Below are 60400 nucleotides of genomic sequence, written 5' to 3'. Positions count from 1 at the left end.
CGCCTCGACGCGCATTTCTTAAGTTTCTCGTGATTCTTGCACAACACATGCGCACGCCCACCTATCAGCACTGTGGTGATAGTTGCACTGCGGGCAGGGAGAGAGGGGGAGATGATTGCCTTTGTCTGATATGAACATCAGCCATGTCTGAGCGCAGCCTCGACGCCTTGTTTTGAAGGTATCGACTCAGCCCCACGTGGGACACCTCTGCGGCTTTAAGGCCCGCCGACCAATAGCGGCGCGGCGCACTTACTCCGCGGCTCCCCATTGGTCCGACGGCGCCGAGCCTGTCATTCACGCGGCAGCGTTGTCAATCAATACCACGCGGGGTCAAGCGCTGACAAATGCCTGTGCTCCTCGGTCCTCTGCCTGTGAATAGAGCCCGGAATGGCTGCTTAATTAGCTTCGAATGGCTTTTCTCTCCAGTTCAAACAATCTGTTACCACCACGTGGTAATGAGAGCCTACATTAAACAAAGGAAGAAAGGAAGCATGCAAACAGTTGTAACATTACAACCTGTAGTTTTCCTTTACATATGGGCCTATGTGGCGAGCAGACAAAAGGGGTCCTGTTTAGCTTCGCCACAAAAGGCCAATCGAGCCGCTCTAACGTTAAACATGACATGAGATAATGTTATGCTGCGCGGATGGATGTGGATGTGGCACTTCTATAATCAAAAAGAGCAGGAATAAGACACCTGTCTACTTGGGTTTTTTTTATGGCGCATACAAAAGCAGCTACTTAAATCAGTTGCATGCTATTGCTTGGCTTGATAACGAGCCTGTGAAATGAAGAAAACAACACCAGATGCATGAAAATGGCAGACTAATTATAACATCTCCTGTTTTTAAATGTACAACACATTGATGATGCTGGATTCTCAAGCGGGGACATGTGGAAACTTTACACATGTCTCATTTAATCTCATGCAATGCTGAACCTAATTATGCCATTGCTGAAAAAGCAAAGTAAAATAATAAATCTATATTATGTAAACAAACAACCTGTTTACAGATTGTGCATATTAAAATAATGTGTCACATCTTTCATTATAATACAACAACAAATCTAATATAAGCCTATTAAAAACAAAACAGTAGGGTCTAATATTAAGCTGTAAACTGTACATACGTGGTCTCAAGCACCAAACCTATTTCACTGCAGTATAACACATGATGAGTGGCACAATCAAAACTCAGTTTATCTAATTATTCCTTCCCAGTTCGTACCACAGCCTCCAGCAATAACAGGAACTGACTGTTCCAGGCATCTAATATTTTGTCTTTTTTGGGCTTACTGTCTTTTTGTTTTTTTAGCAAGCCTGGCTAAAAAAAGGCATTTGAATTGAGTATTTTATCCTGTTTCATGATTCATTTTAAATTATAACAGGTTTATGTGACTCATGTTTTATGATGTCTCTCAAATGGGCATGTTTGTCTTTATTTCATCAAGGGTGCTAAGTGTGGGTTGTGACCAAACCCAACAACAAAGGCACTGAAACAAGCAGCCATATTTCACTCTGAGCACCGCTCTATGGGCGCACTAAGCAGATTTCTCCACGTTAGCGTCTGACATTGCCCAGCAGTCGTCTTACTTGTCATTCCTGTCAGCCACCTTGAGGATGTGGGATAGCTGTGTAATTTCGCAAAAGTATGGAGGCAGCCTGTGAGAAACTCAGGCGCACACAAGAGCTGGTGGGCTAATCTCAGCCAGGCACCCCCTCACGCCTTTCAATAGAGAGTGCTTGGATTAAAGGCAACAAAAGGCCTGGCCAAACCCCAGGGAGAGGGGGCCTTCCGCCCACTGAGACCCCCACACTGTTTATTTACACGGAAAACCCAGCCTCGGTGAAACTCCCACCCTCAGGCATTACACACTGGCCTATTTGCAGAGGTGGCTCTAATTCTTGACAGAGCAGGGATTGTCCTCTCTCCTGACACTTTAAACTGAGGATCAACTCACTTTCCACATAGCTCAAATATAGCTAGTGAGCAAATACTGTACGGTGCTTCTCTCAAAGAACAATTTCTGTGGGGGTCATATTGTCCAATAGCAGCAATAACTGTCAGAGTCTTTATGTATTTCTGTGGAAAAAAATGGTATTACTGCACTATTTAAAGTGATGGTTTTGCAGCTTGTGAATGAGGCAAAGATCAATGTTATGGTAGAGCTATTTATCAGGGGTGAGCTAAAAATCACAGTATTGCCTCATTAATGTGACTTGCTGGGCATTTTTCTCGCTCATGCATTTCCACTTCTCTGCCCATGAAGCAGAAAATGAGGGCCCTGTTACTGCGAGGGCTCGCGTTTGTGTAGCAGTGACTTACAGACACGCTGTTTATGTGGAGATGCACGCAGGCCCTCTGCAGCTCCGCAAACAAACACGCGTGCCATGTGTCGCGGGCACGTCATTCGCGGGCGGGAGGCAGGAACTCGGCAGCGCACACGTACGCACATTCCGAGCAACAAAGGGCCTCCAGTGTGCGGTGGGAAGATGAATCGCCCGCACTGTATTATCACGATGAGTCATCGAACGGCAATCAATGGAAACAGGGTGAAAGTCCTTATCAAGAGGGAGAAAACGCAGACATGAAAAGTGTCTCAAAACAAAAAGATGAGATCTCTGGCAGGAATCTGGAGCTGCACTTAGCCATCGGCTAAGCTAACTGCTATTCTAAAGTTAATGGGCTCTTCTAAGTAAGTTTAGACACAAATAACGTAACAAAACACTGCATAGTAGCTGCATGTCGTGCGCAATTTACAATTGACTGAAGGGATTTATATTCAACATATTTCATCTCTTATAATTCACAAGTTCAGCCCAGTAGATTTGCATAAATCAAAATAAGACACTGTGTGAGAGCATCTATGTGTCACTATTGTCACATTTACATTCATTTACTTTATCATCCTCTACTTGGTCCACAGTAAGGTCTGCTAACAAATACATTTGCTAAGAAATAAAAAAGAGAAATCAGAAGCAGCACTTAGTATTCATGTGATGTGAGTAAGTAAAGCACAATGACAGCAGATGCATGTAAGACTCTTCGGGCAATACGGAGCTGCTAGTTTCAGGCTAAAGGCTCAAAGCTGCTCTGTGTATTGAATTATTCCCCACAATCTGTTTCTCAAGATGCAGCATAATTCAGGACACAAATACTGTGAATAGTCTCAATGTTGAACTGATCAGAGGATCAAGCGGCACCGGTTGATTCAGAAGATCTTGAGCTGCTCAACAAAGATTCTGTTAATCTAATCCAGTTTGCTAAAGAGCTAAAGCGATTAAAAAGATTCTTTGGGCCCTAAATTCAGTTATAGTTCATGATTACATTCACGTGGCATGGGAATGACTTCACATGACTGTCTTTAAAGAAAGTATGTTGTCAAGGCAACAGCGCCTGCAAAGAAAAATGCAATTGCTTCTGAGGTCAGAGTCTGAGAATTGTTTGGCTAAGTGTCTCCGGAGGTTGAGCGTTATATTCACTTGTATCAAATGGAGACGTTGCGTGTAGCAGTCCAAACCTCGGTGGTGGGAAATGTGATGAAACCATTTTGCATAAGTCAATGCTGAGCTGGATTTATCACAAGTTTAATGAACAATAAGCGGAGCCCTTCATCTCCGAAATGACAACGTGAGCCGCGCAGCATCCCATAAATCTCCCCGTGAGATCACGCACTTCGGAGCCCACACTGCATTTCACCACTTCTGCCTGGCTGAGGAGCATTTCATATTCCCTGGCACACAGTGATATAGCTTTTCTCCTCCATTCCAAATTGACTCCACGAACGCTTCTATACCTGCTGATTGACACATGCTCGCTGAAAATGATCCCTTCGCCGGCAGCCGCCATTGCTGCTCGCTGTGGAGCGGTGCTCGATTCCATTATTGAGTTGGAAAAGAGAGACAGAGCGAGGGGACGGCGAGAAGAAGAAAGCCCCGACTGGGTGGAGGAGAATAATAGAGAGCTGAGGAAGTTATCAGGGCAGGGGAGAGCGAGCCCGGTGTCTGACAGTAGATCAGAGAGCTCCTCCAGCTGGAACCTCTGCTCATGAGCCCAATCCTCCAGGAGGATGAGCTCCGCTGTACAGGACAGGCGAGCAGCTAATCCGCGCCCGCCTCATCAGCATTACAGGAAGAATTAAACATCTCATTTGGACGCGTCACGCCGAAGTACAAGTTGGAGGCTGCCTTTGGTTTAAGCAGTAACACATGAACATGTGGGCATTGTGCGTTTCAGATGTCTACGATTTGTTAGCAGCCCAATTTAGAGTCTGAGGAAAGGAGGTGAAGAATGTTATAAGACAGACAAAGAGCTGGTCCAAGGTCCAGAAGTGAACACAGATTTGTTTAGAAAAACTTGGCTTTCTCTTCCTCAGTCTCCTACTGATTATCCCACTATCCCATCATCCCTCAGATTCATTTCAGGTGCTGGCCCCCAAATCAGGAACAGCTGAGCTCTTTTTAAGGTGGATCCCCTTAAAGCAGCTTCACAGACGCCGCAGTGTTTATAATTAGCTTGCAATTTCCTGCTGACAGATCAGTTTAGGAATCTGCATGTACATTACCTTTTCCTGTTAATACAGAAGAGATGCGGATACTTTCAACTGCTTCATGCACAAATGCTTGGGAATATGGGAATCAAAACAGAGGTGCATGGAAACCGCGTTGGCATATTTCTGTCCCTTACTATGAGCGGCTAAAGAATTATGGCGCTATAGGCCCGGAGAGAGAAAGCGAGACCAAATCAACAAATTAATGCTTGTCCTATGAGAGGCTAAGCCTCTTATTTTTATTTCAAATGAGGATGGAAATTGACTTCCTTATTAAATCTAATTATTAGCTAGTGCCCTCCAAAAGTCTTCTGAAACAGCCTGAAGCAACCAGGCTATTAGCATAAACACCACCACTGGCAAGCTTAAAACAAATGGTATATTTAGTCAGTGTTAATGGGATTAAAGTGTGCTGGATCCAGGAGCAGTTCTAACAGCGAGCATCACATCTTCATTACGGATGCCCTGACTTCTTCATTTCCACTCTCTTTGTTTGCATTTCATTCCACTCCGCCGCCTCTCGCTCCTCTCAGCTATTCAACAGATTGTGCTCAATCTTGATCCAAAAATCCTAGACAATCATAAATAATAAAGGATTACACCAATCTCTGAAAAGCTGGTGGCTCGCCAGCGGCGCGGCGCACGGGAGGAATAATTGTTGGCCATCTGTGCACCAGATTGGTGAGAGGAAGGGTAAACAGAGAGCCCGGTGTACCTGCTCCTCTTCCTCGCGCTCTCTTTAGCCACGGAACATGAGAGGCTTTGATGGCGCTCACCCCTGCAGGATCCGCTGGCTCGCTCCAAGACAGTTTTTGATTAGGGAAGTCTCAGAACCGCGGACTGACAAGCCGGGCCTGTCAGGAATCTAACAAGGCCTGGGATTACCTCTCCATCAGCAGCCAAACAGCGCTGAAACAGCGCGCGGGACGGAGGATAATTGAGCAGGCGAATGCTCACGTTTACATGTCGTATACACAGCTCTCCAGAAAGAGAGCGAAGTCATGAAAGCTTAGCCCCCGCTGTCTTATAATCACTGCTCTGTGGGCCCAGACTGGATTCACTGGCGCTGTGCTGCATCCACACTGCCAGAGCACCTTCAGGGATGCGTGAACCTGCACACGGCGTCCCAGAGCCTTAGAGGAAGCGCACTCGGAGCATGTTGATGCAAACCGTGGCGTTGAAATTTATGGATCTGAGAATGAATCAACATCAGACAGATTTCACTTCAGCGGCCACGTTGACTCCAGTTTGCTGTCTCCCAATTAAGATTCATTTGATACGAGCCATGACAACCACCCGTTGACTAATAACAGCCAAATGTGGGATTTTCCACATGAAACCAGCACCACATCACAGCTGTTTCCACCTTTTATTGGAAAACAAAAGCAAACGCGTCTCTTTGGTTTTTGCCTTTTCGCTGCTTCCCAGTCTCCGCAGGAGGTGAAAAACGACCTCACCGCTTCCCATCCATCTCGAGCGGAGGACCCTCATTATTGGGTGAGATTTATATATGTATATGCACAGAGAGATAGATAGAGATAAATGGAGTTGGCTTCTGGAGCAGGGAGGTGGAAAGAGAGAGGGCCGGGGCATAATGAGCTGTGTTTATGTGCAGCCTGTCCTGGCCTGTTGACAGCGGTTAATGAAGTTACAGTTCGTGGGGGGATCTGCTGGCACTAATTAAACTTATTGTCATTAGCAGTGTTGCAAACAGGAGGCGCTGCAGCAGGAAAGGGAGGAGCAGACATCAGCACACACACACACATCGGAACTACTTGTGACAATGATTAGCTATAACTTCACTGTAAACGCCTGACGGTGCATTAAAGTTTTATACGATACAATACGAAATGCTCCCACCCAAAACAAAGGCTGTTCTCCTAAAGGCAAAACAGGAACATATCTGCTTATAGAGGAGTGAATAGCACTCTATCAAGTGTACAAAGAAATAAAGTCAGCACGGTTTATATTAAACAGCAGATGCAGGGGATATTTTACACCTAAGTGAGCCGACAGCACGGACCGGCTCCTGTAGAAGCCACAGCTCTGACATCTGGAAATGTTGCAGTCACCGCCGAGCTGTTAGAAAGTGGGAGAGAGCTCGGCTGACTGTCACCGAGACTGAGTGGAGCTCAGTGTGTGCCATTGTGACCACAGCTCCATCGTAGCCTGTAATCCAGCTCACCACCAAAGCCACCGCTGCTGGCTGCCTGCGCAGACCGAGCCTCGCTGTTTGTTTATGCAGCGCACGGACCTGGCCATTAAAAGTGGGAAGTCAGTCAAAAATAAAAAGAGAGTTTTCATGTTTGAGGGCTGCAATTGTGGCTCTTGTGTCATGTTTCTCCTCCGCGCTGACCCCTCGTTTTAGGTTGCGATGCCGCTTAACCCCAGGCTGCGAGGCCGCGTGATTGGCTGTATTTTTGACTGTGGTGGCGGCGCGCCTCCGGCAGAGGTACTGCGGTTGCGTGCATTGACTATGACTTTGTAACCAAGGCGGCCTACGCATCATTATAATGGCTCCTCGGGCCGACAAGCCAAAGATCCTTCATAAATGTGCACATCATTTCCTTCATTATGTCCCACAGTCGTTATCTTTCGTCATGCTCCTCAAACCCCACTACAAGGCACGTTAGCCACGCGGCCGTCTGAGGAGAGGCCGCGGTATCATGGTGTCACGGCCCAAATCTGCACAAACAATCAGCAATCTGTGCAAATGCCTGCCGACGACGTGCAGCCCCGCGACATACAGGAGCTGCCTACGAATGACACGAGCTGTTTAAAATAACTATCCGCAACTCACAGCCATTCAAATAGCGAAGCCGTTCGGGGAGAATGTGGAAATTTGCTATGTAGTTAACTTGCGACAGCCACCAATTAGGTTTACGATTGGGGCGCCTTTGGGCCACTGTCGCCAAGCCTCAGTCTCCCTCTGATGTCACTACACAAATCTGCTGCAGCCTGACAGTGCATCAGGGCTGTAGGACACGGGGGGGGGGGGGGGGGGGGGGGGGGGGGGGGGGGGGGGGGGGGGGGGGGGAGGGTGGCTCGGCTCCTCTCCTCTGATAGCAGCAGATAAGCCGGCCTTGGGGCCTCTTATCTCATCTGTGGATCCTGTGTAAATGTAAGTTTTAGTCTGGCAGATTACATCACAAGAGGCTGCTGGGGACAGAAGCCGGCCGCCAGGGGACCGCGGCGACTCCCTTCGTGCGACGAACGCGTCCCCTCCACCCTCCGCCGGCCGCGGTGGACCGTGGGAGACGGCTCCTCTCAGCCAGTTACAGTGAGTCCCCAGAGGAGCTGGAATTAAAACTGTCAACTCCCATTTAGTCCAAAACACACACCCCATAGCATTTCCTTCCCTGTCAGTGATCGTGATATTAGTGGACAGCGCGGCTCACGTTGGATAAACGTCTGCGCTACAGCTGTGTGGAGGTGTGTGTGGCGACGGGAGGAGGACGGAGCGGCTGACGCAGGACCGGCCCTGTGCGGTCCAGAGGCCACAAAGGTGCCATGTGACTAAGAGAGGTTCATTTTAGGATATATAAACAGAGCCTCCCAGTCGCTCTGAGCGGCTCTCTATCCGTCCACTGAACGCGCAGCGCATTCCAGCCAGGCAGGACGTGCGGGTCACATCTGGGGAGCAACCGTTGGAAAGCGGTGCCCCTTCCCTCCTGCCTCCCGCTCCCTCCGTCTGTCATCCCACCCAGAGAGGGGAAGTGGTGAGGTTGGAGTGGTTGGCCAGACGGGGCCAGCTGTGCGACCACAGACCTCTGAGTGTGTGTATGTGGGAGGGAGGGAGGGATCCGCAGGCCTTATTACAGACCCGGCTACACACTGGGCCTCACAAACAGCTACTTCACAGCCAGCGGCGACACTGCAGGATTTGTACAGTGACAGCATGAAGACGAATACTTGTCTGGAACTATCAATCACAGAAACCTCCAGCATCCAGCGTCTGCGCGCGTACTTTGCTCTATGGCTGGTTAGTGTCTGCGCGGAAAAGAGGAAAATAAACGTTGGTGTTTCGTAGATCACTTAAACAGACAGAGACTGTGACGTGACGCGCTGACTCTCTTCTCCCCAGCAGATCGGGCGGAGCGTGTCTCACCGCGACTTTGCTGCTAACTCCTATCAGCTGACAGCGCCTATTGCTGGACTGCATCGTCAGCCAGATCACAGGACAGAGGGCCTCAGAGTGATGATGTCACTGTTTTCCCTGGTCCCGGGGGCAGTGATTTATGAGCTAATCTGAGTCTGTCTCCCCAGATTCCAGTTCTTTCTCTCCCCGGGGAGCTGCTAATAGGAGAGTGGGATGGAGCCACCATGCAGCAGTCCTCTCAGCTCACAGGCCCTGACATCCATCTCCATGATCACACACCGAGGGGGAAAAAAAAGGAAATAGCACAGCGTTGACTTCATTTTACTGTGCACACAGATGCACACATACACTTCCAGGCATGCACACACATACTCACACACACACACACACGTGCCTGCACAGAAGCAAATACAGAATAAATTAAGCATTGCATATATAACCTTGGCTATTTGCAATTTGTCATGCAGACCAAGAAAGATAATTGAGGTAACCTCCCAGTATGCAAATAGAATGATAATCAGCCTGCTCCACTCTACCAAACACATATGGGCAAAAAAAACAGTTACATTGTTAGCAATTTCTAATGGAGGACACCTATTGACCCATTTTCTCTTGGAAAGCAATTTGTCCCTCCAAAATAAAACTAATAGGTGGCAAGATGAATGGATTAGAGTGGGCTAGACTGGGTGCACCGTGCCATGAGGCACTAAATCACCAGATTATTAGTTTTATGAGCCAAGCCCATGAGAGAATAATTGCTAATGTTCCCAGAGTAACCAAGGGAAATAAAGGTAATGGAGCAATTTATAAATTCTGATTGGTATACACAGAGAACTTCCAGCCCATCTCCTTTGTTATTTTACTGCTCTCGATAAAATATGCCCCAAGCCACACAAACACTAGGGCCAGCTATCAAAATCAATACAATCACAGAACTGCGAGTGCTGCTTCTGCTGCTTTGTTATTTTTAGTGCCACGCAGCCTGGCTAACCGCTATAAATCAAAATAATGTGGAAAGGGGGAGAAAAAAAAATGGCCGACTATCAACTTGCATTTCTTAACTTCATTTAGCCTGTCGGGCCCAGAGACGTACAGATGGTAATTCAGCCGCGGCGCGCTCTCCGCGGGCGTGCGCTCGAGCAAACATGGCGCTTCTGCTTCCAGGGCTGATGAGACCGCCGGGCGGCGGGCAGGTGTTCTGGTGAACCCGGCCGGCCCAGATGAAAAACCTCCCTTCGCTCACCCTGCTTCTTCAACCGCACAACTTTCCATCATTCAGGCCCAAGTGCCTAATTTCCGACTCCTCACGGCTCTCTGATGTTTAAATTGAACGCTGCACCAAGTCCAAACCCAGTTGGAAATGTTCTGCAGATGTACACGCCTCTCATGTGGCTCATCAAAGCGGACATTTATCTGGTTAGAGAGGCCTCGCTGCTTTGTGGCCGCAGTCTGCCTGCCTCATATCCCACTCGAGGTGGGTGGTCCCAGCGGCTCCTCTCAGGAGGATAAACAGCGCATATCCTGCAACAATCAACCCCTGTTGTTTGAGCTTCCACCAAACAACCCAATTATAACTTAATTAAAGGCGAAACGAGCACGTCTACGTTCTGAGCAGGCGGCGGCCGTCCGGCGTGGCTGGATCCGCTCCCGTGTCGACTCACCCGCGGACGTGAAGGTGAGAGAAAGTAGAGCGCGTCGGAGGCGGCGCGCAGAGCGCCGCGTCGTTTCCCAGCCCCGAGCTGCTTGTCTGCCGCAGCATCTGTCACAGATTTGCTCCGCTGGAGTGTTTGCAGCCAAGCAGAGCCGGTGTTGTACCATATGCACACACACTATACACATACAGTACATGCACACGCACCCCACCTGACCTTTAAACAGCAGCGATGACAGCTTGCAAACACCTCCTGTAACTGAAAATCCACTCCTATACTTTCCACCCACTCGTTTCGTGTGTGTGTGTGTGTGTGTGTGTGTGTGTGTGTGTGTGTGTGTGTGTGTGTGTGTGTGTGTGTGTGTGTGTGTGTGTGTGGTGACACTGTGTTGCTCACTTGTTTTCACTTCCTTGTCTTTCAGGTATGAAGCAACAGTGTGAGCTGCAGCAGCACTCTCTGTTCAGACTTGTTGACTTAAGGTAAGTATCCCTTTCTGTGTATTTAACATTCATTCCTAAGAGGGTGATTCAGCGGAGACAAATAACAGCTGTCCTCAGGCCAATGTGTATAAAATTGTCAAAGCCAGACTCCCACATATCTGCACTTTGTCCTCCCATCTGCGCTCCTGTAGGCCCGCACAGAGGGTGTTTGTGGGTCAGAGCGTTGGTTCATCAACGCCTCAGATTTCCTGTTATGAAATAGCGTGACACCAGACAGTGTGTAAAGCAGATCTTAACAAACGATGAGAGCGGAAACGACGTCGGATGGTAGTTTATCTCACTGTGTGAAGATTCCTCTCCACTGTGTGTGTGTGTGTGTGTGTGTGTGTGTGTGTGTGTGTGTGTGTGTGTGTTTCCATTATGCTGATGATAAAACCCTTTTTTTTACTGGCTTTACAGTAGCATTTAAATTAAAACCGGTTTTAAAGCAATTCACCATCAGCCGCGAATGTCAATTTAATTCCACGCGGCCCTTTGAGAAGCACTGACACCAAGATGCCAGCTCCAACATGGAAATTGATTTTCCGAGGGATTGAGTTCTCCCGGATCACGCGCCGATCTACAGAGAGCGAGGCGGCAACGGCGCGTTCTCTCATCCCACACTTTCTATACGATGCGGTTAGGTTTTACCCAAATGCGACATGGCCTGTAATAAATCTGCTCCTCCATCCATCAGCCTGCCAGCAGCTGGGAGCCGTCGGGGGAAGCCACCCCAAGCAAAATGTTATTCCAGCTTGTTAGTGTTTGAAGTCCCTGCAAGCTGGGCTGCAGAAGCTGTTGCCTGTGGTTTATGGCTTGTGGGGCTGCTCAAGATATGGAGTCTCACTTTCCAAGTCAGGATGTCTCACAGCCATTGAAGCCACAACTGTAGCTGTGAGATAACGCAGGCACGTTGAGAAGAAAAGACTCCGGAGCAGACATGTGGTCTTAACTCAGTGAGTGACAACACTACAGTGTGTGTGTGTGTGTGTGTGTGTGTGTGAGACGTCCATTGTTATGAGGCTCGGCCCAGCGAGGGCACTGTGTTTATTGGTTGGTGTTGGCGGGAGGGTTGTCAGCGAGGGTCGGGTGAGGCAGCCGGTGGGTGAGGCTAAAGCGGTGGGAGGGAACGCACGATGACACCGAGAGGCCTCACAACTGCAAACAGTCTGACACAAGTGTGCGTCTGTGTTTCAGTTCATCTTGTTTTTCCACATCCGCCCACGGATGCAGCGCTGCAGCCACATGCTAAAAAAACATGTGGTTTTGTTTTCCGTTTTTATGGGTTTACACATTAGTCAGCTTCTCGCACAGCAAAACATGTTTTATTCTCCCCGCTCTTGTTTACCTACGCGGGCAAATATTTTGTAGTCGCACAAACGCAGTGAATGAGAAACGCCGATGAAGTCAGACGGTTCTGAAATGAAATAAGCTCGACTCAGATCAGGTTTCCGTGATTGGGACGATCCTGTTTTACTACAACAGACCGAAGGCATGAGACGCGCCACGCCATGTGACGCTGGTCTGTAATCCATCATCGTGGGACTAATCTTTTAGATTTCCTCACAGCGAGAAGAAGGGCCCCTGACGCTTATCTCTGAAATCAAAGAACTGAAGAAGTACTATACTGGGAAACAAAACTCGTCACACATAAGCGTCCTCATAGACACGTGTTACGATTAATTCAGTGTATGCGTTGATATACGAGCACCCATTCAGTCTCTGTTTCAGAGAATCTCACTTCTGTTATAAATTGTCAGGTGTGAAACCAGTAACACAAAATCTGCTGGTGCACCTTCTATTACTGTAGAAACAAGTCTTCAATGGTGAGAACATGAATACTTTTAAAATTCACTTTAAACTAAGGCTGACAGTGAATATTAACATCGCAAGCCGTTCCCTTGACCCCAAACTTGTCTTTCTTATAATTCCTCTTGTTTTATGTGACCGCCACTCAAAAACCTCAAATTATTCATCATCTACCGCTGAAGACCAAAGAAAGGCGCAAAACCCAAACTGAACAATCAATGATCAAATTAGAGGCAAATGTAATTCAATAACTGGAGACTGGATTAAACGCTTCTTGCTCTACGGGTAACATTTTGAGACTCAGAGGAAGAGGAGAAATTCTCTATGTGAGGATGACGGCGGAGGATGTGAGAACACAGCCTGTGCACTAGTATGAATAAGGCTCTCGAGTGTACGGGGAGGACATGCGGGTACTAATTGGATGTGCTTGGTTGATTCTATTACACTGCGAGGATAAGGTTAGGCACAAAGGTCAAGAGGGCAATGTGATGCTCCATCTGATTCAGTGATAGTTACCTCCCCCATCACACACACACACACACACACACACACACACACACACACACACACACACACACACACACACACACACACACACACACACACACACACACACACACACACACACACACACACACACACACACTCGGGGTCAACTGTCTTGGCTGCTGCTCCTGCCCGTCCCTTAGGGGCCGCAGGCAGACAGGCTATTGATCAGCCGGACTATTATCAGAGCTGAAGATGTTTATCATGCTGTCTGCTCTCAGCACGGAGTCTCCGTCTCTAATGGAGCGTGGTATGGTCCTCCCCTGCACCTGTCCTTGTCACCCCCACACCTTAAGCACCATCGATCCCCGCGTCACCCGTCCTTGTCCTGCTGCTGCCGCACTTGGGGGAGGGATGTTCCTCCTGCGCTGTCAGCACTGAAATATGTTTCTCATCAGCGCTGCCCTGCTCATGAGTCTCTTCTCCGTCCTCTGTCACTCTGTTAGCTCTCACACTCGGACCAATGCTATATTCTTACTATAAAATCATGAAGGTCAAACGTCTTCCTTAGACTCATCCCAACAAGTGTCTGGTGTGATTCCTGTCTGATCGTGGGTTTGGCTTCTGTCTCTGCTTCCATTCGTTCACTCCCACTGGCCCATGCGTTTCTACATTGTAGGCCCTGTTATTCACCATCCAGCCACTAGATGCCTCTGGACTTTCCCATGAAGTCCCAGGCACCTGATTTTCCCTGAGCACCCGCCTACTCCTACAGTAGTAAATTCATTATTGGACAGTAAATAATAAATAAATAATAATAACTCATCTTTTTGATTGAACATTGGGTATCTTCGCATTTTGACCCCTTGAGGGGAGCAGAGGGTGAAACATCTTTTGTTACAAAATTATCTCCAAATCTAAAATATTACTTCTGATGTGTGAAGTTTCTATAAACATGTAATCTACTGTCAACATTTGATGACAGACAAAGACAAAGCCTGTGTTTGCTGACAAAGCTTTGGGTGAATTCTCCATCGACACTAGATGACCTACTCTATCATACGTGCTCACTTGATTGGACAGAACCATGCCCAGTCACGCGCTTTGAGTTACCGGTCAATATCACTTCTGTGTACAGCAGCGCTGTTACACCGGCCTATTAAAACAGAGCCAGTAAATGTCAGGCACCAGAGGCCGCGGCCATAAACAAGCCGGTGGACAGTGGTTGCTCAGAGGTCACGCAGAGTGCTCGGTCGTCTGTGGCCGCTGGCCGGGGGAAAACAAAGTGATGAGGATTTAATGATATCCAGCTTTGTGGCTATTGATAGCAGAGTCAATGGGCTGCACCGTGGGTGTCTCTCTGATACACAGCAGATTAGCAGCTCTGTGCCAGATGAAAACGTCAGAGATCAATAGGACACAGGGGAGAATCAATAACGGTCCCACTAGTCCGTGGCTTTCATTTGGTGGATTGCTGTGGTCCTTTAAGGCTCGCCGTGCTGTCAGCGTGCCATTAACTGCATTCATGAAACATGCATCACGGATCCGACGCGGGCATCATACGTTAATGCCTCCTGCTAACGAATACGAATGCTCTGTTCATAAGCCAAGTCTCTCTCTCATTACATTCTTCACACCTGACTGAGCCTGGAGAGCTCGTCTTGGATCGAATGCAAATCACCGCCTTATTGGGGTAAAATTACTGTCGTACTCAAACGCGGCGCAGGTGAAAACAAAATAAAGTCCCTGTGCTGAGGAGCGAGAGCTAATAGTGAACGTGTGAGGAGTGAGTGGGCTAATTGCAGCATCATCACTGAGCCTGGGATGAGGAAACAATAGACCGTATTCAGCCATGTCCTAAATACTATAATCAGCATTACCTGGCTTGTCGCGCTTCATTATAGTCCAGAGATCTCAGATTAATTAGCATTATTGTGCACAGTGAGTGAGAGAATTGGACAGTAATTACATTAACCTTTGAGATCACACCTTGTCTTTTTACAAGACGTGTCTGAGCAATAAAAGATTGCTACTGCATAGATGATTACTCTTATCCTTGACAGTGTCTGCCTTCCAAATTGATCCAATTAGCCATTCAGGGCTAATTTAATTACTTGGGGCTGCTATAGCCTCTCTATCTTTCTGTCCTTGCCACCAGGATAATCATAACTCTGAGCACTGGAACAGATTATCTTTAGCACATGCATGAAGACAGCAAATTTAATCTGATATGGAAAAACACGAATTAACAGTCCACTAAATGCAAGCAGAAATGCATGTCTTTGTCCTGTTTCTTATGTATTAATGTTCCCTAAAGCAAATTTATTCTTCAGCGCTGACAGACCTTAGCGGGAGAAGATAGCAAGTCTAGCTTTGTCACAGTTATCAGTCTCAGAAGTCTCTCACATGGGAAGCATCTCTGGAATATCAATCACGTAAAAAAAGCACGATTCATTTTAAACACTAATGAAGGTGGGAGCTAGTTTATATGAAGGCACATATCCATGCGATTAGTATGCATGGGACAGGCTCATGGCTGATATTAGGTGAAAGCGTCTTCGTGCACACGGAGTAATCTCATCCGCTTCATTTTGAGCACAGCAGTGGGACACTGAGCACGTACCAATCTCTGCTGCTTCGGGGACAATATATGGGCTTGAGAAATGAGAGGTGGAAGCCGCTGCGCTGCCAGCCACATCCATAATTGGCAAACCGAACAAGATGAGAGTGAACTCTGGGCTTGGCGCGTCTTTGTTGTAATTAAGATGAAATTCACCAATCATTTAAACTCACAAATGGAGGTTTGACAGGGGGCCAAGAGCCCATTGAAATACCATTGGTTTTGCAGTTTAGCTATTTATCTGTGTGCAGAGTGGAGGAGCCAGTATTTAAGTTTCTTCAATCAGCATGGAGGATTGGACTTCCAGTAAACCTGTGAGTAAAGGTCAAATGGAAATATATTAGAGGAAGCGGAAAGCATGCACATCTAAATTAGATTCGGGGAAAGATATGTAGCTGCACAAATGGAAGATAAGAGCTTGTCTTGCTGCACTCTATGTAAAAGAGAAGCTCATACACAGACTGTATCTTGTGTCATCTGTTGATCAGCCTGAACGCTGTGTGATAACGACAACATAAAGATCCACGGGGGGAAAAAAAATAAAAACTGCCTTGAATATCCTGGAAAACGTTTCTATTGTCATTCCTGCGCTTCGCAGGCGTGACGCGTTCGATTCGGGCCAAGTTCGGGAGCTAATGAGTTGAAGCCGATTCCGAGGCTCGGCGTTCACGATGAGCAGTGGGAGGGCCGCATTAAAGAGCGCGGGCTCGTCCTGCGGGAGCGCTCTTCCACGCCTGCGTGCGTGCGCCCGGTCATGAGCGCAGCCAATAAACACCGCTTTAATCACTGAATTGTTTGGGGAGAGTTCTTTTAATCTGTGATTAGAACACCAGATCAATGAGGACTCGGAGCCATGTCAGTGATAAAAAGGAGGATTTACATCAAATATTCATAGCTCCACTTTCCCAGAGGATTCGCCAACACAGACACAGGCAACCGCTGACTTTTATTCTATACTGAGCAGATGGAAAATAAAACCGCCGAGCGGGATCTCTGTGAGACAGAGGCGCTGCAAATTGGGTCTTATGAAAGGAAAGTTGCAAACTGCAGTAATTATCCACAAAGTGCTGCTTTGCAGCGTGTTCAGAACGGAGAGGCGCTCTCCCGCTGCAGCCAGGGTTTGGAGGACGCGCCAACAACATGTTAAACATGATTACACAACAGCATTACGCAGTCGGCGAGAGCCGTCTCCTGGGACGCACTCAGCCCTGTTATCAGAAAGTGTTTAGTCGTCTCGTCATGTTTCCCTCTAAAGAACTGAGGCGCGACTGAAGAATGGATACTGTCTTTTAAACGCAGCTGCATTATGCATAAAACATGACTGTGAAACAACAAAAAACTTTTAAAGACGACGACGGCAGACGCCTCCTGCTGATTCCATACGCGCTCGCGGCCGCTTGAAGGGGCTCGAGCCGTCTTGCGTGCGAAATTGTGCAATAATTAAAAGAGCACCTGTTTCACACGCGCTTATTTGCCCATTATATGTTATTGATTTCAAGTATTTAGCTGCAGCTGCTTGCTGTTTCCCCCACGCAGCCGTTTAGACACATGGCGCTACTGGAGAGACGCGACTCGGTGCTAATAAATACGAGCCTCGCCGTAACGCGCCCATTTATAACAAAAGGCGAACTCGGAGAACCGGCGCGAGCGCAGAGCTGTGCAGGCCCGTTTAATTTGTTTTAATGCTTGATGGTATTTGCTTGAAAGTGAAAGCAACAAGTACATAATTATCTGTCTAATTAAGCTGCCAAAACACAAGCGCAGAGCTGGAGCACCTCTGAACAGTGAGTGCATCATTCATTAGCATGTGCTATAAGCTTATTAATCATCTAACAGCCAATTAGCAGACTGTTACCATTTGCAGTGGGTGTGTAAATAAATTCCTGGGTTAATTTCTTCCTCTGATAATAAAGGGAACATTATGAAAATTAGCTCTGTGACTATGTAAATGATCTATGTCGTTAATTGCATAGCAGCGATAGATGTTTGCCACGAACCAGGCTGGTGATGCAACAAATATTTCCCGGGCTGTTAGAGAAATTAAACGGGTAGCTGCTGATTCCCCGGAGGAATCCGCAAGCTACAATAATGACATTTACGCAGCCCTCTGGCTCACTGATAATGACAATGTCGCTGCTTGGCAGCGGGCCAGTGGGAGGTGAGGACGATGGTGTGGGGCTGGCAATCATCTCTGAAAAAGGCACACACACACACACGCTGGCCACAAAGAAAAAAAAACGCTTTAAGGACTAAATCAGCTCTTGTATAACCCACTGGTAATTAATAATAATTGCTTTCTAATAAGGACCATGCCATTAGCAAATTAGCTCTCCACTGAAATGCAACCGCAGCAGAACACGCTCTTATTGGAAATGGGATCCGATGGGATTCCCGTGACCAAAATAAAAACAGACAGACACACGCACGCACGCACACACACACACACACACACACACACACACACACACACACACACACACACACACACACACACACACTGAATTCATTGAAAACAACTGATGACCACTCACTGCTAATGGAATTAGATGCATAATGCATGATGGCTGTCAAAGTAATGTCATCACTCCGGCGGACGTGGAGCTGATGCTGAGTCATCGTGCAGCTCTGACAGCAGGAAGACGAAGTGAACATCGATTTCGCTGTTTCACTGACAAGCAGGAGAAGCGGGGCATGTTAGAGGCACAAAAACAAGGTGGGCTCCGCTTCCGCTCGCGCTTCGCCGGCCCCATCGCCTGCCCCCATGTTCTGGCCTTGATAAATGCTTCAAGCTGGTCCTAATCATGCGTGTGACAGAGGAGGAAATGGAGGCCGGCGCAGACAGACAGGATGAATGGAGCATTTACTTCGGGTGGCTTCCATAAAACAGCTCTCCATGCAATCCTACCCCCGTGCTGCTGACGATGTCTGGCTACTGACTGAGCAGCACAGACACTTCAGCAACAACACTCAGCATGTTCCACTGGGAAAAGCAACACCGGGAAAATTCTGGAAGTGGGTGGCTCCACCCTAAGAGCAGGACTGCGTCACTCCTCCATTCCTGGAAGGGTTCATGGCTGATTGGTCGGTGTAATCACAAAGTCTAGCTGTTTGGATGCTAGCCACTTCATGATATTAGATTTATTTACTTTGCTCATCTTTGAAGAGTCTGATCAGTTTCACCCGCTTTCTGCAGCCAATCAATTAACACAGGCTCAGGTAATACCGAGCCAATAAAAGGCAGCCGGACCCTCCCCAGCCCTGTCATCTGCTGTTGGAACAATTGCTTAATATAACACCAGACTCAAAGGAGCACTTACGGCGGCCCAATCTTCTGGAATCAATAACAACAGACAGGCTAGATTGTTTCAAACAAGCAAACACTGGGGGGGTCAATACCAGTGCTTGGCTTTAAAAGACGCTGGCTCAGCCATAAAAAAAAACAACAACACATTGTGCCCTGAAGCGCTGCTGTTGTCTAACGTGGATATATAAGCAGCACATTCTGTGTTGCTAAGGCCTGAGAAAGGACGTGGCCTATAACCAGGACTCTGCATGCTTATGGGAAAAGTCAGGAGGTTAAACCTCTGAGCAGCAGCACAACAGCTAAAGGGCAGCAGCCTGGGGGGGGGGGCGCTGTGCGACCGTCACCGGCTCAGCAGGACGCCGGCAGGGAGCGGCCGCAGCCGTGGCATTTATGGCCACGGCAGAATCGATTCTCCTAATGATAATTCCTTAAGAGCTGTCCATCAAAGTTGATGAAAATTCAAATTGGGCCGCAAACATGGTTAGAAAGGCATTTGCCAGCCATATAACACAAATGTCACAGCCCCCGGTGGCGGAACAGCGACGGGGCGAAGCCGCCCAGCCGGGCTAATGGAGAGCATTTTTCTAGTAAGTGAAGCTGTCGCCTCTCTGGGGCCTGTCAATGTCAGAGCGGCATGGATCGCATCATTTCCTGTGCCAGCAGGGTGAGCTGGCCGGGGACACCACAAGCCATCGATCTGTCTGCAATCACACGGGCAGCTTGGGCTTCAGGAAAACTTCATCCTGAAGAGCTCAGCTTTGAGAACAGGATCCAATTTCTTTGCACAGTGCAGTGGATGACTGGAGGAGAGGGGGGTGGGGTTGGGGGGGGGGGGGGGGGGGGGGGGGGGGGGGGGGGGGGTCCAGTGATCCTTACCGCAGGCCTGAAACAGAGAATAAGACAAATATCGACAGCAAGCTGTCCATCATCAGCACCGGAGGCCGGGCTCTGCCCCCGTGCGACCCGCCCGTGTACGACCTCCGCTCAGATGAATCCTTGAGCACACAGAGCAGAGCAGAGCAGGCGTTACTGTTTCCTGCTAGCACATGGTTGGCTTTGTTCAGCCGCAGCACCGAAATACGCGTTCTCAACATGAACGGCTGTGGAGAAACAACCGAGAAGGAGAGATTCGAAAGACAGAACGCCTTCTAAATGCGTGTTCATGAATTTCGATTGGAAGCGATCCGTGTAGCTGGTTGACTTTGAGAAAACGAGAATATTCTGTGAGAAGTGAAGACAAAATGACAGGTTTTCTGATTATGGAAATTTGAATAATTCTCTATTTCGGGAGCTGGAGAGGTGGTTTTCACTAACACCAAACGGGTGAATGATCACACCTGCATCTTTGGAGAGACATACCAAACCTGAGCGGACAGAAAGAGGATTGAGTGAGAGAGAGAGAGAGCGAGCGGGCGAGCGAGTGAGCAATGAAACAGGTGAAGAGGATGTGTGAACTATAGCATCCCCCCAGGAGGAGTGTGATCATTTTGCCTCTCATCTCATTTCTATTTGATGTATTTACATCAAAGTAGCACTGAGTCAGAATCTAAATGGAGGGTAAACTGCCTCTATTTGAAGATAAAACCTAAAAGTATTGTTTTAAATTAAGGGATATGTTGCGTATCTGGCATATAACACAGAGACGTGTGCAAAAATAAATTAAATTCTTTCAAAATTACATAAAATAGAAAGACAATGAATTCCTACTTTCTACTTTATTGACTTACTCAACAGCATAAATCTGAAACTCTGAATGTGTTTTATTCAAGAGAGGATGGATCTGGGTGAATATTCACTGCGCTGCCTCCACATAGTGGAGTAAAAACAGATGTGCCGAAGCCTATCTGCCTGCAGACAGACACACAGAGACAGCCGTCTGCGCGGCTGCTATCAAACAGCACACCATGACTTCTGCCAGCTTCCAGCACGCTACCGGCGTACGTCCCCCCCAGTTGCCATGGTAATGGAGACTGGCGTAAGTCGTGACGGGCCAACCACAGACATCAGAGCGGCTCTTAAGCAGGAACATCAGACGACTGCTGGCGGAGGTGATTTATTAAGAGCGTGTTCAAAGTCCATCTGAACCACAACAAGCCCATAAGCATGCAACAGATGGAATATATTACACCGGTTGGGAAAGCACTCCCTCTCTTCATTATGGGACTCATATTACCTTCCATCATGCATAAAAGGCTGAATGAAGGGACAAACAATGAGGAACTGGAGCGTGCCGAAAACCCGGCTCGCCGTCATATTTGGGGAATATTATGTTTATGCAAAGAGTGAGCCGTGATTTCCTCCTAAATAATTGATGTCTCAAGTGTTAAGACGTCAGGAGACCATCTTGGTTTATTCGGTGAATGGCCTTTGTAGCGTGCGCAGCATATTAGCCTTTTGCAAATGTCTTGTCAGATATGCCACCAGGATGTACGTATGGAGACTCTCCTCTTCATATGCCTCCATGAATAATAACCTTCAACTAACCTTTAAACCGCGCTGAATAATTCCAATCCTATTTTCATATCAATGGCTGAGTCAAGCCAGGCAATTATCTTTTATCCGTATACTTTGCAGCCAGTGGAGAGAATAATAAAGTTTTCCCCTGTGAGGAACTTGTGAGAACGAAGAAAGGAGACGGAGCCAAAAAAAAAGGGAAGCAAGATTCTGGAGATGCTATCTAAAGACATTAATGCAGCGATGAATTATTCAGTAATGACTACAAGAAGTGTCATAAAAAAAGCTCTGCTAACATCTGCACCGTGTTCTGAGGGGGCTGAGCGAAGCAGGGCATCGACGCCAGAACGCCTCCGAAGATAAACATGACAAATTGGCAGATCATCTGTTCAATTAGGATAGCGGAGCAGGTGTGCCGGTGAGGCGCCTCTGCCACGGGATGACACAGTTACCAGGCCAAACCAGAGGCATGATGGGAAATACCTTGTTTGTGTGACAGTGATTTAGAGAGATGCACCAGAAGGATACCCCCAGAAAAAAACAGGATATTCCCCTTGGTACTCATTAAAATTCGCCTGCAGACGGCACCCTGCCCCTCTCCCTCTCCGTTTCATCACTTCATCCTTCTGTTTTTGGCTCCTCAACCGGACCTTGCAGGATCATTCCTCATTAATCCATAAAACATACCGCTCCGGTGATTGGATTGAAGGGAGCACTGGAGCAGCAAAACATGAGCTGTGGAAAAATATCACACATTTGGGCAAGCAAGCCAGCAGACAGGCTGCTGGAGGGTGGGGGGTGGGTGGGGGGTGTGGAGGGGAGAATAAGTGGTGAACAGGGAATGGGGCTGTGTGTGTGAGAGATGATGTTGGGGGGAGGAGAATCATAGGGGCAAAGGAGGGAGGCACAGCGAGGGGGGGTGTGGGGGGGGTGAGGCAGAGGGTGCAGGCACGAAACATGTTTTGAAATATTAATCTGTGGTTCTGGCCGTGGGCTGGTGCACGGAGATGAAAAAACGAAAAAACGCAGCCGGGGAAACCTTTGAAGCGAGGGAATGTTCCCCGCATTCGCGAGGCGGCCATGTTGGCGGAGAGCAACTGGGGCAGGTGCGGCGCGTTTCCACCTCACATCTGAGAGCCCTCGTCTCCACTCTGCCCCGCGCTGCTTATTGGTGCAGTGTGCATTTAGAGTGTTCCCTTTTCCCAGCTCTGACACAAATGAGATGAGCGTGGTACAGTCTGCTAATCCCCGGTGCCTTGTAAAGCCTTTGAAAGGAATACTTACTCTGGCATAAACTATCGTTCAGAGTCTTAAAGCGAGCGCACGAGGCTCGGTGCCGCTTCTCAAAGGCTGCTTCCTGCACGCGGCATCCGTCGGCTGCAGCGTCATCAGATTTGGGTGCGGAGGAGACGTGTATAACAGCATCCTGTGGAGCTTTGATGACCTGCTGAACCCCGCTGAGGAGCTAATGGCTTCAGCGCCGCGTCGTGACCGTCCCGTGTGCCCGTTAGGGCCACGGCCCACTTACCCACAGCCCAGCAGCCGTCAACACGCACACATCACAACGCCGCCGTCCTCGCGACGAGCGCGGCGCACGTGAAGCCGCGTGAGGACGCCTGCAAAAAGTGACGGCTCATTAAACACAAAAGAAGAAACTAATTTAGGCGGATAACTCAATTTGCAGTCCACAAATTTACTACGGCAAACACATCCGCTATGAAGAAGACAATACATTAAAACAGTTTGAAAAATCACATTGGGAAAAGTCATCATCATTAAAGCGTACTCAGGCTAAGTATCTTAGATGAATTATGCTCCCTGCTTCAAAAGACGGCAGGAATAACATTGAGAGTGTGTCCTTTTCTCTTTTATTCTCTGGCAGCACCCTGCTGGGAAACTTGAAATTACCCTCTGTCTGGCTATTCTCCACTAATAATAATGATAAAGTTTTTTCCCCCTAATTATGCAAAGAACTCTCAATTAGCATAACTCGTCCTCTGTGTCAGTACAAACAGTAGAACACCCTGCGGGCCCATGATGGTTTCATTCTCAGCCTGTTGTTTTGTTTTTTTCTTTCTTCCTTCTTTTAATTTAATTACTTTTTTGACTTTCTCTGGTGAGTTAATGAAGATGTATGTTAATAACACATAGCTGCGCTGGTGTCGGTGCAGGTGTTAAGGCGCAGCAGACGGGAGGGGGCGCCGTGTGTGCTGTGCTGCCCCCTGCAGGCCGCCCGCCGGAACTACAGCGCCGTCAAAGTCGGGCCTGCAGTGACACACGCGGTCTCGCAGCCCGCAGCAACGATTAAAGATGTATGTTTAGGGCAGATCAAATAGAATACTGAATACACAGGCCTACCGAGAGAAAACAGCGCATTAGACAGACTTTAAATAAAACCATACATACTGTACGCTCCGGGCTTTGTCTGAGCCTGGAGTCGTGGCGGCTGATAACGTCCATCAAGCCCGCTATCATCAAAAGAAACAGGCATCACGAAAACCAAAGCGAGCGGCTGCGATTTGTGCATTTTAAGGACAATGTAGTCCCGAGGGAGCGGCATGAAAGAAGCTGCAAACAAATGACGGCTGGTGTAGGACTCTCTTCATGTAAATTGGAGTATAATGGGCTTGTGTTGCCACTAGGAGATGGCAATCAGTACCCGCACACACAGATAAGTGACGCCTGGGACTCTAAGGTATATCGCTGCTTTTTCCTTTGAAAACGCAGAGAGGAAAATAAGACATTAAAAGCTCAGGGAGCCCAGACGGGGAAATGTGCACGACGTACCACTGAGTACTGATGAAAGTGCCTGTAAGTCCTTAAGGGTTTGGCAGCAAACACAACAAACAGACAACCCCTAGAGAGCTTCGTGGCCTTCCTCCTCCTCTTCCTCTGAGGAAGAGCGGCCACGGGATGGAGTCAAACCAGCTGTCAGGCTGCTTCTAACCTACATCTCTGTCAAGTCACTCACCGCTGGAAAGAGTCGCAGCCGCAGGTGTGAAGTGGACACGTGACGGCGCGATAGCCAATCAGCAATCGGCGTTTTGACACATCAGCAGCAGTCTGGAGGTGCTGCGTTGACTCAAGCGTCCACATTCCTCCTCACACACACATACACACACACACACACACACACACGCGCGTCAAGTGACACATGTACAAAGCACAGGGTGGAGCACTTCATCCGTGAGAGGTGGAGATGAAAGGTCGCGTGCGCGCGGCTTCGAGTGCAGCCCGCTCGCAGCGCGGCTCCGACACATTAGAGGGACATGTTTTCCCATTGCCTCATTTGAGGTGCGCTCGTGAGCCTTGTGAAATCCTTTCCCCGCCTCACATCCCACTTCCACCGCCTCGGGCGCTCGCCGAGGAACGCGAGGCGAGAAAGAGAACGAGGGGAAAAGTATGTGCGTGTGAGAACGAGAGAAAGAGCGAGGGAGAGGGAGAGGATTTCACGAATGCCTTCATCATTTAAACGGCTGTGCTGTCGCTGGAGCGCAGCATGAATAATTCAGTGTGACTGCTCCTTCTTCAAACAGACAAATAGAACAGGATTACGCCTCCACAAAGCAAACAGCAAACACCACAATCAAAACAACAGAATTAATTAGGTAATTAGGGAGACAAAATAAATGTGAAATAATGATAAACTCTTCTGAGACCACAGCTGCAACTCCGTTACAGTATGCAAATATGCAGATTGGAGGGTTCAGGATACATCGCGGGCTCAGAGGATTGTTTGGATTGAAAGGCATTGGCAGCCATTTCTGAAAACGACGAGGTTCGACGCACCATCCACGTTCGAGGAGGAATTTCAAAAGTGCATTCGCGAGACAAATCTACACGGAGCCAATCAATCAGCGGTGATGAATATTCAAAGCCTTTCCTCTGGATCATCGGCGAAGAATGTGCGCTCCACTTAATGTTTAGAGAGCTGCGAGAAACGGACTCCTATTAATGCCGCGAGTTTGAAAGTTGAAAGAGATTATAAATCGTGTCGATCAAGGATCTATTTGTATATACACACTGACACCGACGAGTAGGAGAGGAAGAAAAACAGATGGGGACTTGCATAATTGAAGAATGAACAGCAATCCAGCTCAAGGATTTGTAGTTCATTTGCAGTCTAGAGTTAAGAAGGCATTTATCTCCTTCTCATTCCAGCTGGAGTATTTCACTGCTCTACAGCCGATTAAAAGGGAATCCTTCTCATCTCCGAGAAATCCAACCCCGAAGAACAAGCGACAAAAGCGCGCGAAGACGCGGGCCCGCGCGCACGCGCGCGCGGAGACGTCTGTTTGCTTTGTGATCCGCGGGGGTCAGGGCTAAACCCTCCGCGAGCCGCAATTAATGTCCTCGACCCGGATGTCTTCGGCGCTCGTCGCGTCGCGTGACGGGGCCCGGCGCGAGCGTCCCGGGGCGGGGAGGTGAACGCGAGCCATCCGATTCGAGCGACGTTTGAATCGCGTTGCTAATTTGCAGCCCTCGAACGGCGGTTCGGAGCAGGATGAGGAGGTTGAGGGATAATGGCGGCTTCTCGGGAGGGTTTTATTGAAAGTGATGAATGCTTAGAAGAGAGGGCCGCTCCGCGTGAATTCATGAATTTGAAAGAGATTATTTAATCAGAGATCAGTTTGAAAGTGCTACAGCCCAACATTGATGCAAAAAATACTGAGCACGAGCAAACAAAAAAGGAAAAAAAAGGGGAAAAAAGAAAATGACATCGCTTTAACAGCCTAAAAAGGCCTTTTTGCTGCTGGAACAAATTAGCTCTCCAAATCTGATAATGCTGCCATCCAGACCGGTTTCATCAGCATTATCGGGGCAAGGAGGACACTACATACGCAGTGGAGTGGAGACACTGTGCAGGCGCTGCGTGGCCTAATCCACCCGCTGTCTGTGCGGCGGCTGCGTGGAACCGCGGATGAGTGGGAGGATGAAAAAACAGCCCCCGATGTGGACACAAAGAACGCGGGAAAAATCTGGGACATAAAAAAAAAAAAAAAAAAAAACGGCAGGCGCGTATTTTGCGCGAGTCAAATGGAATAGCGAATGAGGAGCCGCAGCCGCCGTCCTGCAGGGGCGGGGCGCCTGTTTCTGTACGCAGCGCATCCCGCCTGTGCCAGCGCTCATTTACTGATCTCATTTATGTCCCCGCTCGGAGGAGGAGAGAGACAGCAGCCGTGAAACAGCCTCCCCCACCGCCCCCCCCCCCCCCTCCCTTCATCATCCGTGTGCCTGCTCCACTGCCCCCCCCCCCCCTCCCTCTTCTCTCATCTCCGCCTCTCTGTAGTTCAGTAATTGGGCTCAGCTCATTGTTATTCAAAACCCTGTAGAACCAATTAGCTGCAGACCTCCTGACCCTGGGTTGCTATATAATGGTGCAAGCTAAAGACTCTAAGTGAGGAAGCCAAGAGCAAAGGTTTTAAATTCCTTTAGTTCCTGATTAATAATCCTGTCAGGGCGATCAGAGACATTAAAGAGAGACTCTGGTTCGGCTCCTGCTTTTATGGCTTCTCCCTCATTTCTAGGCTGTCCATTAAAGCTTAATGATGCCGGGGGTCGCTCTCGCTCTCCTCTGTCTTGTCAGATAAATGTACAGTTAACAGGATAATGAGGAATCCTCATCCTCCAGCAATCTGGGACAAAGCAGCCCCGTGACCCCGCCGGGACGAAGCGGGCCGGCGAGGGGCCCGGGTGGACGGCGGCGGCGGGTGGACGGAGACGCCCGGCGGCCCCGGAGGACAGACATGAAAGAGGAAGGCTGCACGGAGGCAGAGATGAGAGGGATGCAGATAACTCCTCATGCAACATTGATGAGGAGGCTGAAGGTAAGAGACGAGCGGCGTTAGCGTTAGCGGCCCCGTGCTACGAGTGATTTGTTTTGCTGATACAAGGTGGAGGAGTTACAGTGCAAAATTAGATTGTCAGAAGCAATAATGGACCAAGCACCCGAGGAAGATTGTTTGTTCACACCTGTTTATGTAATCTGGCGTCATAGCAGCATATGTCCACACGCTCATTATTACCGTATAGCGCTTCATCCCCCACATGCCGAGGAAACGGGGAAGAGCTCAACAGGCCTCCAGGGCTCAGAATGGACGTTCCTCGAATTCCTCAGACAGAGTCAACATTCAAAGACCTTTATTAATCCCAGGTGGGGGATCGTTCTGCCAGGTTACAGTAGCACAAAAGAAAGAACCACGTGAAAATAAATACAATGAAAAAGACTAAAGACATTTAAACGATGAAGCGACGAGGTGAACAGAAGTGCTGCGAGCCGTGAGGACACAGGAACAGCTGAGCAGATATGCCCATATAAGGCCACCGACTTATCACCATTGCGAATCATCTCCGCAGGCAGTTACAATTTTTGAACCAAGTGCAGCTCCAGCTCACACCTGTTTTCTGGAAACCTGTTTGGAAAAGTTTGCATTCCTAGCGCTCAAGAGCTTATTTGGTGCAGTTCTCCCGGCTTGGCCCAGAGTTGTGAGAGGATTCACATGCGATAGTGTAAACACTGGATGCCTCGAGCCCTGCGGCCCTGATGCATCGCCTCCCAGGCTGCTATAAATCCTTTTACAACAAACTGTATAAAGCTCTTTGCTGCCTAAATATTTATGGTAGCCTTGAGTTTCCCTTGAGGGTTGTCAAAGTACCAGCAAGTCATGTGGAGCAACTGCAGACATCTTGTCTTGGAGGCTGAGTCTCCTCACCCGCCTCCCGTCCGTGACCTCAGCTGACCTGGTGAACAAGCACGGCGTGGCCGAACACACCCACGCGTGTCAAATGCACCAACCTCACCGGAAAAAGCGCCGGCGGCGCCCGGCGAGTCCTCAAGCGTCCTCCCGGAGCGGCGATTACCGACGTTTCCCCCTTTTAATATGTGTAATTCCCATTTTGCGTGATTGATGAGCGCGGGCCCTGCGGTGGGAGCGCGGAGCGGCAGCCTGCCAAGCTAGCGTGTAGGAGAGGCTGCCAGGCTGCTCTCCCGCAGCCGTGAGGTCAAGTCTGACAGCCACAGGTCGCCTCCTTCCTTTATTATTGTTATTTGCATCTGGAGAGCTGATGATCACCTGGTGTCACACAGATATGGGCCATGACCGCGTCCTTTCAAGGCGCAGACAGACAGTGACAGTGCTTTACAAACACCGCTAACGCGCCGCGGACCATCATCACAACACGGAGGCAGATATTTTCCGATGTCCTGAAGTCATAAACAGGCGATCCGGTAAACAGAACCAGCCCCGCACATGCAATGAGCCTTGTAGTGTAGTGTTTGTGTTACTTCTGCTGGACATGAAGTCATTGTGCGCTACTCCTGTGTTTATAGTGCGACTACTAGCTGTTTAAAGTGAATCCGGTTACAGGTTTAATCACCCAGGTGCTAAATCTGTGGCACATTCTGAGGTCTTCTGCAGCGACGGTTGAGGTTGCGTAACAAGCTGTTTGTGTTGTTTTTACCCACTCGCTGTTGACAGCGCGCCGCCATACAGCGACCCGTTCTCCAAAGGCGAGCGGCTTCGCTCGTCACGGAGGCGCTTCGAGCCTCAACGAGAGAAATCCAGAGACGAGCGGATGTGATATTGGATTTCGCCCGCAGGAGCTCCTCTTCGCGCTCGCCAGCAGCGAGGGTGTGAGGCGGCGGTTTGGCCTAATGTCTAGTTAGTGTGTGATTTTCATCTCGGCGGCTGCAGAGCGAGCGACGGGCCCAAACACACAGGACCCACTGTTACAGAACACGATGACAGAGCCACCAAGAACGCGGCCCCGACCGCCATATGCAATACAGCACCAGAGTCCCTTATTAAGCAGTGAAATAATTTCCACCAAAGCGGTCGGCGGTGCTGACAGCTCAGATTAATGCTCCCTGTAAAACAGCCAGAATAACAACTGCTCCTGCACGCATGGTGAAAACCAGTACGTTTGGCTGAGGGACGCCTGCCAGCTCGACAAATCCATGCATATTTGGGTCTGTGAACATCTGCCAGCGCAAATAATTTATGCTGTTCTCTCAGCTGAGGGGCAATAAATCCCATCTGAAAAGTTTTCTCCAACTTCTGCAGTAAGCCCCCCCCCCCACTCCTCCCACCTCCTCCCCCATCTCCCTGGTGTGAAGTGGTGCAGACACACGCTCCAACCACAGACTGGGCCGAGCGAGGAGGATCCTGAGGCGTGTGGGAAAGTCCCAGGCACCACTTCAGTCGACCGGCAGCCAACTGTTTCCCGTCCCTCCTCGGGCCTCGGGGTTGGACCGCGCTGTCAAGACCGCATCCGTGACATCCTGCATGCTGCAGTATGAATGGATCCCCGCTCCGGGTGGCGTCTCCACAGCGCTGCTGGGACCCCCCGTGGACACGCTCCTCCGCCGGAGCAGCGAACGCCTTATGAGCAGCGCGGAGGTGGATCAAAACACGCGAGCTCGCTCCGACGGCTCCGCTGTTGTGTTCCAACACAACGGTATCAGGTGATTAAACATCCGAAGGGAGTAGTATTGATATTCAAAAACGCCACCGCTAACAGATGGCGTATTAATCATTGAGCGGCGCTGCCGTTTCTGTTTGATCTGCAGCGTTCGGGGCTAATTTAGCTCCACGATATCAGGATACTCCTCGTGGGCATAGAGGGAACCTATCATTTTCCTTTAAAAGGATAATAATACGCTGCTCTCCGTGCCCTGTTTGACACGGAGCCAGCTCCTGCTGCATTATAGCAGCCTGCAAATTAAATAACAACAATCAGAGCACCTGTGTCACCATACAGCACATCCAGCGGCTAATTATAATGTATAAAAATGACCTGGGAAAGTGAAGTAGCAATTGACTCACACAGTGAAAGCGCGTGGGAGGAAACCTTAGAGAAACCTCAGAATAACTGTGCCAAGTGTGTGTGTGTGTGTGTGTGTGTGTGTGTGTGTGAGAGTCAGGAGGGGCAAAATGCTGTCAAGAGTCTCCCCTCCCCTCCTCATTACTCCCCCCGTCTCCCCCTCTCCTCCCAGTGCAACCCGCTCTCCTCCTCTCCTCCTGCAGACTGGCAGGAGGTCAGCGTCAGGCCGATCCCCGGCCGCCCCACAAGGAGCTGCTGTCAACAAGCAACGCGCATAGTCGCAACACCGGGGGCAACACAGTGGCACGCTGAGGTCGGGGGAAATCACTCAAGCCAGCGCTGACCCCGCAGCCCGGCTGGAGGAGACGGGGGCGTCACGGTTGGGGCCTCCTAACGAGATGCTGCGGCTCCTGGTCCGTTGTCACGCGTGGAGCTTCCTCTGTTCATTAACACCAACTGGTCTGAATGAATTCACAGGGAGCTAAAAAATAAAGCTTTCGCTCGAAAGTCACCATTTTCAGTTTTGTTGAACATCAGTTTCACCTCCACTTTAAGGACATTTACACATTGTAGTAGGTGGTGTTAACATAAAAAGCATTAAAATGAACAACTTTATCGCAATCAATTTAATCCTGGCGGCTTTTGCGTTGGACTCATTTAGTAATAAACCAGTGGTGTCGACTGCTGTCTGCTCTCAGGCCAAGTTTATTTCTCAGCTAAGTCTGCCCTCTGCAGGCAAGACATCATAATTCTGTACTTTATTTCAACCATCAATAAGGACATCATGCTCAAAATAACCGAGCTTTGAGCTGGGGAGACTAATAAGTACCTGTTATTCCACTGTTTTTAACCTTACTTAGCTCTACGTTGTCCCATCTCTGTAGCCCAGATGTCCAGAACATCTGGCTGCAGTATTCAAACTATGTATAATTCTATTTTTTTAAATAATTAAACCAAACATTGACATAAACAAAGGCCTGGGAGATTTCAAAATGCAAAGGATGCAACTTTGCAGCTTTATCTTTAGAGAGGTGTCGAAGGTTAAACAGCGTCGCCGCCCTGAATGTATTCCTTCTAGAGGGGGATCCAGAAAAAGCTTATCAGAAAATCTAGATTAACACGCGAACCGATCTGCAGCACAGAGGTGCAATCATACCCAGACACTCCGGCGTGGATCAAAGCTGCGGGAGACGCGAGGGAGCAGCAGATGAAAGAGCTACACATTAAGCTGTTTACTAAGGTGACATGAAAAGGTGTTTTAGCTCCGCATTCAGCCTAATGAGGGAGAGACGCAGGGTTATCTCATTAAATATTCAAAGCTGCCAGTTCGCAGCCTTTTACAGCCGCACTCAACATCAAAAGAAAACTCGTGTTTTCTGCCAATGTGATGTCTAATAATAGTGAGGTCCCCCGATATTAAATTAACATTTAACTAGTTCACTGATTGCTTCGCTTGCTCCTGGGCACGTCAACTGAGGTGATGCTCAATGGAGCGGATTGGGAAAAAAGTTCCCAGAACTCACAATCGCCACAAGACACACATACACATTAATATATTAATTTGTAAAAAAAAAAAAAAGGATCCACTCTGACATGACTTCCTTTTCTCCTACGAGTCACTGATTAAAAGTATAAACGCAAATAAGCTAAAAAAGGAAAAAACCTCATTAGATGTGCAAAATGTAAAAACAACACAGTGCAACTCAGTGTGAACACAAAGGATCACAGCAGTTGCATGAATGTAGTCAGTTACTGTTCACCACTACTGTGGGATGGGTCCTGTTACAGCTGCTAGAACAGCTCATCGCACTCGTGATAAACCCCAAGTGTAAATTAAATAAAGGCCTCAACATGCTCTGAAGCCTCCACGGCTCCGCTGCTGAATCGAGATCCTGTTCTCAACACCACTCTGCCACATTGAAAACAGATGGCCCCAAAAGTCCTTCCCCTTTATTTGGACTGCTCTCTGTTATTGGAAAGAATTTCAGTAAGAATTACCAAATCTGGCCGTCTTTCAGGAAAACAAATGGACACAGATGTAGTTTTCCATTTTACAGGCTGTTTATGTCTTGCAAATTCCTTCTCCAGAAGACTGGGCTATGTTCTTTCATGTTTTAATGTCTCAGTGCGACCACAGGCCTTTGTGGCGAATGCACTTTTCCAATACTAATGACATACAGTCACACAAGTCTCTGGCAGCAGTGTCCACTGTGTAATTAGTCCACCACTAACTCCTAGTCTGGGGAAACATTCACAACCACATTAAACACTGACGGCTTTTCACCTCAGAGAGCCCAGGGCTGAAGGATGTGCTGCAAAGGGGGGCATGGGGCACAAACAGCCTTCAGCAGTCAGCTCAAATGATAACATTTGTTGTCTAATAGGAGGAGGTTAGTTAGTCTACAGTTAATGGTGTAATAGATGCTGCTGGGCAGAGACGGAACCAAGGAATCTCCTTGTTGACATTACATCCCCACAGTAACTTCATCTCCCTCCAGAGTCACTGTCTCGTTTGTTCTCCCCGTTAGATGAAAAAAGGAGCCTGATTAACTTTATTAATTAAAAAAGCAGAGGTCAACAGAGTCAGTGAGTCTGTAAATGTATGAGCACGTCACAGAACCAACACCGCTACACACACACACTACTGGTCTGCTGAGCACAATCCTGCCTTCTAGTGGCTCTGGCTCTGCATTACAGCAAACCTAACGAGAAATATTAACATCTTTCATTCATCTCGAACAACAGGCAGACAATCAGTCATTTTCAGTTCGCACTCACTTCTATCATATTTTTAGCTGCTAATAAACAAACTGAAACAACGCCTGGAAATGTGACCACACATAGATGCCGAGTCTTTCTACAGTCTCTAGAAGCTGACAGACGATCCAGTCATTTTCCAGTAAACATAAGTGAGACATCATTAAAACGGAAGCAGCCTGGTCAGGCCAGGCTGTGTCGTGCATGTGTCTCTCATCTGTGGGCTAACGACAGCACTAAGGCTGCACGTCACCAGCCTCACATTAAAGGCCCCTGGGTGACCCTGCCTGGAAGGTACATTCTAAAGTATTAATCGCAGTAAATGCAGCCAAGAAAGGAGCAGGCAGTGAGGTGTCCCCTTGAATGGTTCTGCAGAGAAGTCCTATGGGCTGTTAAAAGCCATCAGGGTCCTGCAGTGTGGAGAGCTCACTCCAGAAAAAGCAAAACAAAGCATATGGTCCTGGTTATAGCTGTCGGAAATTGGATTAAAGAAAATTCTTCTTGAAACACCCTGGATTGTTCTTGCCATAACAACTGCGAGCAGCTGACATAGACGAAACCACAAATCAGTCTGAAGCTAATATTTAGTTCCTCTTTTTTATGTGAAGTAAGACGCAATAGTGGGAGAGAAGCCGGCTGGAGGGGATTCTGCCCTACACATTTCAGCGCAGGGCGATGAGAGGAGCAAGGCTCTCTGGCCTGGTTTCAAGAGCTTATTATATTTCTTTTCTTAACAAAACACCCTGTCTGCACCACATGCTTTCCATCAGCGGGATGTTATTCCACCACTGGCACCGAGTCCACTTTTTCAAACAGTCAGAGCAGGGAAGTAATATCAACAAGCCAATAGAAGAGGAAAAGGCTCACAGGTGTCAACCTAACCCCACAGCCGGATCACATTCACCAATTTGCTTGAAATTTTTAAGGAGTGGAGTAATAAACGCTTGTAGCCAGAACTACAGCACAAGGCCCAAGTGTTTAAATCAACCCCATATGTCCAATTCATCCCAAGTAAGTCAGATGTTACCTTTAATATTTTTAAAAGATGGAATCCTGGCTGCAGGCACTAGGCCACAATTCTGTGAAATAAAACAGGCTTTACACTACGTGGATGCTTACTAACATCCTCGGTTAACTAAACAGAGCAGATTATGTGGAAGGTTAATCAAACGCGTGTGAATCCCAGCAGAGGGATGATGGAGTGCATGAACACACTGAGAACAGGATAATGAGAAGAACAACAATTAATGCAGAGGTTATAATATGCTAATGCTTAAAGCTTTAATCCACAGGCATTTTGATTCTGCTGTGTTCTCAAGACAGTGGAGTGGACGTCTGAAATGCAGAGCAGCTCCACTGTCCGAAGAAACCAGAACATGTTCATATATTAGGCTCAGACTTAAAAGAGAGCAAACACACAAATGTCTCCTACAGTATAATTACATTAATTGGAAGATAAGCAGACACATTATATTTTTAAAGAGTTACCGTGGGCAAAGAATTGAGCAAAATTATTATTAATATTAATTATACATAAAACAATATACCACAAATGGAGAATGAAACACTTTTATTAGAAAATGATGACAGCCTACAAGACAAATTTAGCCAGCATCTGAACAGGAAACAAAAAATACATGAGCTCTGTTTAGGATTTAAAAAAAAAAAAAAAAGGGAAAAAAAAACAACAACTAAAAAGTGGTACTCAGAGATACCCATACAGAAAGAGTGTATTCAGCAGCTTTCCGCATGAAAGAAAGTCAAACTTTAAACGGGGATTAGTGTGACATCTTGCGCCTATTTTTCCTTTATAAAAATCGATCTCGCACAATCCACTCTCCAAAGGCTTCTTTACCTAACGGATTCTAAAAAAAAAACAAAAAAAACCCCCAAAACAAAACAAACACAAAAACCCCTTAAACTGCCTTGCGGTGGTACTCTGGAGGGGCCACTTCATAGTCACTTGCATTGAAGAGCGATGCAGAGTTCTTTACTAGATACCTGAAACAGATCACAGTTAGCTACATTTCTGCTATTGATGAATCAAGGCAAGCTGCATAAATAGCTTTATGTCTTGAATACTCACTTGAGAAAATCTTGTAGATAACTGAGCAGCAGTGCAAGGCTCTTCTCATCCAGCGGAGTGTACGCCAGCATGGCTCCGATTCTCACTTTACAACCAAAGAAAGAATGTGCTCATAATCACGGTCGTTGTTTTTTATCTACAAGTACTTATTGAAGACAATTTGAGTGTACAAAGCAGCACAGAGCACAGGCCATTATAAAAGATGAAGAAGATGAAAAGGTAGTAAAAAGCTACAGCCCCCCCCATTCTTAATGTCTGTATGCAGTTCCTGTTATTGTTAATAGTACCAGCTTAAAGACTGAATTGTACTACAGTGCAGCAACACTAAATCAAAGTATTCTGATAATTGTTACCGTAATCCAGACTATAAGCCACTTTGAACCCTGCTGCTTTAACAACAGTGTGGCTAAGGATTTTTATGGGCTAAGGAGCTTCATGGCGCCAATACATTTAGTCTCATCACGTCAGACCAATTAAATTACCAAACATGGTCGAGATGTTTACGCTGTGCAGATCCGACTGAAAGCTGTTGAGACTTACGTGCTGCATGTGCCTTACTCATTGCTACGCGGTAGTGCTGAGAATGCTCAGTTGGCGCTTGCTACCGGTGTTACGGTACAGCTCTTTTCTTCTTGAGAGATGCACCTGTATATGATTAACTTGCTGACCGCGTCAGATGGACAGAGCCGACGGAGCAGTTGGCTGGTTGTGTAGACGAAAGAGAATGTGAGGACGTATCACAGAAGTTGCTGAGCTCAACAAAAGCCAAAACAATCGCCATTGAAAAAGAAGTTTAGACGAAAAGGCCGGTCAATTAGGGCACAGGCGACTGTGGCAGCAGCTCCCTCCGCTATAAGGAAAAAGTAAACGAAACAGCGAAAGGGAGACCGAGAAAGTGTGTGATGAAGGCTTTTGTGAGGCCGTTTAATTCTGACACTGAGGATGACGGCTTAAGTAGTTTTAATGCGCAGGAGGCAGTGGTGGATAGCAAACAATGACTTTTGTGATACGTTGCTATACTATTGTTTCTTTTAAACCAGCCATGGACACCTGAGGCGTATAGACAGGTGCAGTCTATACAAGTTAAAACAAATTATTCAAATCTGATGAGTGTGGCCTATATTCAGGTACGCTCAATAGGCTGGAATTTACGGTATATGTACGAAGTTCAAAGTCAGACTGTATGTAAAGTAAAACTGTATAGTCTAAGTACACAGGTTGTGCAGGTGTTCCTACCAAAGAGTCTGAGTAGATGCGGAGCGCCGTAGATCTGAGACATGGAAGTATCTGGGTGGTTGGCCAGGATGTCTGCGTACTGAGGACGCTCAAATTTGTAGAGAAGCTGTGTCCCCAGCATGACGTTGAAATATTCACGAATACCAGCAACCACCTCATTCACCGCAAACTCCCTAAGAAGAAAGAAAACAGGTTACATCTATAATGACACACAAGCAACAGACCTGTTTTAGACTGCACACGTGGTAAGTAGCAGATTTTGTTTTTACTTGCTATCAGAGTTTCCTCTTGATTTTTTATAATTTGCATAATCTTCAAGGACTGCATCAACATTCTTTTTGGCAGGTAGGTGGAAAAGCTGAAAGCAAAAAAGAAAGGTTTAATTCATTAAATGGGAAAAAAACAAAAACAACAAAAACACTAAACAATTTTTGAAGCCACTGGTTAAGGACCTGTTTTTGCCGTGTGATAAGGTCCCAGTCGTCCACAAGCCAGGGTTTCAGCTCCTCTGGGATTTTGACTTTAACTTCAACTCTGTTTATGAAGGTCTCCTCCTAAAAAGGACAAGAAGCTATGAGAGGAAGCTTCTATATATCTGCTATAATATCAGCTGAGTTTTTGAATAATTCAACATACCAAGAACCACAACACATCAGTATTAACTTACACTTTCAACAGTGGGGTCAACACGTGCCCTCTTCTTTCGTGGAGGGTGGGTTGGATCTCCTCCTGAACTTGTGCCTTCTCCTGCTCCAGGAGCTGCTCAAACAAGCGACAATCTTACACTTGCTGAATGGTACAAGAGAGGTTCTGGGATTTATACAGTGTCAATGTATGCACCAATATACTTACTCTTCTGTTTGCTCTTTTTGGTTTTTCTACAAGAGAAAAACAATTTAATAGTGAAAAGTGCCTTTTTAATCAAAATATTTTAAATCTGTTGTTAGGCGACATCAGATTTCGACAAAAGAACTTAGAACTTACACTTCATTTTTCTGCGATGCAGCAGGTATCTTCTTATTTGGTGCAGCACCCCTCATTCTTCCTTCTACATAATGGTCTCTTGATTAATAAGAAAATTGCAGTTATTTAAGAATGTCTACATTATGTGGTATGCAAGTCAAACTTTAAACAGGTTTGTTTCAAATCCCTTGTTTATTTTTGCACTGCTGTAAACACATTTAAACATTATACATTTATGTTGCTCAGACTTACTGATTGGCCCTTTGAAGCTCTTTCTGTTTCTGCAGATTACTGTCCACATACTTAAGTACTCTGCTTTCAGGAACCCATTCGTCCCAGCTGCAAAACAAAATACCAATAAGAAGACAAAGACTTTTTAAAGTTTTGCTATAGAAAACTTAGAGGCTTCATTTGTTTAATGAAGAAACTTACTTCTTATTCCACCCACTGTAATGAATAAAGTATTTGATTTGTTTGTCCTTGATGTTTATCTTAACACACTGCATGGAGAGACATGGTTTATAATTAATATAAACAGACAGTAAAGGACGACACAGCTAGAAACACAGGCTAGTAAGCACAGCCTACCTTAGCTTCGTAGAGTAATGGCCCATGAAAACACAGCACTCTTTCACCTGAAAATAAAAAAAACATCAGCGTTTGAGTAACCAACATACAACACAAAAATTAAAAACAACCTAACTTTAAAAGTAAATGATTATATTTCCTTGAAAGCAAATAAGACTTTACACTATTGACCAAGCAGGTAAATGATTAACTACCACACATTTTGAATATGCTAAAATTCATTACTAAAACAATAAAAAAAGATATCTGCGTGTTGTTGTTCATAAATTAGTAAAGTGCAAACACTACAAAACACACAACACAGTAAAAAACAACAGGAGAAAAACGTTCCACGGGCTCAGCTAACAGTTAGCTCAGAACAGAGGTGGGCGGTGAGATCAACACAAAGCTAACGTCTCATGAATGAAACGCTAGCTGGCTGGTAAAAACATCGACAACAGTCACATCGCACCTACTGCTATTATTAGAGTGGGTTAGGCTACAAATGAATTTTTTTATAAGAGAAAAGTTTGGCAAATTACACTATTATGACCTCTTAGGTGAACATAGCAACGAGAATGAAGGCTAATGACGCTAACTAGCTGCTGGGTGGCGGCGGCGCCCGCTGCGCTCACTAGCTAGCTAACACTGGACCCGTACAGCGGCTACGGCAGCAACCGATGCCGCAAACCCAGCAAATGAGGAACGGGCGGCACGGTACCTTCTTGAAATTTAGGCTTCGGGTCCTGTTTCGGCGCCATTCAAGGATTAAACTATCAAAATATGGGCAAAATCGCTAGCTCCCATTCCAGTCTGAAACGGCGCCGCTTTCTAAAAACGTCATGACAAACGCGCTGACGCATTAACGCTGCGACTCATGTTTCCGTTATGGACGAAGTGACGTTTATTTTAAGAAGCGTTGCATTTCCTCATGTTTCATACCGCTGTGTCGTCGGGAAACTGCAAAATTACTTCACGGAGAAGGGGAGGAGAGTCCAGGCCTTGGAGGAGGTGCAGTTGTCACATGGCCCTCGGTTGGTTCAACAACAAGGACAGCGGGCTGGACGTCCCATCACCTGAAGAACTCACGCGTTCAAAGCAGAGAACAACTCCTGGGACTACAGCTGATTTAATGTATAGAAAGCCTTTCTGACTAATCACAACTGTAGTTAAATATATCTGTAATTTCATTTTGACTAGTCAAATTCGAATTGAAGATATGTATAATTTCATTTTGCCTAGCCAAAATGTCTCATTGACTTGAATGGGAAACTATTTTTGCCTATCTTTAATGACTGCCAGATATTTTATTACCATTTGACTAGTCCTTGAGTCTGTATGTTAAGCACAATCTGCAAAGAGCAATGAAAAACGAACATAAACCACTGGCCAAGAGCGAGTGAAGGAGAATGACACTTCATACTTACTCTGTCAGAGGTAGTGCACGTGCTTTTTAAAATTTAATAAAAACAAAAATTATTTTACATCCATATAATATTGCAATCATTTGGTTTAAAAAGAACGCTGTATACTCATTATTTATATTCTAATAACTTTCTTATTAGTAGTTTTAATAAGTTTTATTTAGAGATGAACTGTCAGGAAAGTGAAAAAGTCCTCTGCATTTAACAATCAAAGGGCCCTTTTATTTTGTATTTTCCCTCGAAAGACCACAATACTTTTTATTGAGTTCACTTACAACATCACTTTTATGAAACACTGACTCAAAGGAAAAAGCAATGAGAGAAAAACACAAGTGTGAATATTGAGATTTAAAGTTTCTACTTTGAATGGCCTTGAGTGCAGAGTTAAGCTGAAATGTAATGAGCATTTTCTTATGTCACTTAAACATATCCATCATCCCATATCTATTCTCAATGCATGCTCCACGTCCTAATGAAGGTAGAACAGTCTGAAATCATCATGGCACTAGTGACATATTTGATTTACAATAATGCACAAACGTAACCTGATTGTGTGGACATTGGTGAGATACTCATACTTCTGTTGAATTGATGCTAATAATGAAGTCAAATATTTCTTTTCCATGAAAAATGCACATGCAGCTGAATCAGGATGGCCCTCACACTCACTGCAATGATGAATTCTCATATCTGTTTAATTTTACAAATATCAAACAGCACAGTGGACCTTGTAGCATTTCAAAATGATCAAAGCCTCTATTGACATCATCTGACAGAGAAAAGGAAAATGTTACAATGCATGTCAAGCAACAATGACATCTTTAAATAGCATTAATTATATAATTACAAAAGAATATCACATACAGTGACCGCAATGCATATCCACGAATCGAACAAATGCTGAAAATATATAAGATAATAAATAAGCCTAACTGTAAGCACAAGAAAAGGGAGGAGAGGCGTTCATAATAACTTTGATGGTTTTAACTTCTGGGCCAAAATGCATGATGTGATACACTGTAAGACTATCACAGTTAAGGGCGGCTGCAAACACACCAAACAGCAAAGTGCTATGCATCCTGTGGCTTCACTGAGGAGCAGCACAGCATCCAAAACAGGTGAACAGGTAGTTTGCAGACATGCAAAGGTAAAAACTACTCTTTAAGTGTTTAATGCAACTGTGAACACGTTACTGCTCCAGACAGCTGTTATGCAAAAAAGCAAGTACTAATTTGCTCATAAATCATAAAGACATGAAATGTCATTAACTTCTTTAAACACAAACACTTCCTACCAACCAAGGAATTACCAGTGGATCAGAAATGAACCTTAGTGGTGGTGTGTTGACACTTCACCATAATTTCTGTGTATTTTAAAAGTAATATACAAACAAACTGCTGTAATTGAAACACGTGATAATTTAACTCCTAAATGTTTAGAACAGAAGGCTGTTTGATGGACCAGAGCCATTATTACATTAAAAAAGCCTTGTGTTACAACATTGATTTGCTCACAATTTATATGTATTCAAATACACTCTAAACTATAAATATGACTTAAGTCTACTGGCAAAAATTAGGAGTAGGGTGCAGTTATGACAACAGAAGGATCTAGCATTCACTTTTGCAATTCTAGTGGCAACAGGTCCTAGAGGCATAGGGAATGCTTCTTTAAAAAGGCATACATCCAACATAATTTACATCATAAATAATTCCTTAAAATATGACCACAGCATGGATATATTGCGTAAAAACCTAGTGATGGCAAAAATGGCCAGATCTTTCTGCTGCCAAAACATTAGTGAGTTAGAAAATAATGAAAGTGTTATACATTTTCCTGTTTTGCTGTGACTCGCCTTTTGTACATCTACCACAATGCCCATTTTCTTTACTATCTAACGATCATGTTTAGATATCACTTCATTAGATTCTGTGCACATTATACTGAAATAATGCCATTGACATGGTGTATTGAAACAAAACTGTAAAAACCAGGTACAAAAGGTACAATATAATCAAAAGGACCACATGAAGAGGTGTGAAAAAGTCTTCAGTATTCACAGAAAAATATCAACTGAAGTAACTCACTGGACAAGAAGCGTCCTAAGTTTATATACATATGATAAGTAAAATTGAAAATAGATTTTCCTCTCTGTACATAGCACTGTATTCTTTCATCTTCCTCTTTCTTATTTACAAAGAACTTCTGTTCTTGAGGTCTCCCTTGTCTTTCAGTTTCTGTGTGGATTTAGTCAAGAGAAATAACGTCAGATATGGAGCCATAAATGGCTGCCGCTGCCGCAGCTTCCACCGAGGACCTTGACAATCCTGAGAGGCTATGGCTGTCCCTGTCTTTGTCACGGTCCCGCAAACTGCTTGACGACACCAAACTACTGGTGCTGCCACTGTTGCTACCTCCATTGGCGACCAGTGCACTGCTCCCTGGAGTGCCTGGCTGCTCCCGCAACATCTGAGAGGAACCATAGGGCAAGAAACGGTTGAGCAGCAGGTCATGCTCATCTGTTGCTGAAGCTGAAGCAGCTGCTGCTGCAGCCATCACCATGTTGTAATGCTATTAGGAAAGAGATAAAATCCCATCAATAAACAATCAGATGTATATCATAGTAAAGTGCTGCCACATGAAACCTTCAACAGGTTTACGAGATGTATTCACAACTTAGAATAGGTGTCTGAGGAAACTCACCTGATTGTCACCTTGGAGGAAAGAGAAGAAATTTAAATCTGCAAAACAAGGAATCCAAATTAGCGCATTTACATCATCATCATGTATCAAACATCAGTGTTTGACACTTCCTTAACTGTAAATGGTGAGAAAGGAGTTAGCGGCAGTCGTAACTACACATAGTCCTTTATTATGTGTGATGATTATATGGTTATTATAATAAGAGGGCCTTCATGGTAGGTTTACCTGGCAGGTCACTAGTTGTGTGGTAGTAGTGGCGATAGTCTTGGATAAGAGGTGGAGGAGGAGGAATGTAGCTGGTCTCCAGAGGGGGCATACTGGGAGCTCTGGCCACAGGTGAAGCCTGGCCAGGTAGGTTCAGGACTCTGAGAGGAAATCCAGAGTGAGTAAGAAGCAAAATAATGAACATGGCAGAAACAAGTACAAAATTAATCTTTTATGGTGCCACTTTCTGGTTGTTGCTCAGACACTAACCCCTTGCTTGAAGGTGGGGAAACAGGTGACAATGAGGGACAGACCCTTTTAGGAGGGGGCTCATCCTCTAGCTCATCCTCTGAGGAGCTATCCAGCGTCAGGTCAATCACATCTACTTTCTTACTGTTGTCATTAGATGTGCCCCGTTTGTGCTCATGTGCTTCTGTTCGAGACAAATCTAGAATAACACAACTAAGTTACACAATATTCACAATTCCCAGTGAAAATTACAATTAAGGAATCAGAAATACATGTTACATACCGCTGTCCACACCATTGTATGAAGCTGACACCTCCTGCACTTCTTTCTTGGACCTCATTGGGGCCCAGCTTCCATCCTCTTTGAATTGGATTTCATCACAGTCAGAGCAGCTATTGAGAATTTCCATGAACAGTCTGTGAAAACATCAATTATAATCATCAATATAAAATGCCTTTAAAAGGAGGTACAGAAATAACTATTATTTTAAATTTATTACATTATAAAATCAACTTGTTTTTTTATTTTATAAAAATCAATACATAATAAAAGGGATGTATTATTGTAAATTCTGACAGGCTGTCAGACCAAAAACACATCAAAATGTATTAAAGTCACAGAATAATGAAACTTGGGGGGCTATGAGATAACCCCCCCCCCCCTTTCCCAAAACAAACATGCTGGAGTTATGAAGTAGTGTCTTGCTTACCCGTCTATAATGAGATGTTCATATGGGGCTTTCTTGTCACAGACTGGACATACCCAGGTTGGTTTCTTCTCATTCATTTGGATATAAAGTGTAGCATCAAAGCACTGAAGGTGCGAGCATGTCATCGATCTGCATGGAATTGTGAGCCTCATCTTCCCCAGCTTTAAAATGATTCAAAAAGTATGTTAAAAATAAAGGTTTCTTCTCGGTATGGCAGAAATTATGGAGATCATTAAATCTTCATAGTTTACACCATTAACTACAAAATCTTCAAATTTCTTAAATAATCATAATGGTATGTTACTGATCGATCTACTAGAATAACTAATGTATTGGTTCCATGTAGTCTGCAGGTTTACTACTATGAGATTAAAAAGATGAGTAGAGTGTTTATTTACAGGACATAGGAGAGAGACTCGTAGACTTGTGGTGGCGATCTCACTCTCTGGATCAGCCGTCAGTTTTTCTTTGACTGTGATTAAGGACAACCAAAAAACAAGATTTAAAAAAAATCCCAAATAGACTAATTAATATATTATATATGAATATATTTACTATTATTTAAGTATCATTAAACTTACTCAGAGCTCTTGAGTGGTCCGGGTTTCTAATTCCTTTGGCCCGTAGTCTTTGTAATAAAACTGCAGATGACTGCTGTCTTACCAAATAAACAGCCATAGAAAAACTCTAACAAATGAAGATAAAAAATAATGTGTAAAAGGAATTTTGGAGGCGTTAAATATTCTCATCAAGAGTGAGCAAAAAAAGTTCAAACTTGTTATGATTCTTGATTCATAAAACTGTATTAATATGCCTATGTTAACAGACAATCTTACCCTCCCAATTTCTGAAGTCCACGACACCACAATTGTATTCGGAATTGTGGTAGAAAGTCGGACAAGAGAGGTTATATTAATGGGGCGACTGGGCCGCTTTGGCTCAACTCCATTTTTGGTGGGAGGCAGATATCCCTGCAGACAAACATCAGATCTCAGTCACATTGAATCTCAGAACTGGAAATACTCACATGATAGAATAGCAATAAACTATCTGACTCACCGGGAGATTACAGGGTTTTCCATTCACCTTCACACACAGATTAGGAGGGAAATGATCCTCCTGAGGACAACTTGTCTCTGATAAACAAAATCTAAAGAAAATATGAAAACAATTGAAGATAAGTGCTGAACTTAAATGTTGTGATACCTAATTTCAAAAGCAATTTGTTTCTGTTAGGTTTTCTTAACAAAGAAGTAAATATTCTTCCTCAAGCAATGATGCCAACAAAAGGCGTCTTGTGTTACATGAGGTTTTATGTGTGAAAAAGGATGCACTTAATAATACTAAAAATTGAAACCCACAGTGGGAAAATGTAACTCTGGCAGCCTACTGCTCCCCCATAGAGGATGGGTTGGATGCATAGTGCGATGCGGGCAGGACCCCGTGTACACATGTATATAGTATTTTAGTCGTCTCACCAGCGATTAGGTCATGGTTTTTACAGAAAGTTTTTTTTTATTCTATAGAAACCAAAACTAAACCACGAGAAATGTTGTAGAATGTTAGGATATGTTTTAGTGATGAATAAATTGTGAAATGAAAGTGAAATGAATAGAACTACAGATGGCAAGAATGACTCATCAAGACAGGCTAAACACAGAAACTACAGCTGGCATGACATAAAGTGTTCACAATAAAAAAACTTTCAATCTTCATAACAAAATAAACATACCTTAATTGGACTTGAACAGCAAAGTCACATTTGGTCCCAGATATGTCCCTGAAGAATTAAAAGCAATGTTAGGTATGCTTAATTAGGGATAGATTAACATTGTAGTTGTTTACCTCTGGCGGTAGAGAATATGTTGTCTAAATCACACAGCTTTCAGTGCTTTCATGGCATTATGTCTTGCTCATTCTATTAGATTTAATAGCTGAATAGAGAGCACATGCCAAAGAGCTTTTCACTTACATGGAACTGCTTATCTGTTGAACTTGCTGTGGTGTTAAAGCAAAGGCATAACATGCTTCCTGGAACCGTTGACTGTTGTCTGAGGCTTCAAAACATTAAACACATAACAGTTAGTCAGTGTTGAAATAATAGAAATTATGTGGTTACAGTTATGTGGTCGTAATTTTGTTGTTTTGCTGAGCATGATAAACTCACCTAGGCTAGTTGGCTTAATGAGCTCATCCAGCACATCATAGAATGGCAATCTCTGCAGCTTGACATCAGGGTGTACAGGATGGAGGGCAGTAGGAAGGTGGGGCAGACTCAATTCATGTTTAGGCCCAAGTAAGGACACAGGCAGCAGAGGTGATGGAGAACTGTGGCTGTCAAATCCCAGCTGGGCGAGGCCAGCGGGCAGGCTGGAGGCTGAATGAACACCGGGCAGAGCTAGGTCTACTGGTGAAACCATTTTGGTTGGAAAGCGACGTCTGTAGAGTTCTTTGATCTTCATCTGCACTGCAGGACTGCAACCAGCCTTGAGTAGGTGGAGAGCTTTGGTCAAAAGTTCGTGTTTGCGACCATGCTTATTCCGCCCTGCATACCCCAACAACACCTGGAGCTCCGAAACTCGAAGGCTCATTACCATTTGCTGGTGAAAAACGAAGGAAAATGGGCTATTATAACTCTAGAAAACATATAGATTATTTATCCTAACCTTCTTCTCGTTCAGATTTCAGAAGTTGCCAGCTGCATTAGTAATAAGGTCTGTCTGGTTCCTCCCTAGTCCTGTGAAAGCCTGGCAATCTGTCTAGGATGTATCCTGCCTCTTGCCCAGTGATGAATAGAATAGGTTCTGACAACCTAACGAGCACAAGCAGCTTGAACAATAGCTGGTTACTTCTTAAAATCAGCAGAGAACGCATATTTGTTAGATCTTCAATCAATTTCTTCTGAAGGGAAAATACGGAGAATTTGGTCAATAATGTGGTGATTTTATGGTAAGAATATCAGGGACAGATTCATTCAGATCAGTACTTTTAACCATCGTTTCTAGTGACGTATGAGCTAGTAGGAAACTGCAGAAGCATCTTGCAACATAACGGTCCCAGTTGTTCTCAGACGCCAGAACCGTTATATAAACATAACCTGTTGATTAAAACAGGGTTGGGCATACCATCACGTTAGCCGAAAATTTGCACACAATTAACACATAAAGGGTAAAACGTAAGATAAAAGCAGTTTACAGTATGAATCAAGTGTTTACTACAACGTAATAGTACAGCTCATGTATTTGCGAGTAGCATAGGAGATTGAGCTATGTAGACATCCATTTAGAAATGGTACAGATGAAAGGTTCATCATTATTAGTGTGGATGTTTCCTGCTACATAAATTCTTTGTACTAAACATTCTAGGTAAATAAGACAGGGCGAGACGAAAAGAATTTGCGACCTAGCATAAATAGCTAAAACGAGCTAAGTGACGTTCGCTTTATCTGATTTAAAACATTGCCGTTTACTTGTTTTAAATTGTTTAAGCAATAACCTCCGGCCTAGGTCACATTCTAGCTAACCATACAGAGAATGTCCACCATATTGCCATGACAAGCATCCCATCCTATAGGAAATGATGCTAACGTCAATGAAGGCTAAACTGCGCTTGTCTTCCAGGTAATAGACAGAGCCCGTTTTTTAACAGACATTGCTGTCCGCCCGGCAAAATACTAATGATGTCAAGCTGTTAACGCCACAGTATTGTTGTGTTCACAATGCTTACAGAGCTACGAATTTCAATTTTTATTTAGGGTTTGAAATCTTGTCTTTTACGCGGATGAACCGTACTGGAGACAGCCAAACGAAGCGTCGGCAACAATAACAAAGCTAATGCTAGCAAGCTAGCAAGCCTGCTATGACTTAGTCTGGCATCCTCTGCTTTCATGTTTTTTTATTATATACGTTGATAACAATATTATTTGGGTCTCTGTACTTAAGTAAATGCGGTGCCACACTTTGGAAATCAACATTCACAATGTGATAGGGCTATTTGAGAAACTAATTTAGGGGCTCACTTTACCTTGAGTTCCGCACTCTCCGCCATCTTGTTACATTGTGTGCGCATGCGTATCCGCCATCCTCCAGGGAGTCAATTCAAAAGTGTGTGTCGCTTCTTGAAAACAGACGACAGAGGGCGATGTAGCAACACGCAACACACGAAGAGAGAAACGCAGTCCACGTGTAAAACGGGTTTAATTTGAAATATATATATTTATATAAAAATCACACTTGTAAAATGGTAATATGTAATATATGACCTGGACAATTTGAACAGAAAGTCGCCAACTAATATAGATTGTAAGTAAAGGACTGTAAGACACTAGTCTTAACTAGTTGTAATTCTTATTTTACATATGATAATGATAAGGTGTTAATAATAAATGTATTGCTGAACTAGTGGTGGCTAACATTTGTAGTTTTTGTGAAACCAGCAATATCAAATAAATTAAATAAAATTATACAAAATTATAAATTAATTATAGCCAAACTCACTGAAAAAGAAAAACGAATAGATACACGTTTATAGATACACGATCGTGTAGATGTCACGAATGATCTCGTCTTAATTAGTTTGACGACCCCTCTTAACACCCCTTTGACTTATAGGTTGGCAGCCACTAGACTACTGAATAATTTAGAACAAGCGTCACCTTGCCTATAGGTAGAACATTGACACATTGGTAGTGACATTCTATATATTTATTGGACTTCTGCACAACAAGCTACTTTCCGTTAAATGTGTTGCTGAATGTAGGTTTCATTTTGTAATTGACGTATTCTATCATTTGGTATAAGTAAATAATCTAAATGAACTGTTAATCGGTCAGTGGACAGAAAATATTGGCATACAGTATATGAATGACAAAGGTTTACTAGTTTTACAGCAGTAAGTTGAATTTTATTTTTTTTATTACTCTATGGATGAGACTTCTTTTTCTTTGTGGTAACCAAAACAGCCACAAAACTAAAAATCTCTAAATTTAGTAATCCAACACATAGTCCACTCATAAATTCTAATCATTTGCTTTTCATGTACCAAACCATAGTGTGAAACTGTATTCATGCATCAGATTCTATGCAATCTTGCGAATAAACAATTGATAGAAACAACATTGGAAGAAACAATGCCTGCTGAGGCTGCTGAAGCCAAGAATCCACATGTCTTTCAATAAAACGATTTAATCATTAGCAATGAAAACAAATTTACATGAATTAAAAGCTACTTTTCAGATGATGCCGCCTATAAGGTCGTGGATATCGCCCAATTAAACCTATTGACAAATATTTATATTATAAGCCTATTTCAACACAAAGGCCTTTTTTATTTATATTTCCAATCAGACGGTTAAAGTGCATAACTTCCAGCTATTGGCCTGCAAAAAACCCAAACATTTACAATACTGTGAGGATAAGGATCGATGAACTGGCTATAAAGCTGCTACTGTTAACAAAGAAGAAACAAAAAACAACCTATAACTAAGATACATATTCTCATTGCACTTTGCCACAAATAATAAATATCATCAATGGTTTCATTTCAGGAAAACAAATGTCAACATAGTTACATAAATGCTGAAAGACACAATTTAAAATATTACAAGTAATTACAAGTTAGTCGGCGAGGAGCCGTGGACGTGGGTCCAGATTCAGGGTGGGAGCAGAGGCGACTTGAACGAGCAGGATCCGGCGCAGTGGCGAGGTGTCAGCATCTTACAGGAGAAATGGTGTAAAGCGTCGTGAGCTTCTAAGAAGAACGACAGAAAACCATCAACTGTGTTCGTGCACGTGAGTGTCAAATGTTCCAGCAAAAAGCATATAGTTTTTTAATAAGACAATATTAAATTGACTGAAGCCGCGGTTCAATTTGAAGCGTTTCCCTCATGAGTGCATGTGATTCAAGTGATTCCACTTTTGCTACTGAATGAGTAAGTGGCCTATAGATAGAGCAGATAACCCCCACAGGTCTCGCATACAGTGCGCACTTTGCGCACACTGACATCAGTCACATCGGTAAATATGCTTCAGTAAATCTGTGAATCCACAGCAGGGGCTGAAGGCGCTGCGGTCTCCGCTGCCTCTGCTTTATTTCTCTCACCTCGGACAATGTGCAGTTGCTGAACCATCTCCTCCCGGTAGGAAAGCTCCCTCTTCATTTGATCCTGAAAATTATCTGAGGGACACGCGAGAGACCTCTGTTACAACACAGCTCAACACAGCTAATGTCATTCAGTCAATGACGTGACTTCAGCTACTGACTTCGCCAGAAAATCTAATCTGGAATTTGAAATGCTTCTAAACTTTGACATATGTAATGAAAATGTAAGTCGACGTGGTGCCGGATAAATAAAGTGTCGAATGAGTTTAATTGGATGGAGTTATTATTTTTGGTCAGGCCGCGGTTTAATCTGCCTCTAGGGGGCGCTGTTCTCTAGACAAAGCGACAAACACGGTGTAGATTTTATGATTAAACCACAAATCTCCTAACGGTGGAAAGCTATATGTAAGTATAGTAGAGATTTTTTTAGTTTATATTTTATCCTTAATTTTATTATTTAGGTTTAGGTTTAGGTACACTTGTAACATTAAGCAATGAGCAATGAATAATTACATGGTGTACGTGAAAACGCAAATCCCCTTAACATTTAAAATGAACAGTTTAAGAACCTAAATTACCTTTGATAGGATTCATTCATTCATATATTATATTCCCTGATTAAACAAACAAAATACTGTTTACATTAAATGCAAACTCCTAAACCTCAACAAGATTATTGAGCACTCCTTCAAACACATCATTGGAGTATGATGTTAGCTTTGTCCTAGTGATGGTACGTAAATATTCAAAATAATAAATTATTTTCTATATGTATTCCATTTCTTACTAAATTAGAAATACTTACTAAATTAAATTTGTAAGACATACTTCTCACTTTAACAAAAGCAAAAGCAAAACACAAACAAGGTTAATCAAAACATAATAGTTATTTAAATATTTTAGGTGGTAAATATTCAAGAGCCTTGAATTTATCTAAAAATGTATATTTAGCTCCAAACCATTTTCAAGCATCTGTCTCAGTTGCATTTTTTCAGTCAGTGTAATATTTACAGACCTTTTTACTGCTGTTTTAAAACACTTTGACCAGTTTAAAGCAACACACCTGTCTTCCTTGTATTGTCAGAATCTAAATCAACTATTAACTAAATCAAAACCAAGTGAGAGGAATTGAGTCTGAGAATTTTTTTATAGTGTGAGGAGAAGGGACGGTTTGTATTCTCAGTAAAAACACCACAATTGTAAGTGATGCTTTGCATGAGAAGAGCTCTGTGAAGACAGGAGCGTCTTTTGGATATCAAGGTCTGTAGAGCAACGTGAAGTTAAAGTGACGTTTATTAAATGCCACATGAATCCAGCTAATGGAAATATGTGCATTACATGTTTTCCTAATATATTGGCATTTAAACAGTTTATTGTCAATTCTGATTTATTTAACCTAATTAAAGGTGACGTTTTACGTCACAAAGCTGTGCTATAATTATACCCTTCCCTCTGCCTTCACATTATTTCTGTACATGTTAACCATGTTAATCTGAGTCATTTATGGTCACTATATCAGTGCTTCTCCAAAGTCAACATTCACTATATCAAACTATTTCCTAGCATCTAAAATCACAGTCCTCCCAAATATGTGTTCCAAGAGGTGTTCTAAAGCACCTCTTACAAGGGAGCACGTCCCTGAACCACTTAGCGTCTTTGAAAGACTGCTGCCCTTTAAAGTAGTTCTGGGTTTGATTGTGACATGGTAGACAGCGTGTTATGGTCTGAATCACACTAAAGCCAGAAGATGAACATTTACCGCCCAGCAGAAAGACTTGTGAGTCAGCGACTGTGATAAAAGCCAAAACAGTGGAAAAAGCACTCTGGCAGAATTCTTCTTACCTTTCAAGTTCTGAAATTCACGTTCCAGCTTTTTCCTCAGCTCAACTTGCTCTAACAGCTGCTTCTGGAGTTCCTCTACAAGGAGACAAAAATAGAGGAGGCTTAAGCAGGAAAGGTGTCTGCTTTTGTACCAGCTTCCTTCTAGGACAGTTTTCTATTTTTAATGACAGCGATGAACCTTATCATCATTTACTCTGACAATTCAGAGCAGGTCTTCCTGGGCCTGCAGTAAAATAGCCCCTTATGGCATTTTAGCACAAATCTCACAGAATCAGATTCAATCCAAAACCACATAAGACATTTTCTCATTTCCTTTAAATTGTGTTAGAAGGTAAAAACCTGAGAGACCTCGATGTTATAATTACAGTTTGATATTATTGGTGATGTATAAAACAGCATGTACATTGCATTAATTTACTTCTACTACAAATAATTTAAAAAAAAATACTACAATATTAAGAACACTGAAAAAGGATGGTGTGTGTGATGTGTGTGACAGAGGTTTTAATACCTTTTGCCAGAGTTTCTACGTCTCCTTGTGACGGCAGAGCTCTGCCCGGCGCCTCCTCGCCTGAATACACAGAAAATATACTTCTTTAGTTTCTCATTTTTTATTCTATTCTCAAATAAAGGCCCCCCTCTGCTACTTAATACAAAGCTCAGTGTCGCCGCTCTCTCTATAACTCACCATCGTCCGCCTCTCGCTGGCTCTCCTCACTGCTTTGTTCATTAAAAGATTTCGTTTCGATCTCCTCCACAGTGGAAGACGGCTCTTCTTTACTCGGACTCTCGTCTTAGGAGAAAATAAATAGACGTAAATGTCCTGTCTTTTCCGTTTTCTACATCTGGGATGTTTAACAAGAGCAGAAGAGACGTCTAACCATTCGCTGCAAGTGCTCCAGTTTGGTAATTCGCAGGTCTGAAGTGATACGGACTGCTCCTTTGTTGCAGATCGCTCCTCTCCGGTGTGTAAACCTAAGGAAGAAAGAATCACCACTCCTTTGAGCTCAATATTATAGGGATTTTGTTTAATAATCACAACGATTTAAAGCACACACTATAATTCATAATCAAAAATATACACCTAGTTGAAGTCTTAATATTTTTATTTAAGGGAACTGTTTCTGATTTCTGTTTCTAAGTGCGTGGACATGCTGTTCGTTGCTGCTGTTTACACATTGGACACACACAGATTTGTCAGCTTAAAAATAAACACAGTCCAAGAGAGACGAGCCCGTTCGCAGAACGCGTCAGTAAACTATCACAGCTGTGAGACTCTCCCGTTTCTCGGCTACAAGTCACTCACTTCGGTGAAAGACGCGGCTACGTGGGAAAACTGCTTGCTCTGCAGCTCTCGCTCCGACGCCAGGGCCACGTGCCGGCTCATTTTGGGGGAGTCCACAGCTCTGTCCTCCGCGCCCTTGGAGTCTGAACGGTTCGGTGACACGTTGTGGGGCGGCCCGGGAGAAGTTCGAGGACACATCGAGGACAGAGGCCGGGAGTCCTCCTCCTCCTCCTCCTCCTCCTCCGGCGTTTTGTTCGTCTCCACGTCCACGTCCGGCTCGCCCTCGCTGTCCACGCAGGGCGACACGGACCGGTAGCTCGAGCTCTCGCTCAAAAAGTCGGGCGATAAATACCCGGTGCGACTCCCGTTGAAGGCGCCCCGGTTGCCGTACAGCTTGGCGATGCAGTCGGCGTCTTTGATGACGGGCCTGAAGGCGGACACGTAGCTGATCTTCCGGGGCGCCAGCGTCATCCCGTCCAGCGGCCTCGCCTCGCCCCCGGACTTGTCGTCGTCGTTGGAGCACCGGTCGATCTCGACGACGCTGTCTTTGGACGTGTTGGTGCTCCGGTCGCTGTGCTCGGACGCGTCCGCGTCGGCCTGCCTGGGGGCGCACAGCAGCTCCTGCGGCGGCTTGTGCGGGGCCTGCGGGTACGGGGGCATGGGCAGCGCGCCGGCCGCGGGCCAGAACATGGGGAAGGAGTGGTAGGCGCTGTCCTTGGTACCGGGCCACAGCACGCCCGGGAGGCCCGCTTTGCTCTGCTCCCCCATCAGACCGTCGTCCTTCTTCTGGCACAGGCCGAACGCCGGGAAGCCGTACGGGTGCGGGAAGAGCGGCGGCGGGATCTTCTGCAGCATCCCGAAGCCTTTGCTCGGCACCGGGATGACGGGGTAGCTGCGCGCGCTCGCCACGCCGTCACGGCCGTCCTCGCAGCCGAGCCGCTTCGCAGGTATCTCAGGTGAGCCGCCGGGGCGGCTGGGCCCTTGCGGTTTCAGAGGCGAGCTGGAGCCGGAGCCGCTGCCGGGCAGGGTCCTCTTTCGGCTGCCACCGTTGAACATGGCCTTCACGTCTTCCCACGCGTGTAAAATATCGGTCTGGCCGTTTTTATCTGTTAATTTGAGATGCCGCCTCCAGGAGTTAAAATTCGCCGCGTCGGGCTGCGTGTACTTGGACTCCGGTGTGCGATGCGAGTGAAATATGAATTTATTGGGGGAGAAATACATGTTGCAATAGGAGCACTTGATGCACTTCGCCCTGGAGCTGTTGTATCTCGCCGGGATGAAGCTGCCCCGACTCCCCCAGGCGCACTCGTGGGACACGTCGAAGGCAAAATTCTCTGGAAGTTTGGGGGGAGCGTGGACCCCTAGAAATGATTTACACAGTCTCTCGGCCTCGCGCTTCGTGATCATCCCGCAGCGCCTGGAGGAGATCGGCATGGCGCCGGCTCTCCGCAGGATCTCCAGCTGGACGGGGGTGCACTGGACGCAGGTGATGCCCAACGCCACGCGCCGGTTGTGTATCTCGTTGTAGCTGTAATTCTTCAACAGTGTGTTAGATATTTGTGCAAGGCAGAGTCTCTCCTGGCCATCTATCACCAACGACACAATGGGTATTCCGTACAGCACCGTCTCTCCGACCTGGTTGGGCTTCAGGTTGGTGCTCGGGTATGAAAGTTCTTGTTTGGAGCCTGGCGAGGAGCTGGAGTCTCGTCCCGCAGGTATGGGGTCCATCCTTGGAGGCCTGGAGGCTGCGGAGATGACGGTCGACGTGAGCACGTGAGTTTCAGCAAGGTGTTAACAGTCGAAATTAGTTTTATACGAGGCGTTTCAGTTTGACTCTCACTTGGGAAACAAGGAAATGAAAGAACCGCATTACAGACACGGCCGGCCCATGGATTTATTTCCTTCCGGGCAACTTCGATCTATTTTTCTTTCACAACACATTTACATTTTGCTGCAACGAACAGCTCTATAATAAAAAGTCACCAAAGCGCAGCAAATTATTTCTACGTTAACTTAAACGCTGAGGCTAAATCATGCTCCGGGATCAGACGCGGCGTCTCCCTTTAACGCTGCGGAGGTCAGTTAGTGAAACTCACCTTTCAAGCTCGCGCGGCTCCCTCCGTCCTGAATGAGAAAGCTGTGATGAAGTGAATGTCGCCGCGATAAGAAGTCTGTGTTGGAGGATGTAAAGATGTTTGCTCTGGGAGTAGGATTCAGTTGTCCGTGCAGCACCGCCTCCCTCCTGCTCTGCGCCCTCCTCTCTCTCTCCCTCTCTCTCTCCCTCTCTCTCCCTGTCTCGCGCTCTCTCTCTCTGCTCCGCTCGGGGTGCGCGCGGACGGTTGTGTTGCGCCAGCAGTAGCACAAGCAGCGACGTCCAGCCCCAGCCACGACACTGACAACAATCAAGTGACGGCAAAACTTGTGGAAAGGCACTCCCACTCCCACGGGCAGCCTGCTTTAACTAAGGATTCATGAGTTTTTGGTCTCATGTCAGCGTGGATAAGATGCAACTACAACAGAGCTCAGATGATTTAAATAAAACCCAAATAATAAATGTAGGCCCGTAGGCTTTAAGTTTAAATACATACATTTTTTTAAAAGGACAAAAAAATCCACATTATTTTTTCATTATTTTGTAGACTATTGTGTCGACCATAAGGCATTTAATTAATTCCTTTTCACCTTCTTGTTAAAAAAAAGAGATGTTATTGACGTGATGCGGGAGGAGGCTGCTCTGGGATTTGGCATCGCGCTACAAACAGCAGGGACCCAGCGGCGCATTGTTGTGCGCGTGGAGTCAGGGCCCGCGGATGAATGCGGCGCGCAGGCCTGCATCATGTGCTGGGTTCCCACGGATTCACCGTTTACAAGCTACACGTCGCCTACACGCGTGTCGACAATAAGCAGCTGCTCCAAAGGTCACTCGCTCTGATCCGCGCGTCGTTTTTTCTCCCCTCCACGCTGAAAGAGAAAGGCCAGACACGGGCTGAGCACGGACAACATAAGTAGCAAACACTTAACTTAAAAAAAAAAAATCAATGAAGTTTCAATTAATCATTTTCACGTGACACATGCAAGGTACTGATGTGATATTGACGCGTTTTTGTTGGATCTGTGGCTCCAGACGGTAAAAGCTGCGCAACAGCAAGAGAAAAATGTCCACGCTTTTTTATTTACAATGTAGAAAAAAACGCACAACAACAATAAAAATAATATTAATAAAAATATAATAACAGCCATCAAATTCAAACAAACAGTCTACACTTAGTGATTACTGAACAGTTATGGTTTGTCAAACCTCGTCTTCCATCAATGCAAACCTCTAATTTACAAGTCAAGGTTTCTAAAAGACAAATGGAAAGTTTAATTGACAGTTTGGACATCAAATAAAGTTAAATGAATTCAGATTGGAGCGAGGCTTTAAAAACCCCATCCACATTACGTCTTCCTATGGAATCTTAGTAAATGTGAAATTCACTGGCTCGTTTGTGTTTAACCAATCAGTCCGAACCAAACAGAGATCAGAGAATAAGAAATGTGCCCAAAGAGCGGGTGAGGTCATCATCAGGCTCCTGCTCCTTCTACCTTTCTGTGCAGAGGAGAGCAGCTCATTTAAAAGTGTGTCTGCATTAATCACAGTGCTGCATCAAAGTATGATAATCACCTGAACACTCTATTAAAATAAAAGTGCCAGCCCAGGGGAAATCTTACCTTACTCTTTAATTGTTTTGAGGCTTTGATAGGCTTTTTAATCTAAGATTAATTTATGCATTCTTAAATAACTCTACATATGATTAATAAGCTTGAAAATTAAAAGGAGACTGAAGCAATTATAACAAGTGGTTGGTCATCACCTCATTAGTTGGGATTAGAAAGATGCAGTGTGTGAGTGTGTGCCAGTGTATGTTTGCCTGATTGGGTATCACAGATATTAACACGAGGGTACGAGCAGGTAGATGTGGAGCACTGGTGATTATCAGGGGAAAAAACACAGCCGGCTAATTATTGTGGATATTTCTAATAACTAGCTGTTTCAGTAGAGTTTGTACCCATGGTAACTGTGGTTATAAAGGGGATGTGCTGCTCTTGTATCAGTGGAGGCGGCTGCATGATCACATCATAGGAATGTATTACAAACTTGATGGAACTTGTCAGTCGTGAGGACACAGACCTGAATCGGGATCAATTTAGGCCGCGTTGACCGCAGTGTTGATCCTGTGCTGAAAGGACAAGAGAGAAGCTCAGCTGTTTGAGAGACCACCGCAGAGACGCAGTGAGAACAGTAAGTCGCTAAATGGCTGCAAATGTGTAAACAAGACGTCGCTCCTCTCCTCCTCAGATGTTTATTTGTCTCCTAAAAGCCCACCCCTGGGTCCTGACCCTCACATCCTCCGCCGCTAAACGGAACATTTCTTCTCGCAGGAGGAGGTATTGCAATATGTGCGCGTGAGGGAGAGTGTGAGTAAAAGGAGGGGGGAGGAGGGGGGGGGGGGAGTCGGGGGGAGTTCATCACGGCATCAAATGAGGCTGAGCGCAGGGACCCTTTTGTCATAGACAGGGACTCATCTGCCAATGGTGAGCTGTGAGGTCCTGAGGGAAAGGACGAACAAAGGTGCTAAAAGGCTGCGTGACAATGAGGGTGCTCCGAGGAGAGTCTTCAAGTGTGGGACACAGGCTGCATGGGACAAGCTGTGCCAATCACTCCGCAATTACTTTTTTGTGCAATCCAGAGGCCTTGTGGGGGCATTCATTGATGGACGCGAAGGCACGAGCCACAGCCACAGCGAGCGCCCAGGTCGCCGTGGCTTCTTAAGAAGAGGGAACCCAAAGCTGATTACGAGGAAAAAGCCTCTCCAGTAAAATCACCTGCAGAGCAGGTGATTTTACTGGAGAGCTTAAAGAGATGGTCTATTTCTCACTGTGTGATTTTATAACGATCAGAATGATGAGAATGTGGACGTTTTAGAAAGAATTTCAGAGGTAAACTGGAAAATTAAATAAAATGATGTGATGATTCTAAAAGAATTAGAGCAGCACGCGATGATCAGCGTAAGGATCTGATGGAGACACTGAGTCAGAGGACTGACGATAGAAGCAAAAACATTAAACCCCGTGTGGAAGTATTGATTTTCAGGCTGAAGGTATTAATAGTCACATCTAATCCTGCAGCTTGGCATAAATCAGTGAAACAAATGTGTTTTAAATTAAGGGGTATTAGAAACAAACACCCATAGCTGAAAGTTTAATTTCAAATAATGTTTGAGTTTTAAGTCATAATAAAGAGCTAAATGTTTAAACCAGGCAGAACAGTTTGTTAAAAACGACATTACTTCATTCAGATTTTACTCAAGTAAATCAATAACTTCTTATTTAATTATTCACAACAAATAAGTTCAAATATTAGATCGTATAGGCTTCTCTGCTGCTAATTCATGATGACGGCTCTCAACCGTTGTTATATCTTAGTATTTAGGGAGTTTACATTTTGTGCCTAAACACTTAATGCTACACTGTAGAAAAGAAAGATGCAGGAATTTGCCTGAATCCAACCTCGAGCAGTTTCACTGGTGTAATGAGGAGTCAAGTGCGAATGGGAATTATCGTAATGATAACAAAGGTCTATGCACCATAGCTGGAGGCTGTATGGTAAGGCATTACCATAAAGATGCGATGTGCTTGTATTGCAGGGTTTTGTGAGGGAGCAGGCCAAAGAGATAATAACTATTAGTAGATGACAGTGCTTTGTGGGATTCCAGCTGTGGAGCCCAAATTTCCATACAGATAGAATGGCTCTGGGTGGATGATATGCGTGTGTGGGGGGAAGGGCTGGGCGACACCTTGGGCTCATCCACACACACACACACACACACACACACACACACACACACACACACACACACACACACACACACACACACACACACACACACGCTGTCCCTGGTCAGACTTGTGTGTTAAGAGGTTCCCGTTTTACCACTGCAGGTCTCTGTGGAGGAACTGTCCAGAGTACTGAAACAACCTGCTGTTGCTCTGCTGACAGCTTTCAACGCCAGGAAGTGCAAATAGCCAAGGCTGTGTGTGTGTGTGTGTGTGTGTGTGTGTGTGTGTGTGTGTGTGTGTGTGTGTGTGTGACCAGAGATTTCCATCAGCATCACACGCATGTGAGAGTGTGTACAACATACTTGTCGGCACCAGGGATTGGGGGGTAAACTTGCATAACTCACAAATAAAAGCCCCCCTCATCCAAGGAGCAAATTCAACATCCAAGGTTACACGACACATGCAGCATGTGAGGGTCTAAAGATGCACTTTTTAAAGGAGATATTAGCAACACACGTTAAATCCAGCTGTGGCACCTCATAGACAACTGCAAGGTACTGTTACTGTGATAGAAGGAGATATGCAACCTATGAAACTTCAAAAGACAATGTTTCCATACCACCAGTCATGTTATGTCTTCTTAGGGGCCAAAAGCCACAAAATAAGGGTTTCAGCACCCAGTTAGTTAAAAAAGCTCCTTGTCGTAGCTTTACATTAGATGCATTCATTTATAAAGTTACTCAGTTCCTCGACTTTATGCCAAGCAAAACTAATGGGCTGCTCGCTGTAGCTTCACACTTAAGGATCAGACAAGAGGCTGGTATTTTCTCAGCAAGAAGAGGAGCGGGAGCATTGCCTAAAACGCGGCTGACAACTGGATCTGGTATCAAATAGTAATTAAGTCAAGCAGAGCTCCCTCTTGCAGCTTGCGAGGGTTTGTCATTATGACCTGATAAAGGACATGTAGATGTGAGGAGTCAGTGCTGGGAGCCAGAAGAGGCTCGTAATTGGAAGGTTACTGCTATGAATTATCTATGGGAGGATGCTGGGGTTAATAATAGTGGGGAATTTGGTGGTGGAGAATTAAAGTCTGCTCAATCCACTGGTGTAAGTAAATCCACAAACATCTGTAAACACTGGTGCACATGTTTTCTATCAAGCAAACACAGCTGTTCAGAACGAGGCCCCAGAGACTGGACAGGTAACAGGGCCAGGATCCTGGGCCCGAGCAGCGTGTTTGGTCGACTTCCAATGGCGGACGAGCAGTTTGTGTTTATATAAGGGCAAGGCAAACAGAGAGGAGACACAGATAGCGAGAGGAGAGAGCGTGAGGACACCAATCACCCTGTAATTATCCCCCCGGTGTGCAAACTGCACAACTCTCTGTCCTTGATAGATTCACCTGACCCAATAACACAACGCACAGACACAATGGACTGCAGGCGGAATGGAGACAACACCATAGATCAGCCAAGGATCAGCAATGAGACAAAGACCTAACATCTGGGAGCTGCAGTGAAATTAAAGAAGCGAAAGACTGAACCAATCCTGTTACAGCTTTCCATTAATAGCCTGGGAGCTGCTTGAGAAACGGCACAAGTGAGGTAATGCAGGATTCAATTTCATTTGATATTAGAGAAACACCCTTTGGCATCTTGCTGCCTCCCCCGTACTCTCTCCCTCTGCTTCTCGCATCACTCCGCTACCTTGAAGTGATGTATTAAGCCATTTAAATTAACAATGGAATGACTTATTCTAATACGGCCGTCCCGAGGAGAGCCCGGGACGCCTGCTGGAGTGGGACATCGACTCTGCACTCGCCTCCAAACCTCAGGCTGGGCAGCGGCGCGTGTCGCTCCTTCCGGAGACCCCGAACAATCTGGCCTGCACTCGATTCAAAGGGCAGATATTCATACGGTCATTATGATGTGGTGAGGGTGAATAACACTGCGGAGACATTCATTATTACGCTCAAAAACTGCCTTTGCGAGACGTGAGTAAATGTGTGTTGTCGCTGTGGAGGACCCCCTCAGTAAATACACAAAAGAGCTATAAAGACGTCAGCTGTTTTCTGCAGTTTGAGGCAGCAAAATAGGCGCTTTACGGACTTCAGCAGCAGCTTATAAAATCTCATATAACTTCCTCTCATCCAGTTTATGACCGATACAGGCTTCTAAA

The 60400-nt window shown here is 45.5% G+C and overlaps 3 protein-coding genes and 1 long non-coding RNA gene across 8 annotated transcripts; 1 reads left to right on the top strand and 3 right to left on the bottom strand.

Annotated features, from left to right (window-relative positions):
* Positions 1-25782: 25782 nt before the first annotated feature.
* On the top strand, positions 25783-30788 carry LOC121202301 (uncharacterized). 2 transcript variants are annotated; one of them, XR_008694946.1, is made up of 4 exons: positions 25783-26873; positions 27042-27282; positions 29518-29918; positions 30450-30788. It is a non-coding gene; the product is annotated as an uncharacterized LOC121202301 (long non-coding RNA). The 2 variants fall into 2 exon arrangements; XR_008694945.1 differs by having other exon boundaries at positions 25793-27282.
* A 3900-nt stretch (positions 30789-34688) lies between these two features.
* On the bottom strand, positions 34689-38922 carry morf4l1 (mortality factor 4 like 1). Of its 2 annotated transcripts, none has more exons than XM_029153910.3 (12): positions 38829-38922; positions 37908-37954; positions 37752-37819; positions 37572-37658; positions 37341-37418; positions 37209-37234; positions 37024-37115; positions 36809-36910; positions 36626-36714; positions 36357-36529; positions 35121-35205; positions 34689-35035 (listed from the first exon to the last, which is right to left on the bottom strand). In XM_029153910.3, the coding sequence occupies exons 5-12, from the start codon at positions 37394-37396 to the stop codon at positions 34951-34953; spliced, it is 708 nt and encodes a 235-aa protein (XP_029009743.1). In that variant the 5' UTR covers positions 37397-37418; positions 37572-37658; positions 37752-37819; positions 37908-37954; positions 38829-38922; the 3' UTR covers positions 34689-34950. The 2 variants fall into 2 exon arrangements, with proteins under 2 accessions (XP_029009743.1, XP_029009742.1); XM_029153909.3 differs by lacking the exon at positions 38829-38922 and adding an exon at positions 38608-38792.
* A 1065-nt stretch (positions 38923-39987) lies between these two features.
* Positions 39988-47264, bottom strand: pias1b (protein inhibitor of activated STAT, 1b). The gene is made up of 14 exons (XM_029153908.3): positions 47200-47264; positions 45344-45776; positions 45149-45233; positions 44909-44956; positions 44236-44326; positions 44013-44147; positions 43758-43863; positions 43575-43648; positions 43177-43337; positions 42750-42883; positions 42488-42665; positions 42239-42378; positions 42014-42051; positions 39988-41881 (listed from the first exon to the last, which is right to left on the bottom strand). The coding sequence occupies exons 1-14, from the start codon at positions 47242-47244 to the stop codon at positions 41558-41560; spliced, it is 1992 nt and encodes a 663-aa protein (XP_029009741.1). The 5' UTR covers positions 47245-47264; the 3' UTR covers positions 39988-41557.
* Positions 47265-48343: 1079 nt separating this feature from the next.
* Positions 48344-56870, bottom strand: skor1b (SKI family transcriptional corepressor 1b). Of its 3 annotated transcripts, none has more exons than XM_029154667.3 (8): positions 54499-56870; positions 52424-54147; positions 51999-52092; positions 51806-51910; positions 51629-51688; positions 51118-51192; positions 49276-49350; positions 48344-48924 (listed from the first exon to the last, which is right to left on the bottom strand). In XM_029154667.3, the coding sequence occupies exons 2-8, from the start codon at positions 54128-54130 to the stop codon at positions 48827-48829; spliced, it is 2214 nt and encodes a 737-aa protein (XP_029010500.1). In that variant the 5' UTR covers positions 54131-54147; positions 54499-56870; the 3' UTR covers positions 48344-48826. The 3 variants fall into 3 exon arrangements, with proteins under 3 accessions (XP_029010500.1, XP_029010501.1, XP_055365828.1); XM_029154668.3 differs by having other exon boundaries at positions 48344-48921; XM_055509853.1 differs by lacking the exon at positions 54499-56870 and having other exon boundaries at positions 52424-54471.
* Between the last annotated feature and the right edge of the window lie 3530 nt (positions 56871-60400).

The sequence above is a fragment of the Betta splendens genome, chromosome 6, assembly GCF_900634795.4.
Source record: "Betta splendens chromosome 6, fBetSpl5.4, whole genome shotgun sequence".
NCBI lineage: Eukaryota > Metazoa > Chordata > Actinopteri > Anabantiformes > Osphronemidae > Betta > Betta splendens.
This window is presented reverse-complemented; position numbering and strand designations above follow the sequence as displayed.

Bases quoted from the DNA above. Each gene is read 5' to 3' on its own strand.
- morf4l1 (XM_029153909.3), bottom strand. From the start codon at position 38,647: ATGGCGCCGAAACAGGACCCGAAGCCTAAATTTCAAGAAG. The intron at 37,955-38,607 runs GTACCGTGCCGC...TTTTATTTTCAG, and splicing joins GAAGCCTAAATTTCAAGAAG to GTGAAAGAGTGCTGTGTTTT. The intron at 36,911-37,023 runs GTAAGTTAATAC...TGTCCTTTTTAG, and splicing joins TTGACCCCACTGTTGAAAGT to GAGGAGACCTTCATAAACAG.
- pias1b (XM_029153908.3), bottom strand. From the start codon at position 47,244: ATGCGCACACAATGTAACAAGATGGCGGAGAGTGCGGAACTCAAG. The intron at 42,052-42,238 runs GTAAACCTACCA...CTTGTTTTGCAG, and splicing joins CACAACTAGTGACCTGCCAG to ATTTAAATTTCTTCTCTTTC. The intron at 41,882-42,013 runs GTGAGTTTCCTC...CTTTCCTAATAG, and splicing joins TCCTCCAAGGTGACAATCAG to CATTACAACATGGTGATGGC.
- skor1b (XM_029154667.3), bottom strand. From the start codon at position 54,130: ATGGACCCCATACCTGCGGGACGAGACTCCAGCTCCTCGCCAGGCTCC. The intron at 52,093-52,423 runs GTGAGTGACTTG...TTTCTTCCTTAG, and splicing joins TAGCCGCGTCTTTCACCGAA to GTTTACACACCGGAGAGGAG. The intron at 49,351-51,117 runs GTAAGAAGAATT...CGTGTCCCTCAG, and splicing joins TGAATTTCAGAACTTGAAAG to ATAATTTTCAGGATCAAATG.